Raw genomic sequence first — 72,089 nt, 5'->3', positions numbered from 1 at the left:
CCTGAGCCCATGTGGTGATATCCTTTACACACTGATGTCGCTTTTTGATGCAGTACCGCCTGAGGGATGGAAGATCCGTAATATCATCACTTACGTGCAGTGATTTCTCCAGATTCTCTGAACCTTTTGATGATATTACGGACAGTAGATGGTGAAATCCATAAATTCCTTGCAATAGCTCGTTGAGAAATGTTGTTCTTAAACTGTTGGACAATTTGCTCATGCATTTGTTGACAAAGTGGTGACCCTCGCCCCATCCTTGTTTGTGAATGACTGAGCATTTCATGGAAGATGCTTGTATACCCAATCATGGCACCCACCTGTTCCCAATTAGCCTGTTCACCTGTGGGATGTTCCAAATAAGTGTTTGATGAGCATTCTTCAACTTTCTCAGTCTTTTTTGCCACTTGTGCCAGTTTTTTTAAACATGTTGCAGGCATCAAATTCCAAATGAGCTAATATTTGCAAAAATTAACACCGTTTTCCAGTTCGAACGTTAAGTATCTTGTCTTTGCAGTCTATTCAATTGAATATAGGTTGAAAAGGATTTGCAAATCATTGTATTTTGTTTTTATTTATGACTTACACAACGTGCCAACTTCACTGGTTTTGGGGTTTGTATATTTTGATACAGTTTTCAGCTCTAACCTTATATTTGCTGTACATAAAGTAAACTGATGTGTTGACAATATTTCCACTCTGTGCATTATCAGGTGTGAGCACTGACAGGAAAAGGGGACCAGTCCCCCGCCGGGACACATGTACAGGTGCTGTTTGGACATTGGGAGAGGATCAATTAAAAAAAAGCAAGAAAGACATCATCATGACACGCTGTGGCAGATGTTGAATCGAGCATCTTTAAAGGATGAAACCATGGCAACACATCTTTTGTCCGGGCAGCCAAGGATGAAAGCGAGACAGAGAATGAGAGCGAGCGGATCACGGAAAAAACAGACCAGCTGAAAATGAATTTGCACTAAAGACACTAAAGACTGTGTGGAGGTTCAAAAGACACACTTCCGCAAGCAAAGTGCGCGTCAAGACTGAGCCGAGTGAAACCTGGACGCTTATGAAGCGATACCTAGGTCAGAAAGGAAACTTCCAAAGTCACATTGCACCTTGAGGAAGGGGAAGAAGCTCTTCTATTTACTCTACCAGACAGCGAACACAACGCGGGGGTGTTGGCGTCGCTGCAAAATAATTTTAAGAAAGATAATATTTTTGTTGTGCCGTCTTCTAAAGAACTCAATGAACACGAGGAATGTTGAACTATTTTCAGTATTGCTTCCTGAGGGTGAAACGTGTCTTTATTTCCATCAGATTGCCTTTGAGAATGTTTTATTGACAATCAGAATGTCCCAGGGCAGTGAGAAATGACAGGATGCGGTTCTAAGCACGGTGGTACCTCGGTTTTCATTAATAACCCGTCCCGAAAGGTCCGCCGAAACCCGAACCGTACAACAACTAACGCAATTATTTCCCTAGGAAATAATATAAGTCCACCCAATAATGTGAAGACAAAACACATTTTATCTAAAATAATTATAGATTTACATGCAGAAAACAATGTGAAACACATACACTATATTGCCAAAAGTATTTGGCCACCTGCCTTGACTCACATATGAACTTGAAGTGCCATCCCATTCCTAACCCATAGGGTGCAATATGATGTGGGTCCACCTTTTGCAGCTATTACAGCTTCAACTCTTCTGGGAAGGCTGTCCACAAGGTTGCGGAGTGTGTTTATAGGAATTTTGGACCACTCTTCCAAAAGTGCATTGGTGAGGTCACACACTGATGTTGGTGGAGAAGGCCTGGCTCTCAGTCTCCGTTCTAATTCATCCCAAAGGTGTTCTATCAGGTTCTGGTCAGGACTCTGTGCAGGCCAGTCAAGTTCAACCACACCAGACTCTGTCATCCACGTCTTTATGGACCTTTCTTTGTGCACTGGTGCACAGTCATGTTGGAAGAGGGAGGAGCCCGCTCCAAACTGTTCCCACAAGGTTGGGAGCATGGAATTGTCCAAAATGTTTTGGTATCCTGGAGCATTCAAAGTTCATTTTACTGGAACTAAGGGGCCAAGCCCAACTCCTGAAAAACAACCCCACAGCATAATTCCTCCTCCACCAAATTTCATACTCGGCACAATGCAGTCCGAAATGTACCGTTCTCCTGGCAACCTCCAAACCCAGACTCGTCCATCATTTTACCAGATGTAAAAGCGTGATTCATCACTCCAGAGAACACGTCTACACTGCTCTAGAGTCCAGTGGCGACGTGCTTTACACCACTGCATCCCACGCTTTGCATTGGACTTGGTGATGTATGGCTTAGATGCAGCTGCTCGGCCATGGAAACCCATTCCATGAAGCTCTCTGAGTACTGTACGTGGGCTAATTGGAAGGTCACATGAAGTTTGGAGTTCTGTAGCAACTGACTGTGCAGAAAGTCCGCTGACCTCTCTCTGTCAGTTTACCACTTGGTGGCTGAGTTGCTGTTGTTCCCAAACTCTTCCATTTTCTTATAATAAATCCGACAGTTGACTTTGGAATATTTAGGTGCTAGGAAATTTCACGACTGGATTTGTCGCACAGGTGGCATCCTATGACAGTTCCACGCTGGAAATCAGAGCTCCTGAGAGCGGCCCATTCTTTCACAAATGTTTGTAGAAACAGTCTCCATGCCTAAGTGCTTGATTTTATACACATGTGGCCGGGCCAAGTGATTAGGACACCTGATTCTGATCATTTGGATGGGTGGCCAAATACTTTTGGCAATATAGTGTATATATATGATCAAACATTGGGAATACCTGGGACCTTTGTGGGTCTTTTTATTGCCTTCAAAGATAACATCATGCAACAGAATGTTCATTTTAAAAAGTGGTAAAAAATGGTCACAGAAGTTGTAAAGGAATTGATCTCAAAATTTGCGTTATCCAGTAGAGGTGGGAATCTTTGTGCACCTCACGATTTGATTAAAAATCGATTATTGATGCATCTTTTTAGTTTATGTATATTGATGAAGATTTACATTTCTTTTCGTTTCACTAAATAAGCGTTTATCACTTGCAACATTAAAAAAAAAAATCAATGGGAGTAAAAAAACAGTTAAATTAATTCCCACATTTAATAAATTAATGAAAATGTGTGCAAAACTGGACCATAAGTGCCAGATAGTAAAGGAGTTGGTGGGATCACTGCAGTCAGACACATTTTAGAACTGTCTGCATCACTTTATTTACAATAAATAAATCGATTATCAATCATTGACGTTTACTAATCGATTCGATAATCTTCCATGTCCGAATTGCAATGCATCTAAAATCGATTATTTCCCACACCTCTATTATCCAGTAAGTTATTTTTAGCACAAGCTCCCCGGGACCCTTTTGTCTCCCATTGACTCCCTTTTATAGCAGCCATTTTTCGATATACTGTAAACTTGTTATTTTGTAACGCTTTTTCCACGAACACCAAATGAATCCAAGCATTTCCTTTTGAAATACGTATAAATCCTATCAGAGGTGTAATTTGACCTCTTAACCGGAGATACTGCCAGAGTACCATAGAGTACCATAAATTCATATTAGACGCATAGTTGCTTTAATTTGCCAACAACTTTGATGTCATAAAAAAGATGTTGGTGAGTTGGTAGTGACATGTAATGTGCATCTAATTTAGTGTGTAACTTTGCTGCCTCTTGGCCAGGACTCCCTTGAAAAATATTTTTTTTAATCTCAATGGGATTTTTTTCCTGGTTAAATAAGGATTAAAAAAAATGACAGTTGTATTAATGTGGCTACAAAAATATTGTGCCTGCACGATTATTGCATACTTTGTTTTTGCCATAACAAAATTGGGATTTCTTTGACAAAAAGGGCTTAAAACATAGACATGGTCTGAAATATATCGAGCAATTTAAGAGTAATATTGACTTATTTTTAAAACTTTTATGGCTGAAATCCGTTCAGGTCCCCGGGACCTTTAACATTCACCATATTTGGGGGCTCCCCAAGGGTTAATTGGATAAACAAACATTTCATTTAACATCAAGTTTATGGGAGACTCTTATCAGAGAGAGACGGGACCTCACTTTCGGATTTTGCTACGAGTTCTCATAGTGTTTCTCACCTTCTTCATTCGAGTGTTGGCACTTGCAACTTTTTTTGGCCCTACGGTTGCTTATTTTTTTGCTTGGTTGTACAATACCCGAGATGTTACGCGAACATATTAATCGTCAAAAAGCGGGGCGTACGAAAACAGAGGTACCACCGTAGAAATGCCATGCTGTCGAGTATCGATCAAAGCAATATCTCCTGTGATAAGGACTATTATTATCATTACATAGTACATACATACAGTACAGTATATCTTTGTCATGTTTTATTAAGTCGCCTTGGTGTTTATTTTAGTGTACAGATGCTTAGATAGGTCTTACTTTATAAGGGCATTTAATATCTAGTTTCATGTGAATGTACATAAAACATAAACTACTACAGTATATACATAAGATATAATCATTATGCTTTGGTTTTTTACCGCTGACCAATACATTAGCTTTCATTAGACTGTGATTGTATACCTTTTGTTTTGTTTTTTTAGACACGCATGTTTTTTGTTGGTCAAACAATCAGTGCTTATCATTTCTAAGTAGCGTGGCTTTTTTTTTAATTTTACGAATAACAAGCCAAGAAAGTGCAATTTATTTTCACTGTTTACATATCCTGCATATATTTTTCCTTCCCTTTCCTGATTTTTATAGCAAAAAGGTACAACAATAACAACAAAAAGAGTTATTTATCTAGTTTGCATGACATGTATTACCTTTGCCTGCTGCCTCTCAATGCATCTGGAAAAAAAACACAATTACCATAGAAAGTCAGCTTTTTTTCTTTTTTTTTTTGCTTCTCTATCCAGTAATTATAATAAAAACATTTTATGTCTAAGAACTAAACCACGCTTGGCCAAGCAGTGCTGTGGAGTGTGTTGTCCTCCATAATGACCCACAATAGAGGACGTGTAATCATAGCTACAATGTGGGGGTGGGGGCTGAGGATGACTCGGGGGAATTATTCTCCTTTGGTTGCCTTCAAAAACAACCATGGCAGCTATTAATGGCGCTTCTAGAACAAGGGTCAGCAACCTTTACTGTCAAGAGACATTTTCCTCGCTCTTCCACTATAAGAAAAACAGTCGGAAGTAGTGTTGTCCTGATACCAATATTTTGGTACCGGTACCAAAATGTATTTCAAAATAAAAATAAAAAAATGCCATTATTGGCTTTATTCTAACAGAAAATCTTATGATACATTAAACCAGGGGTGTCCAAAATGCAGCCTGTACTAATTTTGCACGTACAAACTGCATCAAATATTTTGTTACTTGACAAATGACACAAACGTTAGTATTCAAGCTTTTTGTTGCTATTTTTGTAGGTATACACTTTAGTCTTAGTTTGGTACTTGATGGATGCTAATGTTGGGTCCAGAGTCGGGACCTGCGCTGCTGACCCCTCTCCGCTGGAGATGGTCTCCTGCTGGCCCCACTATGGACTGGACTCTCACTATTATGTTAGATCCACTATGGACTGGACTTTCACAATATTATGTCAGACCCACTCGACGTCCATTGCATCCGGTCTCCCCTAGAGGGGGGGAGGGGGGTCACCCACATATGCGGTCCTCTCCAAGGTTTCTCATAGTCATTCACATCGACGTCCCATTGGGGTTGTGAGTTTTTCCTTGCCCTTATGTGGGCTCTGTACCGCAGATGTCGTTGTGGCTTGTGCAGCCCTTTGAGACACTTGTGATTTAGGGCTGTATAAATAAACATTGATTGATTGATTGATTGAATGTTAGCATGCCAGCATTTTAAACAATTTTTTCCAGTAATATATTTTGGTACTTGATGCATGTTCATACTTGCCAACCTTGAGACCTCCAATATCGGGAGGTGGGGGGTAGGGGGTGGGGGGCTTGGTCGGGGGTGTGGGGGGTGGTTGGGGGCGTGGGGCGTGGTTGGGGGCGTGGTTATTTACAGCTAGAATTCACCAACTCGAGTATTTCATATATATATATATATATATATATATATATATATATATATATATATATATATATATATATATATATATATATATATATATATATATATATATATATATATATATATATATATATACATATTTTATTTACATAGAAAAAAATAAAAAATACTTGAATTTCAGTGTTCCGGTGGCTATCAATTAGATGGCAGTATTGTCCTGTTTAACTTCTCCGTTCATGATGAGTATATCATTTCGGCCGCCGTGTTCAATGGAGAAGTCTGACAAAAAATGTTTGTGGGAAAGCGGACGTGAGAACAGGCTGTCCCCACTCAGTCTCAGGTCCGCATTGAGCTGGAGGGGGCGTGGCCTCCAGCTCCGGCTGAATACCGGGAGTTTGTCGGGAGAAAATCTCTGCCGGGAGGTTGTCGGGAGAGGCGCTGAATACCGGGATTCTCCCGCTAAAAACGGGAGGGTTGGCAAGTATGCGCATGTTACAGTTAGCATTTTACCAGGCTAACATTAGCGTGTTAGCTTTTTGAGCTAACTTAGAAGGTATACACCAGGGGTGTCAAACGTACGGGTTTTATACGGCCCGCGGGATGAGTTTGCTAAGTATAAAAATGAGCCGAAATTTTTGAATGAAAGAAAAATGTGTCCACTAGATGTCGCTATAGCAATTATTTGTATCTTTGTAGATGATGCTACACATGTAAAAAAAAAAACACATAGTTAGTGCACCAGTCGAGGAAAATGAGCAAACTACATACCGTATTTTTCGGACTATAAGTCGCAGCTTTTTTCATAGTTTGGCCGGGGGTGCGACTTATACTCAGGAGCGACTTATGTGTGAAATTATTAACACATTACCGTAAAATACCAAATAATATTATTTAGCTCATTCACGTAAGAGACTAGACGTATAAGATTTCATGGGATTTAGCGATTAGGAGTGACAGATTGTTTGGTAAACGTATAGCATGTTCTATATGTTATAGTTATTTGAATGACTCTTACCATAATATGTTACGTTAACATACCAGTCACGTTCTCAGTTGGTTATTTATGCCTCATATAACATACACTTATTCAGCCTGTTGTTCACTATTCTTTATTTATTTTAAATTGCCTTTCAAATGTCTATTCTTGGTGTTGGCTTTTATCAAATAAATTTCCCCCAAAAATGCGACTTATACTCCAGTGCGACTTATATGTGTTTTTTTCCTTCTTTATTATGCATTTTCGGCCGATGCGACTTATACTCCGGAGCGACTTATAGTCCGAAAAATACGGTAAATAACATCCTGTAATTTGACTTTGATATAATCTTTTTTATCCTGATAGATTGAAAATTAAAACCATTGACTTTTATTTTGTCGATTATCACACACAACAGGAAGTCGCACAAGTGATAAGCATGACAGCTTGACAGCATGCTAGGATATAAATGTCAGACACAGACGATAGTTTAAAAGTCCAAAACGCAACAATCAGTAAAATAATGACATTAAAATTATGTGCTGGGTAAACAGCACTATTTCTCAGTTGGTGCAAGGACACGTGTGTGACTGTAACAGGAACAACTGTTTGCTTTGAATATTTTTGAATAATAATTGCAAATATACAGACAGTTTTTAGTTGGTTTAAAATTGTACTTAAATTACATGATGTAGTATGTATAACCTTTGAATTAGGAGTATTGAAAGTTGTCTGTCTATCTGTGTTGGCCCTGTATATATATATATATACATATATATATATATATATATACATATATATATACATATATATATATATATATATATATATATATATATATATATATATATATATATATATATATATACATATATACATATATATATATATATACATATATATATATATATATATATATATATACATATATATACATATATATACATATATATATATACATATATATACATATATATATATACATATCTATATATACATATATATACATATATATATATATATACATATATATATATATACATACATACTGTGTATATATATATACATACATACTGTGTATATATATACATACATACTGTGTATACATACATACTGTGTGTGTATATATATATATATATATATATATATATGTATATATATATATATATATATATATATATATGTATGTATATATGTATATATATACATATACATATATATATATACATATATATATATATACATATATACATACATATATATATATATATATATATATATATATATATATATACATATATACATATATACATATATATATATATATATATATATATATATATATATATATATATATATATATATATATATATATATATATACTGTGTATATATATGTATATATATACATATATATACATATATATACATATATATATATACATATATATACATATATATATATATATACATATATATATATATATATACATATATATATATATATATATATATACATATATATATATACACACATACATACATACTGTGTATATATACATACATACTGTGTATATATATATACATACATACTGTGTATATATATACATACATACTGTGTATACATACATACTGTGTGTATATATATATATATATATATATATATATATATATATATATATATATATATATATATATATGTATATATATATATATATATATATATATATATATATATATATATATATATGTATGTATATATGTATATATATACATATACATATATATATATACATATATATATATATACATATATACATACATATATATATATATATATATATATATATATATATATATATATATATATACATATATACATATATATATATATATATATATATATATATATATATATATATATATATATATATATATATATATATATATATATATATATATACTGTGTATATATATGTGGTGAGGTGGCGACTTGTCCAGGGTTTACCCCGCCTTCCGCCTGAATGCAGCTGAGATAGGCTCCAGCGCCCCCGAAAGGGACAAGCGGTAGAAAATGGATGGATGGATGGAGTTGACTGATGAACGTTATCACATAATTTATTCAGAAAGTAAAAATAACGACAAAAAAAGATAGAATACTATTAACCGCAACATGTAAGTGTAAAAAAAAAAAAAAGAACATTATGATTTGCACATTTTTCAGAATTTGCTTGTTCTATTTTTAAACAGAGAAAACAATCTAAAGTTGTCTTTATTTTTAAGTTATCCTGCTGTGATTTTTTGAGTAGATTTTTCTCCATGTGGCCCCCGATCGTAAATTAATTTGACACCCCTGATATACACTGTCATGATCTGTCATGTCTGATTCTGAATTTGTGTTTTTTTCCCATGTTTAACGCTCTCATTTTGTACTTTTCACTTCCTGCTTTCTTGTCTCCTGCAGCACCTTGACGGTTCCGTGTTTATAATCAAGACTATTTCAGTTCTGCTGGCTGAAGTTGGGTCAATGCCATTTCTTCACGCACCTTCCTCTCGAACTTTTGGTTGGGACATTCTGTCAAGCTCGGGTCGCATGTTGACGATTGTCAGTCGGGATTTTCAGGACGCAGGAGAAGATAGGCGATAGTTTGCAGGTATAAAGAGATTTATTCAGAGACAAAACAAACAAACAAAAGACGAATGCTGCAGGGACGAGCACCGAAGTGAAGGGATGCTGGACAACACCAAAATAAACACAATGCTGGATGACAGCAAAGACTAACGAGTGACAAACTCAATATCAGCCATGACACTCAGTGTCATATATTTTGGTATTTCACTCACGCTAAATGTAAGCATGTTATTGCTAGCATAATACCTTTGGCATGCTATCTTTTTTTTTCCAGCACATATTTTTTGTTACTTGACGCTAACTGGCCACCGTGCTAACTGCTAGCACTTCAGTTCTGCTTTGGCTCCTCACCATTCACACGGAATTTCTATCGAAATTGTATTTTCTCATTCTTTGAAAAGATTATAAATATATCACACTGGTTTTGAAAATAATTACCAAAATGGCCCCTGCATCCTTTGATTTGTCAGTCTGTGGCCCTCACGGGAAAAAGTTTGGACACCCCTGCAATAAACACACATTTCTTACTGCAAACACAGAACACTTTTGACATTAAATAAAATAGTGAACATACTAGACAACTTCTCCTTCAGTAGTAAATAAGTAAACAAAGATTTCGAAAATGGATGGATTATTAATCTATTTTTTTCATTTACTGTCAATAGCTACTTCCTTTCTGTTTTAACATGTTCTATCTACACTTCTGCAACCATCACTTATTCTTCTGTTGTTGCATACATTTTTGGTAATACTACGAATGTGGCTGTGGATCTAATACCAAGTAGTTACAGGGTCATAATTACAGTTCTCCTGTATCCAGGGACGTATGTCATGAGTTTATAAAGAATAAAAAAATGACAAACTATTTTGTGATGATAAAAACTATTGATGTGATCATGTGGTACCGACTATATACGGCTGTAGTACTTGGTATCATTACAGTCGATATTTGTGTAGATCCACCCATTTGTTTATGTTCAGGAGCGCTAGCTTGCTGTTAGCGGTTAGCTATTGAATCCTCCTACGGTGTGTAGTGAAGCATGTTTAGCTATTCCTAGTCCTAAAACACAGTTTTATTTGTCGCCGTGGAGGCGAGGATTAGTGATTTAGAAGTACAGTCATGGTCAAAGGTTTACATACACTTGTAAAGAACATAATGTTGTGGCTGTCTTGAGTTTCCAATAATTTGGCAGAAAAACAGGCCGAGAGCATAATACTACCACCACCATGCTTGACGGTAGGCCTGGTGTTCCTGGAATTAAAGGCCTGACCTTTTCTCCTTCAAACATATTGCTGGGTATTGTGGCCAAACAGCTCAATTTTTGTTTCATCTGACCACAGAACTTTCCTCCAGAAGGTCTTATCTTTGTCCATGTGATGTCAGAAGAAACAAACTTTTGACCACGACTGTAACTAAAACACTGTGGGCGATCGTTAGTCGCGAGCTAGCTATGTTTTAAAGCACAGCTTGCAGAACAGCCCGAAAAGTGTTTAAAGCTTTACCTTTTTTTAAAAACACGATACGTCCATTCCCCCTCTTCGGCCTCCACACTGTTTCTGCTTGTAAGTCCTCTGTGCGTGTGTTGACTCGCATGCGCATTGCCTCATTACCAGCAATGTCACTACGGCGTGCCATCATGGCAATGAAAAAAAAGTACAGGTATTTATTAAGGGCAGTATTGTACTTTTTTAAAATAATTAGTACCGCGGTACTTTATAAATAAATAAATAAATGGGTTATACTTGTATAGCGCTTTTCTACCTTCAAGGTACTCAAAGCGCGTTGACATTTTATTAGTACCACTAAACTGTACTGTGCCCTATTCTGAGACCACAAAACAACACCGCTTACAAACTTTTTAACATTTTTTTTATTTTTTACAGGCAAAATAATCTCTCTGTACAGAATTAAACTATTTTTTTTCGGATTTATTTATTTTTTGAGTATGTAATGAAGGTTAGCGTCCTCCGGGGGTTGTACACTCAAGATGTCCACGTCCTCCTTTTACTTGCCTTTCTCGCACTCATCCACTGGCCAGTCAGGACACATTCCTGGCCTCACAGACAATCATAACAAATAAAAACGATTTTCAAAACTGCTGACTTTGCTTTACAACCCCTGGTAAAAATATTGAAATCAGCAGACTTGGAGGATGTTCACTCAGTTTGATTTTGTAAAAAAAAACAAAAAAAAAGCAGATACAGAGATGACACAGATCTATATTTATTTCAAATGGCAGCTTAAACACTAAAATAAACCAAGAAAATGGACTGTGGTAGTCAGTAAGTTTCATTTTTAGATCAAGCAGTAAAAAAAATATGGAATCACTCTATTCTGAGGTAATTCTGGAATCAAGACAAAGAAACACGGCACTACACCACTAGTACTTTGTTGCACCACCTCTGGCTTTTATAACATCTTGCAGTCTGTGAGGCATGGACCTAACAAGTGACAAACAGTACTTTTCATCAATCTTGCTCCAACTTTCTCTGATTGATGTCACAAGATCATCTTTGCAGGTCGGAGTCTTGTCATCCACCATTTTCTTCAAGTTCCACCAAACATTGGATTGAGATACGCACTATTTGATGGACCTTATGTATCTTTTTTCAAGGAAAGATTTTACAGTTTTTGCTCTACGGCAAGATGAATTACCATCTTTTAAAAAAAGATGTCATCATCCCCAAACATCCTTTCCATTGTGGAATAAGAGACACAATGTAAACTTGTGTATTTATAGAAGATGTAATGACAGCCATTTTCTTCAGGCAGTTGTCTTCAAAAATCTCATTGGAACGCCACTAAACTTAAGTTCACGATTTATTACCGAATAAGACTTTCATCCAGTCATCCATAGACCACCATTGCTTTTCCTTCGTCCATTGGAACCTTGTGTTTTATGTTTAATTATGTTTAACTGTTAATGACGGCTTTCAGTCAGCTTTTTTGTATTTAAATTTTATATTACCTCGATCCACTCGACGTCCATTGCACCGGTCGCCCGAGGGGTCCCCACATCTGCGGTCTACTCCAAGGTTTCTCATTGTAGCCCATTGGGTTGAGTTTTTCCTTGCCCTGATGTGGGATCCGAGCCGAGGATGTCATTGTGGCTTGTGCAGCCCTTTGAGACACTCGTAATTTAGGGCTATATAAATAAACTTTGACTTTGACTTCCTTTAGGCGTTTTCCTACAGTTTGCTCACAGACGGTGACTCCAGTTTTCGTCCATTTCTTCTCCATTTGTTTTGCTTTGCATTTTCTGTTTTCAAGACATATTGCTTGACATTTTCTGATGTTTCCTTGGTCTACCAGTCTGCTTGTCTTGTACAACCTCCCCATGTTGTTTGCACTTGGTCCAGATGTTAGACACAGCTGACTGTAAACAATCAACATCTTTTGAGATGTACACTACCGTTTAAAAGTTTGGGGTCACATTGAAATGTCCTTATTTTTGAAGGAAAAGCACTGTACTTTTCAATGAAGATAACTTTAAGCTAGTCTTAACTTTAAAGAAATACACTCTATACATTGCTAATGTGGTAAATGACTATTCTAGCTGCAAATGTCTGGTTTTTGGTGCAATATCTACATAGGTGTATAGAGGCCCATTTCCAGCAACTATCACTCCAGTGTTCTAATGGTACAATGTGTTTGCTCATTGGCTCAGAAGGCTAATTGATGATTAGAAAACCCTTGTGCAATCATGTTCACACATCTGAAAACAGTTTAGCTTGTTACAGAAGCTACAAAACTGACCTTCCTTTGATTGATTCATGTCAATCCACCAGGTGCAACAGCTCTCCAAGGTGTGAACCAATGAACCTATTTAATCTGATGCAGGTGTTAGCTTTGGAAATTAACATTAACAGGGTAAAACAAATCAATTGTTTTACTCAGAATTGAGTGATTCCACAATTTTCACTCTGCTTGATCCAAAAAATTTAATTGTTACAGACTACCACACTTTGTATTCTTGATTTATTTTAGTGTTTCTTAAAGCCACAAAGTTTTCATTTGAAATTATTTTTTCTACATAATTAACAATTGATTGAACATCCTACAAGTCTGATGTTTCCATCATTTTTGACAATCTATTCATACATAGCATGTGTTTTACTTACACTACCGTTCAAAAGTTTGGGGTCACCCAAACAATTTTGTGGAATAGCCTTCATTTCTAAGAACAAGAATAGACTGTCGAGTTTCAGATGAAAGTTCTCTTTTTCTGGCCATTTTGAGCGTTTAATTGACCCCACAAATGTGATGCTCCAGAAACTCAATCTGCTCAAAGGAAGGTCAGTTTTGTAGCTTCTGTAACGAGCTAAACTGTTTTCAGATGTGTGAACATGATTGCACAAGGGTTTTCTAATCATCAATTAGCCTTCTGAGCCAATGAGCAAACACATTGTACCATTAGAACACTGGAGTGATAGTTGCTGGAAATGGGCCTCTATACACTTATGTAGATATTGCACTAAAAACCAGACATTTGCAGCTAGAATAGTCATTTACCACATTAGCAATGCATAGAGTGTATTTCTTTAAAGTTAAGACTAGTTTAAAGTTATCTTCATTGAAAAGTACAGTGCTTTTCCTTAAAAAATAAGGACATTTCAATGTGACCCCAAACTTTTGAACGGTAGTGTATGTTAGAAGCCATACCGGGCAACATTTGCATTCCAATTTTCCAGAAAAGATGGGATAAGAAGATTGATTCTGGTCTTTCCACCAGCAACAAATCGCCCTAATGCCACAATTTTTGGTTATTTTGTAAAACATTTGTTTATTAATTGTGTAAGTATATATATATTTTTTTTACAGATCTGTTGTGTAGGACTAGATGTTACAATCCCCTAATGCATACTTGAGACACCTATGCGACTTTGTGGGATGGTCAAGTGAGTGAAGGCATCCTCTGGGTTATCAAGTGGGCGCCCCCCTTCCTCAGTGTTTCGCTGATAGGCCCACGACACCTCCAGAGGGTTCAGCAGTGAGTCCCAGCGTCCCAGGATCACTCCCTAGATGGCATCACTCACTTGAAAGCCCAGGTGGAGTCCCTTCGCTTGACCCACAGCCACTGACTCCCCTTTTCAGCGGCTTTTGAGAGGTCTTTCACTGCCTGCCGGTGGGCCTTCCCTCGCACTCCCATTTCCCTGAGGAGCCTGGATGTTGAGGTGGCCACGAATCCTCTGCAGCCTACTTCCACTGGGCGTACCCTCGCTTTCCAGCCTTGTTGTTGCGCATCGGCTGCAAGCTCAGTGTACCTCAACTTCTTGCGCTCGTAGGCCTCCTCCATTGCACTCTCCCAGGGCACCGTGAGCTCTATGATGTACACGAGCCTGAGCGAAGCTGACCACAGAACAAGATCTGGCCGCAGGTTGGTGGACGCAATCTCAACTGGGAAGCAGAGTCTCTGGCCCAGGTCTGCCAGCAGTTTCAAGTCCCGTGCCCCGCCTAGCTGTCCAGTGTCTGGTCTTGTGGGGGTGAGGTTGGCTTGACCCTCGCCCTCCCGGACAAATGTTGTTGCTTGCCAACGGGATGACGAAGGAGGAAGGGCATTGACACTTGTCCGTCGACTTTCCAACACTGCTGCAAGACACTTTAGCACCTGGTTGTGCCGCCAGGTGTAACGGCCTTGGGTGAGGCTGGTCTTGCAGCCCACCAGGATGTGCTTCAGTGTTGCTGGACTCGGACACAGAGGGCATGTGGGGTCTTCACCATACCACTGGCTGAGGTTTTTTGGAGAAGGCAGGACATCGTAGGCAGCCCTGATGGTAAAGCTCGCCCTGAATGCCTCCATCTCCCACAGCTCTTTCCAGGAGATCTTCCTCTTCTCTACTCCTTCCCATGTCATCCACTGCCCTTGTTTTGCCTGCGCCACAGCTTGTGCGCACCTTCTTGCTTCCTTTTCCCGACGTATCTCCTGGACCACCAGCTTGCGTCTCTGAGATGGAGTGGCTTTGCTCCAGGCTGGTGTACTGGCCCCAAGGCCAAGACCACTCCTCCCCTGCTGTACTCGGCCCACAATGTCTCTGTGCCTGAGTGCTGCTTTAGCCTGCTCAGTTGCAGCCAGTGGGGTCCACTTCCTCCCAGTAGCCAGGATGGGGGAAGCTTGGGCTACAAATAGATCACTCGAATCCAGTAGCATCATTTCCAATCTGACTTTGGCGCACTTGAACTCCTCTGAGAGACTGGAAATGGGCAGTTTTAACATTCCTTTGCCGTAGAGTCCAATACTGCTGAGGCACCTGGGAAGGCCAAGCCACTTCCTTGCATATGAGCTAACCAGTCTCTCCAGCTTTTCCACCTTAGAGAGCGGGACTTCATAGAGGGTTAGTGGCCACAATAGGCGTGGAAGTAGTCCACACTGCATGCACCAGAGCTTCAGCTTGCCAGGAAGCAGGGTTCTGTCGATGTTCTCCAGGCCACTGGCTACCTCCTTCCTGAGCTGATCTACCTGCTCTTTGTCTTTGAGGGAGGCATCATACCAACGACCTAGGGACTTCACAGGCTTCTCGGAGACTGTTGGAATAGGTTCCTCACCAATGTGAAAGCGGTGGTGTGACAGTTTCCCCTTGTCAATAGAGATGATTCTGGACTTGCTTGGCTTGATCTTCATGCGAGCCAGCTCAATGTTTTCTTGGAGCTTTCTCAGAAGCCGTATAGTGCAAGCCTTGGTTGTGATGAGTGTTGTGAGGTCATCCATGTAGGCTCTGACAGGCGGCAGCCTCAGGCCAGGTCTTATTAGCTGTCCCCCAACCACCCACCGCGATGCCCGGATGATCACCTCCATGGCCATGGTGAAGGCCAGCGGGGAGATGGTGCAGCCGGCCATGATTCCCACCTCCAGGTGTTGCCATGCTGTGGTGTACTCGGCAGTTGTCACACATAGCTGGACGTCCTGGAAGTAGGCCTTGACAAGGGTTGTGAGAGCTGCTGGGACCCTGAAGTAGTCGAAAGCTGTCCACAGGAGGTTGTGAGGGACTGAGCCAAAGGCATTGGCGAGATCCAGGAAAACCACATAAAGGTCTGTTCTCTCCTTCCTGGCAACCTGGATCTGATGCCAGATGACACTAGTATGTTCCATGCAACCGGGGAAGCCTGAGATGCCTGCTTTCTGGATTGATGTGTCAATCAGGTTGTTTCTTTGCAGGTATCCTGCCAGCCTATGAGCAACCACGCTGAAGAATATTTTTCCCTCGACATTTAGAAGGCTGATCTGGCGGAATTGGACGATTTCTGATGAGTCCTTTTCCTTGGGGGATAAGGATTCCACCGGCTCTTCGCCAGGAAGTTGGTATCTCCTTCTTTTGCCACACGACTCTCATCAGCTTCCAGAGGAAGCGCAGGACATCTGGTGCGTTTTTGTAGAGCCTGTATGGAACTCCGTTGGGACCTGGAGCTGATGCGGCCCTTGCTCTACGCACGGTTTTGTCTACTTCACTCCATCTGGGTAGGCTGATGTCTAGATCGTGCTCTGGTGGATTGACTTGTGGCATGTCAGGTGGGAGTGTAACCTCTTCATGGTGTCGGTCGTCTGTGCTGGATTTTTGCAGATGTTCTTCCAGGTTGGCCTTTGACACTGAGAGACTTCCAGACTTCTCCTTTGTGAACAGACTCTTCACAAATTTGAAGGGGTCTTTGTAGAAGCATGTTCTTGTTTGCTCCTTCCTTCTGCGCTTCCTCAGAAGGTTTTCCGCTCTCCTCAGTGTTGCAAGTCTACTCTGGATGTCTCCCTGCAGCAGGTTTATGCCCTCCTTCCCCTCCTCTGTGGCCTTCCTCCATAGCTTCTTCAGCTGTCTCCTCTCCTTGACTAGGCGGTCTATTTCTGTCTGTCTTCTGGACTTAGTGGGGATTGATGGAGCAGTTTGTTTTCCTTCGACCACTCCAAACCGTTCCACTCCATAGGCATAGATTAGATCCCCCATTCTCTCCAACTTCTTCATGGCGGTGCCTCTGATCCCTTCTATGATGTTGCAGAGATCAGTGTTGACCTCCTTCCACAGTGTCCCGTCGCAGGATTTTGGCCACTTGACAAATGGCCTTCGCCCCCGGATCTTCTTTTCCGTTGCAGGTCGTAGTGCGTTGGGTTCAGGTTGTTCTCCCGTGCCTAGTTCTGCCTCCTCAGGGACAGGGGTGTTGATGTCCTGCAGACTGTGGGGTTTGTCCTGCTGCTGAACTTCAGTCGACTGACTCGACCTGCTTCTCAGAAAGTAGCTGTTGATGCGAGTTCCCTGTTGACCCTTCTTTAGGCACCCTTTCTTGCCTTGGTGTATTTTCAGGCCTTGGGTGGAAGTAACCTTTGTCCAACCACATACGCAGCTCTGAAGCTTGTGTCCTGCTGTGGCTGTTGGAGCCTCAGGTATGCTGATCATCAAACTCGTAGTCTGTTCCGTTCCTGTGTTCGTTACCGGGTGTTCTGCCGATGAGCCATCTTCCGCCCCCGCTCTCGCTGACTCAGGGGGTATTTTCTTCTTAGAACTTTCCGTAGCCATGTTTGGGTGGAACCCATACACCGTTTGTGCTGGATCCTGCCACCACGGGTAGCTAGCCCATGGCAGCCCCGTTGGGGTCTATTCCCTCCTGCCAGCTGTCTTTCCATGCCGTCGCAAGGTCTTTCCCTTGTTGTCAGCTGCCCTTTCACAGCAGTCACTGGTTCACCAGATGATCAGATCTGTTGTGTAGGACTAGATGTTACAATCCCCTAATGCAGGAGTCACCAACGCGGCGCCCGCGGGCGACAGGTCGCCCGCAAGGACCAGATGAGTCGCCCGCCGGCCGGTTCTAAAGATAGCTCAAATAGCAGCACTTACCAGTGAGCTGCCTCTATTTTTTAAATTTTATTTATTTACTAGTGTGACAGTCCTAACTGTCGCGCGGGTTCTCAGGACGATCCAGGGAAGACATTGTCAGATGGTTTAGACTTCTTAATTATTTCAATCACAGAGTCTTTTGCTGCTTTACAGCAGCTGCCTTTTTTCTCACGTGAGCACATGAATGGTTTCCTCCCGTCCGCCGTCTGCTTTTCAGCAGCACGTCGCCGTCGTTTGCGTGGCAGCAGAGGATGGTTTCCTCCCGTCCGCCGTCTTTCTCCGTCTCCTCCCTTGATGTTCACGTCTCTCGCCCTTTTATACGGTCCGAGAGGGCGATTGCACTGTCCACAGCTGCGCGCTCCACGCACCTTATGCTGATTGCGGTGTCGTTCCCATTTATTTTTTTACTTTGCTTCTTATAACTGTCAGAAAGACAATTTTAGAGAAAAAAATACAACCTTAAAAATGATTTTAGGATTTTTAAACTCATATACATTTACCTTTTAAATTCCTTCCTCTTCTTTCCTGACAATTTAAATCAATGTTCAAGTAAATTATTTTTTTTATTGTTAAGAATAATTAATAAATTGTAATTCTTACTTTAATTCTTATTATTCTAACAAAGTGCAGATTGGATTTTAACCAATTCAAAACATGTCATCAAAATTCTAAAATTAATCTTAATCAGGAAAAATTACTAATGATGTTCCATAAATTCTTTTTTGAATTTTTTCAAAAAGATTCGAATTAGCTAGTTTTTCTCTTCTTTTTTTCGGTTGAATTTTGAATTTTAAAGAGTCGAAATTGAAGATAAACTATGTTTCAAAATTTAATTTTCATTTTTTTCGTGTTTTCTCCTCTTTTAAACCGTTCAATTAAGTGTTTTTTCATCATTTATTCTCTACAAAAAACCTTCCGTAAAAGGAAAAAAAATGTACGACGGAATGACAGACAGAAATACCCATTTTTTATATATATATATAGATTTATTTATTTAGCTATTATTGTTTAAATCACACTTACATGTAACTTACAAATGACAATATATATATATATATATATATATATATATATATATATATATATATATATATATATATATGGACGGCGTGGCGAAGTTGGTAGAGTGGCTGTGCCAGCAATCGGAGTGTTGCTGGTTACTGGGGTTCAATTCGCACCTTCTACCTTCCTAGTCACGTCCGTTGTGTCCTTGGGCAAGACACTTCACCCTTTGCCTCTGATGGCTGCTGGTTAGCGCCTTGCATGGCAGCTCCCGCCATCAGTGTGTGAATGTGTGTGTGAATGGGTGAATGTGGAAATAGTGTCAAAGCGCTTTGAGTACCTTGAAGGTAGAAAAGCGCTATACAAGTATAACCCATTTATCATTTATATATATATATATATATAAACAAACAAACACTTAAAATGTAAAGTGTTTTGTGTTTAATATAAATGAACTCTGACCTAGTATAGTTCAAAGGTCAGTATTGTGCGCATGACCAAAACGTAGCGTTTGTTGCGCTCTTACAAACAAGCTAACGCAGCGAATATGAGAAGAGTTACCCCAAAAAATGTCAGAAAAAAGAAAGAAAACATATATTTTTCACGACGAATGGGAGGTAGAGTTTTTTTACCATTGTGAAAGGATCCTTCGTGTGTTTAATTTGCGGGGCAACTGTGGCAATAGCAAAGCGGCACAATGTGGAGAGACATTTCACTACGTGTCACACAAGCTACCATGCTAACTACCCACCGGGCAGTGCACTGCGCGCAGAAAAAGCCCGCGAGTTAAAGGCAGCTTTGTGCAAACAGCAGTCTTTTTTCACTAGACCGGTTAAAAACTCCCACAAAGCAACCGAAGCCTCGTTTAGAGCTGCGCAATTCTTGATGAAGAAAAAGAAGGCATTCACAGACGGGGAGGTTGTCAAAGAAGCAATGATGATAATTGCTAAAACTGTGCTTGAAGACGAGAAATATGGAACCGATGTACTCTCCAGTCTCTCCGATGTCCAACTCGGGGCAACTACAATGGTAAGAAGAGTGTCGGCGATGTCTGGGAACTTGACCGATCAGCTGGACCGTGATCTGGCGATGTGCCGGTGGTTCAGCATCCAGTGTGACGAGTCGGTGGACCGCAGCAGTACGGCGCAGCTGATGGTCTTTATCCGGATGGTGTTTGATGATTTCTCCACCAAAGAAGAACTTCTGACACTACTGCCACTGAAGACAACTACGAGGGGAGTTGACATTTATAACGCAGTGAAGGAGTTTTTGGTGGAAAAAAAGGTGCCGCTAGAAAAGCTGGTATCAGTGACTACGGATGGGACTCCTGCTATGATCGGCCGACACACAAGATTCGTTGCTCACTGTAAAGCTGACCCAGAGTTCCCAAACTTTCTGCAGTACCACTGCATCATACACCAGCAGGCCTTATGTGCAAAAGTGATCTGCTTTGAGCACGTAATGACTCCCGTCGTAAAGATCATAAACAGGATCCGCTCCAGAGCTAAACAGCACAGAACATTCAAGGTACCTTTGGAGGAGCTGTCAGCTGAATATGGTGACCTGCTACTACACACAGAAATCTGATGGCTCAGCAGGGGACGAATTTTGCAACGTTTTTTGTCACTTTTGGGTGAAATCAAAGAGTTCATGCAGTCCAGAGGTGAGGACACCGTGCTGCTGGAGGACACTGGCAAGGCAAAGGTAAAACTGTTGCCGATATGATAAGTGCTTTAAATGCATTTAAAGCTAAGATGAACCTGTTCTCTGTACATTTACAGAGAAAAAAAGTGCTGCACTTTCCCGCTGTGCAGATGGTGCTGAAAGACAATGCTTCTGCATCTGAGGCTTTTGACAAAGTTGCAGAAAAGTACTCTCAGGTCATAAAGAGAGTTGGGCAAGAGTTTGAGAACAGGTTTTGTGACCTGGATCAGCTTGAGCCATGTGTGTCGTTCATTTGTAATCCTTTCATGAACGTGGACATATCATGCATTGCTGAGCAGTTAAGTGCAACATTCAGCCTGGATGCTGAACAGGTGGAGATGGAAATTGTAACACTGCAAAATGACCTCCACCTCAAAGCCCACCAGGCTGCACCAAACTTTTGGTGCCTTGTTGACACAGAAAAGTACAGTGGTGTATGCGCAGCAGCTATGAAGGTTGCAAGCCTGTTTGGTTCAACTTATCTTTGTGAGTCAGCCTTTTCTGACATGAACTTTATCAAGAACAAACACAGAACATGCCTCACTGATGCACATCTGCAAGACTCACTCAGAGTTGCAGTGTCAAGTTACACACCAGAGTACAACACACTAGTTAACAGCATGCAATGCCAGGCTTCCCACTAACTGACAAAGAAACAGATAACAGATTTGGTATCCAGTTCAAAGTGTGACATGATTTATTTAAAAATTGGAGAGTTGACCTTTGTATTTTACATGAGTTATTATTTGTACAAACATGGTGCAAAGTAATTCATGATTTGTTAAAAAATTTCAGTGGCTAGCTAGTTAAAATGGGATATTGTGATTTCACAAGACTGTTTAAGAAGTGATCATTTGAAAATGTTCAATTTGAAAAATGTGCACTTAGAGAAAATATAAAAATAAAGTGTTGCATATTGATATTTATCTGTTTCTATATATATTTATTGTGAGAAATCATTAAGATGATCAGTGTTTCCACAAAGATAAATATCATTAATTATTAATAATAACATAGAGTTAAAGGTAAATTGAGCAAAATGGCTATTTCTGGCAATTTATTTAAGTGTGTATCAAACTGGTAGCCCTTCGCATTAACCAGTACCCAAGAAGTAGCCCTTGGGTTCAAAAAGGTTGGTGACCCCTGCCCTAATGCATACTTGACACACCTATGCGACTTTGTGGGATGGTCAAGTGAGTGAAGGCATCCTCTGGGTTATCAAGTGGGCGTATACAATCCAAAAATACACTTAAACACATGGCAAATATTATTTTTTTATACCCCAAACAAGTAACCCACAGAATTGTTTTTTATATATACACATTAGTTGTTTTTTTTTAAATTATATATATATATATATATATATATATATATATATATATATATATATATATATATATATATATATATATATATATATATATATATATATAATAGACCAGAAAAAAATACAGAAATCTATTTACTGATCTTTTTATATTAACATTTTCAAGATCCTTGAATAATGTTGTGATTTCTGATTTGTCCATTTGGCAACCAAATAACTAAACTAAAAGACAACAATTCATAAATATAAGAATATTAACCGTGTAACAATATGAAGCACACAATAAAATATTTGCAAAAAAAAAAAAAATAGACGAGAACTGAAAAATATCGATACCATCATGCCAGTATCGAGCCAAATCTGATACTGCACTGTCCTTGGCATCCAAACTTGGATCGACTTGCCGTCTGTCCCAGTGTCGGAGAACGACACTGAAGCAGCGTTTGAGCTTTACAATGCTTCTCCAGCAAAGTGTCATTTTTATACCACCAATGTATCAAAACGTGGACTCATAACACTGACCAGAGTCTTCATTCAAGGACGAAAATAGTTCAAAATGTTTCTTACCGCCACCGGAAGTGCGCTGAGAGATTTAGTGCGCATGCGCGGCTATAGTAGTTTCTTCCAAAGTAGCAAACATCGCCAACTAGTGGCCTGGAAGGCGTTTTTTAATTTGTCGTACAGTAAAATATGGTAAAATTCACTTACACTTATGGAAACCCGTTTATGCCACGAAACAATTACTCAAATGTTAAGTCATAATTATGAGATAGAAAGTTATCATTAGAGATGAATCGATATTTTCAGATAGTTAAAATTATGAGCTAAGACAATTATCAGACAAGAAATCGAAATTACGAGATAAATCGGAAATCCTATTTATCGGATTAATTATGGGATATGAAAAGTCATAACTATGAGATAAAATATCAATATTATGAGATTCAAATTTTAAATTATGAGATATAAAGTCATAGTCATGAGGTGAAAAGTCGAAATTATAAGATAAAATGTCATAGTTACGAGATAAAAAGTTAGAATTATAAAATAAGAGAATCGAAACTGAGATAAAAAGTCATGGCAGAAAGTCGAAATTTTGAGGTAGTTAAAATTGTGATAAAAATTACAACATTTCAGATAAAAAGTCGAAATTATGAGAAAATAAAGTTAAAGCTATGAGATAAAAAAGTCATAATTACGGGAGAAAGTCAAAATTATGAGAAACAAACTCGCATTTTTTTCCCAGTGTTTATTTTTCATCTCCTAATTATGACTTTTTATTTCATAATTGTGACTTTTTATCTCATAATTGTGACTTTTTATCTCTTACTTTCTACGCTGTATCTCATAATTATGACTTCCTCGTCTCATAAATTGACTTTTCATCTAATTATGATTTTTAATCTCACAAATTAAAATGTTCAATCCCATAAATATGAATTTTTATTTCATAATTTTGAATTGTAATCTTATAATCATGACAGTAAAAAATAAAAGTAAAATACAGTAATATATCTTTAATATTCATATATTTTTTTTACATTAAAATGCACCAATCTCGCTTACAAACTATACTTGGGCCTGAAATAGCAATAACAAAAGTTTATTTATTTATTTTTATAAACAATCTAAAGGCCAGCATGTTCACAACCACGCCACAGTTTTTTTTTCTCATTAAAAATATTTACATATAAAAGTAAAATACATTTTGCCAAGTATTAGATAGGTCACTGATTGGCATCAACATTGATTTTCATGTATTGCTATTTTTAATTGTACCTAAATGCAAGTTTGACATAGCTTCACTGTTGTTTTATCGTAAAAAACAAAAACTAAGTAAAGCCTACACAAACTTAAACATTTTTCACACATACACCAGGGGTGTCCAAACTTTTTCCACTGAGGATGCACAAATAAAAGAATGCAGGGGCCATTATGGTAGTTTCACCTTCAAAACCAGTATATTATATACATTTTTTTCAAACTAAAAAAAGGAATTTTGGTAGAAATTTTGTGTGAATGCCGAAGAGCCAAAGCTGAACTGAAATCCAGACAGTTAGCACGGTGGCCCGATAACGTCAAGTTACAAAAACTATGAGCTATAAAAGCTAGCACGTTAACAGTACTATGCTAACAATAGCCTACTTACAGTTAGCATTAGCAAAACACCTGAATATATGTCACAGAGGTGCAAACCTGCTAAATTAGCTAAAAAAACAAATCTAGCATGCTAACATGCTAAAATGCTAACTGTCTGTAACATGTGTCAAGTAAATAAATAAATGATAAATGGGTTATACTTGTATAGCGCTTTTCTACCTTCAAGGTACTCAAAGCGCTTTGACACTATTTCCACATTCACCCATTCACACACTGATGGCGGGAGCTGCCATGCAAGGCGCTAACCAGCAGCCATCAGGAGCAAGGGTGAAGTGTCTTGCCCAAGGACACAAGTATCAGAATCAGAATCAGAATAGTTTTATTGCCATTGTTTGAGAACGGGTTCACAAACTAGGAATTTTTCTTGGTGCAAACGTGCGACATAAAACACATATAACACATAGTACCAAAATATATTACCTGAAAATGTGTTTAATTTAGACTTAGACTTAGACAAACTGTATTGATCCACAAGGGAAATTGTTCCACCAAGCAGCTCAGTTACAAAGGATGGAAAGGGTAAGGATGGAAAGGATAATGCAGGTATAAAGTAGACTAAAAATGTACCATAGTAACAATATAAAATATAACATATATGTAATATTTACATATTATATGAACAGTATATAATATATACTGATATATTATATTTTTATATAATATATAAAATATATAACAAATCCCAATTACCATGTATGATGTTACAGTATATGTAACAGAGAGAGTAGATCCAGCAGAAAATATACATTATAAACAAAGAGAGGTACCTAACATAGAAGTGGTCAGGTAATAGATAGATATCATCTATTGCTGCATGGCGAGTGATTATACAGCTGGATGGAGTGCGGAATGAAGGAGTTCTTGAATGGAACACTGTGAGAACGAAGCTGAAGGAGCCTGTTGGAGTATGAGCTCCGCTGTCCCTCAATAGTCTGGTGGAGTTGGTGGGCAGGATTGTCCATGATGGCGAGCAGTTTGTCCAGTGTCCTCCTATCCCTCACTGACACAAACGCCTTCAACTGCGTGCCAATAGTTTGGCCGGCTTTCCGGATCAGTTTGTCAATCCGGTTTAAGTCCCTTTTGCTGGTGCTGCTCCCCCAACAAAACACTGCAAAAGTACAGGGCACTGGCCACAACAGACTGATAAAAGATCTCCAACAGCTTGCTGCACACATTAAAGGACCTAAGATTTCGCCGGAAAACTAGTCTGCTCATGCCCTTCTTGTATACAGCTTTGCTGTTGTCCTTCCAGTCCAGTCTGCTGTTCAAGTGGACTCCCAGGTACTTGTACTGCCCTGGACGCTAGGATGCATCAAGCACCAAAATATGACTGATGCGTAAAATAAATGATCAGAATCAGAATCAGAAATACTTTAATAATCCCAGAAGGGAAATTAAGATTTTCAGCAAAATCCCATTCAAGATCAGACAAACATTACAGGGAGACAGAACAGGATCGCTGACGGGTCTGCCAACTTCCAGCGCCCCTTACAAAAAAGGTGAGAAACAGGTCAACGCTGGGGAGAAGAAAAAAAAATTCTGTCTAAGCCTGGGCCCCTGGAGAGTGGGTCCAGACTGAGGCCAAGGGGGAAAAAAACCTCATAGCCATAGCACACATAAACATGTGTGTAAGAGGGAAACATCAAAGAACACAAAATACATTAAAGACGTTAAAAGAGCAGAGCTGATGCAACCAGCCACTTCTACACTCAGCCACAAAAGTAAAACAACAACAAATAAAAAATAAATACATATACACTGTGGTGGCCTCTGCGGTGTTCCACGCCACCGTCTGCTGGGGGTGGGGGGGAGCATGGCCAGAGACAGGAGCAGACCCAACAAAGCAACCAAGAGAGCCGCCTCCACCCTCAGCCGCATGGATGAGCGAGGATGCGTCCAAGGAGGCCGAGGTGTCCGATACCTGCTCATTCAGCCAAGACACTGTAAAACTCGTTCGTCCCGGTGCTCAGCGCCAGCTCCGCAGCCCTGCCTCTTCATCCGCAGCCCTGCCTCTTCATCCGCATCTCCTCCAGTCTCTCCAAACGGACTCTGGTGTGGAGAAGACCCAGCAGCTGGTCTCCTAATATTAGAATACTAAGGCAGTGTTTTTAAACCACTGTGAGATACAGTCTGGTGTGCCGTGGGAGATTATGTGGGTTAAAAATATTTTTTGCAAACCAGTAATTGAATGACAGAATGCTGGACGACAGCAAAGACTTACAGCGTATGGAGCACATGACATGACAATCAACAATGTCCCCACAAAGAAGGATAAAAACAACTGAAATATTCCTGATTGCTAAAACAAAGTAGATGCGGGTAATATCGCTCAAAGGAAGACATGAAAATACCAACAAAACAGGAAAAAGCCACCAAAATAGGAGCGCAAGACAAGAACTAAAACACTACACACATGAAAACAGCAAAAAACTCCAAATAAGTCAATGCGTGATGTGACAGGTGGTGACAGTACACCTACTTTGAGACAAGAGCTATAGTGATGCATGCTTGGTTATGGTTTAAAGTCATATCCAACAATTGCGAGAACTTTTTATTTATCTTTTATTAAATCAACATAAAAAACACAAGATACACTTACAATTAGTGCACCAACCCAAAAAAACCTCCCTCCCCCATTTACACTCATTCACACAAAAGGGTTGTTTCTTTCTGTTATTAATATTCTGGTTCCTACATTATATATCAATATATATCAATACAGTCTGCAAGGTATACAGTCCGTAAGCACACATGATTGTGTGTGCTGCTGGTCCACTAATAGTACTAACCTTTAACAGTTCATTTTACTCATTTTCATTAATTACTAGTGTCTATGTAACTGTTTTTATATTGTTTTACTTTCTTTGTTATTCAAGAAAATGTTTTTAATTTATTTATCTTATTTTATTTGATTAATTTGCTGCAGGAAAATACCAACAAAACAGGAAAAAAAAACACCAAAATAGGAGCGCAAGACAAGAACTAAAACACTACACACAGGAAAACAGCAACAAACTCCAAATAAGGCATGGTGTGATGTGACAGGTGGTGACAGTACACCTACTTTGAGACAAGAGCTATAGTGATGCATGCTTGGTTATGCTTTAAAGTCATATCCAACAATTGCGACAACGCCTTTTTACTGTCAGCTTGAGTTTTGTTTTTTTAACGATTTCTGCTGGTGGTGTGCCTCCGCATTTTTTCAATAAAAAAAAATGGTGCTTTGGCTCAAAAAAGGTTGAAAAACACTGTGCTAAGGATTGTGCCGAGGGGCCGCGTTACAGTTTTTCCATGATTGTTGCCATTTAATACAAAAAACCCCAGGACAAACAGGTTCGGTTCATACTGAGGGTTTTATTGTGTGTATTTACAAACAAGCACATGCAGGAAGTGGACAGTGACTGGACACTATTGCGCAATCATCGTAACAGGACACGGGGGCATGTCTACGGGCTACATGACACCAGAGAGAGAGGGGGGGCCAGGGAGGAAGCTATAATGACTACTTTCCATTGTCACGCTCCCACTTCCACACCGGTGAAAGTCCGGAAGATTCCATCCACTCCGAAAAAAATAAATTGTACATCCAATAAATTAAAACGTGCAAACAAGCACGCGTCGCTTGAGAAAAAAATGAAACACACCCGAGATTGTTTTCCTCGAAGGCGACAACACGCGCGTCATCAGTTGGGAGCACCGGTCTAACATAATGCTACTGTTGCCGTAGTGACAGTAATGCTACACGGCTGTTGATAACATCCCTGATAGCTGATTGGATCAGTAAAAGAAAGGAACAAAAAAACCAACCCTCTACTGTACTGTACAGTATGTCGCACACGTGCAATGCTGGCCGATACGGAGTCTGCAGACAGCTGGGAGATGACACAAAGCAATAAAGTACTGCGTGTGAACATATCACTGCCACCCACCACACAATCGTTAATAATAGCCATCATCATGACAGGCTCAAGGGGTCAAAGGTTGATGCAAAAGGGACCAGGACATTACCAGCCATTATTTATTTATTTTTTTTCTATCGTTATTAGCACATACATTGCTGCATTCAGGTCAGACAGTGTTGACTGTGTCTCAGTTGGCCCACTTCCTTACTTAGCTCCTACTTACTCCTTTTCAGGGATTTTATATATTTTAAAGACAAAACTTTGTGTGGGTTTTGTATTATAGGTCATTGTTTCTGAACCGTAGGTCGAGGGCCACACAAAAAAATATCTGTCTCAGCTGTGGGCCGTAAACTGTAGTACACTTTTCCGCCACTTGTGGCAGTAATGACAATATCAAACAAACAGAAGACGCCTGGAGTTTCTTAAGCGCACAAATTATGACTAAAGTGGGGAAGTTGTGTTTGCATTTGCGCTTGAATTTTATGGACAGTTTATTTAAGAAACTTATATAATATTATTTATTATTAATTTAGTTAAAATGTATCAATTTTAGCACTGTGCAATTTAATGTAAATGTATTTTTCCTTTTGGATCCCCAATAATTTTAGTGGGATTTTTATTTTAAATTTATAATAATAATCCTGGATTAGATTTTATATCGCGCTTTTCTATTATTAGATACTCAAAGCGCTCACAGAGCAACTTTCATTGCTCATAAAATAATAATGCATTAAAATCCACGGTGTTGTGAATTATTGACCTATTTAAGGTTCCAAACATTTCACATCAAATATTACACTTTGACATAACTTTTGAAGGAAAATTATGATTTTTTTTTTTTTTACTTTACATCGACAGATAAATAGACCCGAAGTGATCTAGATATGTATTGTAAGCATTGAATACAAAAAATACAATAAAACATATGCGTATAAATATGTGTGTGTATATATATATATATATATATATATATATATATATATACATATACATATGTGTGTATACTGTATATATATATATATATATATATATATATATATATATATATATATATATATATATATATATATATATATATATATATATATATATATATATATATATATATATATATACATATGTGTGTATACTGTATATATATATATATATATACACACATATTTATACGCATTTGTTTTATTGTATTTTTTTATTCAATACATCTCTAGATCAACTTCGGGTCTATTTATCTGTCGATATAAAGTAAAAAAAAAAATAATTCATAATTTTCCTTCAAAAGTTATTTCAAAGTGTAATATTTGATGTGAAATGTTTGGAACCTTAGGTCAATAATTCACAACACCGTTGATTTTAATGCATTATTATTTTATGAGCAATGAAAGTTTAAAATAAAAATCCCACTAAAGTTATTGAGGATATATATATATATATATATATATATATATATATATATATATATATATATATATATATATATATATATATATATATATATATATATATATAGCTAGAATTCACTGAAAGTCAAGTATTTATATATATATATATATATATATATGAAATACTTGAGTTGGTGAATTCTAGCTGTAAATATACTGTCCTCTTAACCACGCCCCCACCGCCGACCAAGGCCCCCCCCCCCCCCATCTCCCGATATTGGAGGTCTCAAGGTTGGCAAGTATGGCTTTGTATATATATTATATACACTACCGTTCAAAAGTTTGGGGTCATCCAAACAATTTTGTGAATTAGCCTTCATTTCTAAGAACAAGAATAGACTGTCGAGTTTCAGATGAAAGTTCTCTTTTTCTGGCCATTTTGAGCGTTTAATTGACCCCACAAATGTGATGCTCCAGAAACTCAATCTGCTCAAAGGAAGGTCAGTTTTGTAGCTTCTGTAACGAGCTAAACTGTTTTCAGATGTGTGAACATGATTGCAAAAGGGTTTTCTAATCATCAATTAGCCTTCTGAGCCAATGAGCAAACACATTGTACCATTAGAACACTGGAGTGATAGTTGCTGGAAATGGGCCTCTATACACCTATGTAGATATTGCACCAAAAACCAGACATTTGCAGCTAGAATAGTCATTTACCACATTAGCAATGTATAGAGTGTATTTCTTTAAAATTAAGACTAGTTTAAAGTTATCTTCATTGAAAAGTACAGTGCTTTTCCTTCAAAAACAAGGACATTTCAATGTGACCCCAAACTTTTGAACGGTAATATATATATATATATAGATATATATATATATATATATATATATATATATATATATATATATATATATATATATATATACACTCGTTCCCTAATTAGTACCAGTTTGCTGGACCACTGTCAGAAAGCCCCGGGTTTTTGCATGTTTATGTCATTTAATTCATATTTTTTTAATCAAGTGTTAAGATTTCCCACTTTGACTGTCCTTTAACACACTTTTATGTGCTCTGAGGCAAAGTCAAACTGATGCCTAACTTTCTCAGACTTATATTTGACATTTTCCTCCTCTTCATCTTGCCTTTCCAAATGCTGATGCTGTGTGTGCACACATAAAGACCACATCTTCATCCACCCTGCACTCACGTCCTAACTTCCTTGTTTACATTGACAGAGGTGTCGACTTGTTTGGTTTCATCAACTTGTGAGCACCAAACAAATACGGCCCAGAAACCTTTGCAGAGGATTGATGGAAGTGTTCCATTTGAGACACAGCCAATGTTTTGTTTTGTTTTTACCAGTAGGAAGATTAAGTTAAACATAGCCAGTAGGGATGCAACCCTATTTCCTCAAATAGTGGCCCTGGCCAGCCAGATTTACTTAACTGCAGAGAGTACTGCAGTATGTATTTGCCAGAAGGCCTTTGTTTCTTTGTGTGATGAAACTTGTTTGCTGATTAGTTGTAACGAGCATTACGATGGGAATTTGAATGTGTAACTAAGTAATTAGTCCTGTGACTAGTACCAGGGCTGGGCGATAAAATGATATCAGTATATATCGCGATAGACACAATCGATATCAATAAAAAAATGTGTTAATTTTGTTTTCTTCTTCGTCTGAAATAAACAAAGGCACTCGCTCTCTGGTAACCGAGCAAGGCAGGAAGTGATCACTGATCAGTGGGAGTGACACGCTAACAGCCAATCAGGTAAGTGGTTAGAGTGTATGCCCTGAGATCGGTAGGTCGTGAGTTCAAACCCCGGCCGAGTCATACCAAAGACTATAAAAATGTGACCCATTACCTCCTGTCATGATCCGTGGCCCGGATCATGTTTTCATTATATTCTATTAGTTTTGGACTCCCTTAGTTCCTGTTTTGTGCACCCTTGAGATTGTTTTAGTTACCCATCCATCCATTTTCTACCGCTTGTCCCTTTTGGGGTCGCGGGGTGTTGTTTTAGTTACCATGGTTGCTTATTATATGCGTTTTATGTTGCACGATTGCACCAAGAAAAATTCCTAGTTTGTGAACCCGTTCTCAAACAATTGCAATAAAACTATTCTGATTCTGATTATTATTTTCACCTGCCTCTGATTGGTGTTCGGGACGCTCACCTGTTCCCCGAGCACTAATCAGAGGCATTATATAAGCCTGCCTTTGCCGGTCAGTCGGCCTGGCTTCATTGTTTGCTTCTTGCCACAGTTGCGTGAGTATTCCTTATCTCTAGTCTATGCCAAGTATTAGCGTTAGCGTCCAGTGCGTTTTTCTTCTGACTTGTTTTCAGTTTTTTGTACTTGTTGGATTTCGACAATAAACCATGTTCCTACCTGCACGTCCTGTCCGGAGTGTTCCGTTGTCAGTAAGCTGCGACCACCCACACGTGACAGAATGAAGCCAGCCCGACTGACCGGCAAAGGCAGGCTTAAATAATGCCTCTGATTAGTGCTCGGGGAACAGGTGAGCGTCCCGAACACCAATCAGAGACAGGTGAAAATAATAAGCAACCATGGTAGCTAAAACAAACTCGAGGGTGCACAAAACAGGAACTAAGGGAGTCCAAAACTAACAGAATATAACAAAAACATGATCCGGGCCTCGGATCATGACACCTCCCTGCTTGGCACTAAGCATCAATGGTTGGAATTGGGGGTAAAATCACCAAAATGATTCCAGTGCGCGGCCACCGCTGCTGCTCACTGCTCCCCTCACCTCCCAGGGGGTGAAACAAGGGGATGGGTCAAATGCAGAGAGTAATTTCACTACACCTGGTGTGTGTGTGACTATCAGTGGTACTTTAACTTTTTAACAGTATCAATTATCAAGTTCAGCGGCGCCATCTTGTTTGATTTTTTTTTCGTGGAGTGAGAAGAGAAAGTAAAAATGAAGAAATTGTGGATAAAACAGGAAAAGTCACCTCGACGGTATGGCGGTTTTTTGGGAGTTTTTCCAACGGACCGTAGTCAGACCAATGTGGTCTGTAAATGATGCAAGGCGCTCGTCCCCACCAAGACCGGTAAAGACCACACCATCTTAGCCGTGCTCACCCTTTAGAGCACAGCTGTAACTTCCTGCCACTAAACCTGCAGAAAATAGTTCTTCTCAGGTTTCTCTATGATTAAATTTTCACACTATTTTGTTACACTTTATTAAGCATTTCTTACATATTCCTTTATTTTTGCACCTTAATTTTAAGACGTTATTGTTAGGTGTTTAATGTGATTTTACAATTTTGTTTATAATGTTTGAGTGTTTTCCATGCTTGTGTTGACATTTCCTTTCCTTTTTTCCTCGTTTGCTGAGGAGGTTATAATCAGAAATAAAATGTTTACTTTTTTTTTTTTTTCTTCCTGGTCCTTATTTTCAATAGGTCATATAAAATATCAATAATTATCGATACAGACCGACACAAAGCACTTGTATTGTTACGGCTACTCTTGTGTTAAAAAAAAGTTCGAAAAAATAAAAATAAAGATAGCAGAGTAGTCTTCTGAGGAGGAGGTCTATGACTCACTAAATACCTTACTTAAGCACTAGTGGAGATATTTCTAGATTCAAAATGATCATAATTCATTTTATTTTATAATTGACAGACAAAAGGAGCACCCAGCCGTCCTCTTCCTATAATTAAGGAGAGAGGACAGCTGGGTGCTCCTTTTGTCTGTCTTTCATGTTGAAGGAGTGAGGAGTGAGACAGTTTATCTAAGGCTAAATAAGTCTTCTTTTGATTATTTTGAAGTCAACCACGGAGAATATTTCTGTTTGAGAAAATAAATTATGATCATTTGGAATGTAGAAATATCTCCGCGAGTGCTTTTTAAGGTATTTAGTGAGTCATAGACCTCCTCCTCAGAGGACTACTCTGCTATCTTTTAGGGCTGCAACTAACGATTCATTTGATAATCGATTAATCTGTCGATTATTACTTCGATTAATCAATTAATAATCGGATACAAGAGACAAACTACATTTCTATCCTTTCCAGTATTTTATTGGGGAAAAAAACAGCATACTGGCACCATATGTGATTATTGTTTATCAGCTGTTTGTACATGTTGCAGTTTATAAATAAAGGTTTATTTAAAAAAAATTTAAAAATACAAAATTGCCTCTGCGCATGCGCATAGCATAGATCCAACGAATCGATGACTAAATTAATCGGCAACTATTCTTATAATCGATTAGTTGTTGCAGCCCTACTATCTTTATTTTTTAAAAACTTTTTTGAACGTAAGAGTAGCCGTAACATGTATCCTGATACAGTTTTTAGCCATATCGCCCAGCCCTATAAAGTAGTAATCAAGAGTTTTGCCGCCACAAATAGATTTAGTGCTACGTTATCACCCTTACTCACATTATACCGCACCTGGTCCCCCAGAGCATAAAAAGACGAAGCAGTTGGAATCGTTAGTGTTGCCAAATGAGTTTTTCATTGCGTTTTACTTTTGTAATGGCGCCACTTTTATGTCCCTCCTCTTGTTTTCATGTGTTCTTTTACCTTTTGGTTTAAAACCCCTTTGGGAGTTTTTAAATCTGCCCTGCAGCCACATCATTTTGTGGGATGAATAAAAGTCTAGTGCTATACATATTTGTTTTGCTTTTACATGTTTTCGACAAGTGCGCCATGGACAATTACACAAAATCAACGATAACATCAAAACAACAACAACAACAAAAAAAACTCATCATTTCCTGGTTTACATTCACTGGTTAATCACCGACCTGCTATCACGATCTTATGATCTACATAGTGCAAACATTCACCAAACTGAGCATGTGCGAACCGGACTGAAAGGTACCCGGTTGTCGCATTAAAAATAACTACTATTTTTGATACAAAGTGGCGATTCATTGAGGCGGAGGCCACTATTTGAGGATATACTCCGATGGATTTGAATGCTATTTCAAGACAATGGCGATACATGAAGCACACGGGAAGGAAGATATTGGATATTCAAACACATACACATTTATTTGTATGACGACCACCGAAATGTGAAGAGAATGGATCCCGTCCGTATCGTCGCTGTGGCATTCCACGACCAGCTCGCTCTTATGACTTTTAAAGTAATATTAATCTCACTTTAAATATGTATATATTTATATATGTGTGTCTATGTATATATGTATGTATATTATTTATACAGTCAAATACAGCAGTAAAATGTCAAATAGCGGCGGAGAAGAATGAGAGGTCAATATCGCACGGATGTACACACAGCTACAGTTCACTATATGATCACGTATGCACGAGGAAGTTATGGGACAATACTCTCAAAGTGCGCCCTGCTTTGGAACCATGACGACGAGGGGTGGGCAGACCCGTATTAACATCGATAGTATCGATATCAAGGGACGTATTAGTACCGGATCAATACTTTGATACTGATGACTCAATATTTTGATAATTATCAGGTTTTTTTGTTCATTTAGTTACATTGTTGATATTTATGAATTGTTTATAAAGTCAGGGAATAAGTTCCTAGATACAAGAGGGCTTTGGGTGACTAAAAAATATGAATTTGAATGAGAACCAAAAAGGGGTGTGAATCTTTGAGCACCTAATGATTCGATCTGATTTTGATTCCTGGGGTGACTATTCGATTCAGAATTGATTCTTAATTCAACGCGATTCCTGATTCAAACAGACTGTCACAATTTATCATTTGGTATAATAAGTATGATGCATTTTTTTCTAAACATGTAACAGGTTAAAAAAGCTCATTTTAAAAATGTATTTGTATTTGTAAAAAAAAAATCTTTTTTTTTTTTTTTTAAATTGATTTTGGAAAATTATTAATTGAATTAGAATCCGGCTAAATAAGAATCGCGATTCCGATGTGAATTGATTTTTTTGTGCACCCCTAAAAGCCAATATATTTAAAAATATGCACTAGTGCTGTCCCGATACCAATATTATTTCGATACTTTTCTAAATAAAGGGCACTACAAAAAATTGCATTATTGGCTTTATTTTAAGAAAAAATCTTACAGTACATAAAACATATGTTTCTTATTGCAAGTTTGTCCTTAAATAAAATAGTGAACATACTAGACAACTTGTCTTTTATTAGTAAGTAAGCAAACTAAGGCTCCTAATTTAGCTGCTGACATATGCAGTAACATATTGTGTCATTTTCCATTCTATTATTTTGTCAACATTAAAAAGGACAAGTGGCAGAAAATGAATTATTAACCCACTTGTTCATTTACTGTTAATATCTGCTTACTTTCTCTTTTAACATGTTCTATCTACACTTCTGTTAAAATGTAATAATCCCTTATTCTTCTGTTGTTTGATACTTTACATTAGTTTTGGATGATCCCACAAATTTGGGTATCAATCCGATACTAAGTCGTTGCAGGATCATACATTGGTCTTGTTCAAAGTCCTCATGTGTCCAGGGACATATTTCCTGAGTTTACAAACATAAAATACATTTTTAAAAAGCGAAAGAAGATGTTGTGATGCCTAAAAATATCGACGAGATACGCTACTGTACTTGGTATCATTACAGTGGATGTTAGGTGTAGATCCACCAATGGGGGTGGCGGACCAGTACTTTTCAGAGGCGGTATAGTACCGAATATGATTCATTAGTATCGCGGTACTTTACTAATACTGGTATACCGTACAATACTAGTATGCACTAAAACAAAATATTTTTACTATTTAGTTGATTTTACTACATCGGTCATTTGTTTGCATTGAATATTTGTCCGATTATAATTATGAACAAACAAATTAATTAATACAAATCATAAAATGATTCAATTTCAAGTAAAAAGTGGCACTATGGACATTAGTATTTACTTGATGATGTATTGTAGTGCCAACCCCTACAGTCGCTGATCTGCAAGCAAAACATTGCAGGAAGTGCACTTAAAAGAGATATTTCACGGCAAGGTGGAGTTATTAGTTATTTGATGCCGAGTGAAATATTCCTTTTAGAGTACTGTAACCTCATCACAACCTCTCAGTATTTACCCAGGAATATTTCTTCCTCTTATGTACTTCTCTTGTTGTCGTTGTCATCTTTAATTCATGGCGTCCAGCAGTTGTGGTGTCACATGATGAGCGAAGTGTAGCCAATAGGTACCAGGCCCTCTCTGTCTCCCTGACGACAGCGAATCCAGTCTTGGTCGACGCCCCCCAGGACCAGCAGCTCCTCCCCCTTGCAGAAGCTGAGCTCCGAGGCCTTTCCGGCGTAGTCGCACAGCGTTCGCACCGACCTGGAGGGAGACAGCGCGGGGGAAGAGGCGTGAAGCGCGAGCCAAACAAAAGCGGGCGATGACATCCTTCCGCATAACTGCCACGGGCGCTCTTTTTATAACAGGACAAAAAAATAAATGAATAAAACATGAGGTTGGGGGAGGAAGGCATCCAATTTGTGGTGACTCAGCCTAAAATGTATGTGCTAAATAAATGATACTCTTAGTGATTAACACATGCTTTCATTTTATTTGAGAAGGTTTATCCTGTTAAAGGCCTACTGAAATTAAATGTTTTTATTTAAACGGGGATAGCAGATCCATTCTATGTGTCATACTTCATCATTTCGCGATATTGCCATATTTTTGCTGAAAGGATTTAGTAGAGAACATTGACGATAAAGTTCGCAACTTTTGGTCGCTGATAAAAAAAGCCTTGCCTGTACCGGAAGTAGCGTGACGTCGCAGGTTGAAAGGCTCCTCACATTTCCCCATTGTTTACACTAGCAGCGAGAGCGATTCGGACCGAGAAAGCGACGATTACCCCATTAATTTGAGCGAGGATGAAAGATTCGTGGATGAGGAATGTGAGAGTGAAGGACTAGAGTGCAGTGCAGGACGCATCTTTTTTCGCTCTGACCGTAACTTAGGTACAAGCTGGCTCATTGGATTCCACACTCTCTCCTTTTTCTATTGTGGATCACAGATTTGTATTTCAAACCACCTCGGATACTATATCCTCTTGAAAATGAGAGTCGAGAATGCGAAATGGACATTCACGGTGACTTTTATCTCCACGACAATACATCGGCGAAGCACTTTAGCATACTTGCCAACCTTGAGACCTCCGATACCGGGAGGTGGGGGGGTGCGTGGGGCGGGGGCATGGTTAATAGGGGAGTATATTTACAGCTAGAATTCACCAACTCAGGTATTTCATATATATATATATATATATATATATATATATATATATATATATATATATATATATATATATATATATATATATATATATATATGTATGTATGAAATACTTGACTTTCAGTGAATTCTAGCTATATATATATATTTATTTTATCATACATATAAATAAAATAAATACTTGAATTTCAGTGTTCCGGGGGCTATCCAGTAGATGGCAGTATTGTCCTGTTTAACTTCTCCTCCGTTCATGACTCGGCCACCGTGTTCAATGGAGAAGTCTGTTCTACAAAATGTACAGGCAACATACATACCCCTTCCCCTTCGAACTGTCCTGGATGAACTGAAATTATTGTTTCCATTCGTTTTGGAACTTGCAAGCATATTTCTTCATCTTGCTCGTCGACGGCGTCGCCATGTCTGTAACTTCCTCGTTCTTCTGCTTCGTCTCCTTGTTGTGTGCGCAGTTGTGCACTCTACTCTCTAAAAGCCGTAGATGTTATAACGTCATTGGGCAGGCAAGCTGTTTATATTGTGGGAAAGCGGACGTGAGAACAGGCTGTCCCCACTCAGGTCCGCATTGAGCTGGAGGAGGCGTGGCCTCCAGCTCCGGCTGAATACCGGGAGTTTGTCGGGAGAAAGTTTCTGCCGGGAGGTTATCGGGAGAGGCGCTGAATACCGGGAGTCTCCCGGTAAAAATGGGAGGGTTGGGACGTATGCACTTTAGCTACGGAGCTAACGTGATAGCATCGGGCTTAACTGCAGATAGAAACAAAAGAAATAAACCACTGACTGGAAGGATAGACAGAAGATCAACAATACTATTAAACCATGGACCTGTAACTACACGGTTAATGCTTTCCAGCCTGGCGAAGCTTAACAATGCTGTTGCTAACGACGCCATTGAAGCTAATTTAGCAACGGGACCTCACAGAGCTATGCTAAAAACATTAGCTATCCACCTACGCCAGCCAGCCCTCATTTGCTCATCAACACCCGTGCTCACCTGCCTTCCTGCGATCGACACAGCGACGAAGGACTTCACCCGATCATCAATGCGGTCGGCGGCTAGCGTCGGACAGCGCGTCTGCTATCCAAGTCAAAGTCCTCCTGGTTGTGTTGCTGCAGCCAGCCGCTAATACACCGATCCCACCTAAAGCTTTCTTCTTTGCAGTCTTCATTGTTCATTAAACAAATTGCAAAAGATTCACCAACACAGATGTCCAGAATACTGTGGAATTTTGCGATGAAAACAGAGCTTTTTGTATTGGATACAATATGTCCGAATACTTCCGTTTCAACGATTGATGTCACACGCATACGTCATCATACATAGACGTTTTCAACCGGAAGTTTAGCAGGAAATTTAAAATTGCACTTTATAAGTTAACCCGGCTGTATTGGCATGTGTTGCAATGTTAAGATTTCATCATTGATATATAAACTATCATACTGCGTGGTCGGTAGTAGTGGGTTTCAGTAGGCTTTTAAACTGTAAGAATGTTAGATATAATTACTAAATACGATTAAAATCTAAAGTAAGATCACTAATTTAGTGTTTATTAGAGATGTCCAATAATATCGAACTGCCGATATTATCGGCCGATAAATGCTTTAAAATGTAATATCGGAAATTATCGGTATCTGTTTCAAAAAGTACAATTTATGACTTTTTAAAACGCCTCTGTGTACACGGACGTAGGGAGAAGTACAGAGAGCCAATTAACCTTAAAGGCACTGCCTTGCGTGCCGGCCCAGTCACATATCATCTACGGCTTTTCACACACACAAGTTAATGGAAGGCATACTTGGTCAACAGCCATACAGGTCACACCGAGGGTGACCGTATAAACAACTTTAACACTGTTACAAATATGCGCCACACTGTGAACCCACACCAAACAAGAATGACAAACACATTTCGGGAGAACATCCGCACCGTAACACAACATAAACACAACAGAACAAATACCCAGAACCCCTTGCAGCACTAACTCTTCCGGGACGCTACAATATACACCCCCCGCTACCCCCTACACCCCACCCACCTCAACCTCCTCATGCTCTCTCAGGGAGAGCATGTCCCAAATTCCAAGCTGCTGTTTTGAGGCATGTTAAAAAAAATAATGCTCTTTGTGACTTCAATAATAAATATGGCAGTGCCATGTTGGCATTTTTTTTCCATAACTTGAGTTGATTTATTTTGGAAAACCTTGTTACATTGTTTAATGCATCCAGCGGGGCATCACAACAAAATTAGGCATAATAATGTGTTAATTCCACGACTGTATATATCGGTATCGGTTGATAGAGACCGGTAATTAAGAGTTGGACAATATCGGAATATCAGATATCGTCAAAAAAGCCATTATCGGACATCTCTAGTGTTAATATTTGAGTGGGCCCCGGGACCCTCTGCCGTGGAAAAGTCGGGCCTCGAGGTCAAAAAGGTTAAGAAGCCCTGTATTTGATTTGATTTGATATAGTTTTATTTCAAATATGCAAAAAAAACAAGAGCAAGCCTGATCCATAGCCTTAACAGCCATTTAAACAAAATTAAAACGATGGTGAATAAATGTTTTTAATGGTTTTTTTTTACATATTTGAAAAGGAGTGAGAAGAAGTTTACACTTATTTAATCCCACCCATTTTCTTTAAATCGTAAATTACTCAAAGCTAGAACTACTTGTTCACTCTATGTACAAACTTAATGAACTTGTATATACCTAAATTATAAATATATACATACATATGCACACTACACACATACGTAGCCACACCATTACCACTAGTGATCATGGAAATGGCATCATGCCACAGCACATCACGCCTCAATGGGCAGCCCCACACTCTTCTGTAACACAAACAACCCAATATCAAAGCCCTTCTTCATCCCTGTACCTCTGGAGCACCATGTGCCTATACTTCTTTTTAAACTGCTTTATGTTTGGACATTGCTTTAACTCCACATTCAAACCATTCCATAGTTTCACTCCACAAATTGAAATACAAAAACTTTTAATGGTATTAAAGTACGTCCACATCGCAGACATGCTACCTCCGCTCCAGACAATCTTGCGCGCATCGCTTACGTCGTCACAACATCCGCTTTCAGCAGTGCTGTTTCTCTGATCAAAGTCATTTTACGGCGGCCAAATTTTCAGAGCATCACTCGTCAATACTACGCAAATAATAGGCTGTCCACAGGGTGTCCCAAAATAATTGACATTTTGCAGGCCAATAACTTTTGGCAATTCTTGTTGAAATAACCTCAAAGTTTCACAGGATGTATTGAAACTAGAGATGTCCGATGATGGCTTTTTTTGCCGATACCCAATATTGTCCAACTCTTAATTACCGATTCCGATATATACAGTCGTGGAATTAACACATTATTATGCCTAATTTTGTTGTGATGCCCCGCTGGATGCATTCAACAATGTAACAAGGTTTTCCAAAATAAATCAACTCAAGTTATGGAAAAAAATGCCAACATGGCACTGCCATATTTATTATTGAAGTCACAAAGTGCATTATTTTTTTAACATGCCTCAAAACAGCAGCTTGGAATTTGGGACATGCTCTCCCTGAGAGAGCATGAGGAGGTTGAGGTGGGTGGGGTTGGGGGTTGGGGGGGTGTTGTTCGGTATATTGTAGCGTCCCGGAAGAGTTAGTGCTGCAAGGGTTTATGGGTATTTGTTCTGTTGTGTTTATGTTGTGTTACGGTGCGGATGTTCTCCCGAAATGTGTTTGTCATTCTTGTTTGATGTGGGTTCACAGTGCGGCGCATATTTGTAACAGTGTTAAAGTTCTTTATACGGTCACCCTCAGTGTGACCTGTATGGCTGTTGACCAAGTATGCTTTGCATTCACTTGTGTGTGTGAAAAGCTGTAGATATTATGTGATTGGGCCGGCACGCAAAGGCAGTGCCTTTAAGGTTTATTGGCGCTCTGTACTTCTCCCTACGTCCGTGTACACAGCGGTGTTTTAAAAAGTCATACATTTGACTTTTTGATACAGATACCGATAATTTCCGGTATTACATTTTAAAGCATTTATCGGCCGATAATATCGGCAGTCCGATATTATCGGACATCCCTAATTGAAACAGATCAAGATTCGGCCTATGTCCCGCCTCTTCCTGCTGGCATCGACAAACTGAAGTAGAGAATTACTTCCTCACTGAATAATGTTGCCAGGAGACATGCTAGGGCGTGTTTGGCAAGAGCTTAACTACCGACTTGACGTGTGCCGTGTCACCGGCAATGCACATATTGAACACCACTGAAACCGTTCAATTTCATTAAGCTAGATTTGGTTGTTTTCAAAGAATTGCTCTTAAAATTATGTCAACATTTTTAGGACACTATGTATGTTCATTCATACTGCAACGTCCTGCTGGTGTTATTGTTATGTTTGGATGTTATTGATGTTCATTGTTCTTATGATCATGAACACACCGTGCTGGATAGGTGGTTGGTGGAGAATGAGGAAGTGTTGTTGTGTATCTAAGAATGAAGCAAAGAGACAGACTTGTGAAAACGGGAGGGAATACGTGTTGGAATTGGGCCTGTTAGCATAAGATTGGCAATAAAAGTTAAAAAGAGCGTGGGACTTCGTGGGACTTCTTCTGGACGCTACAATGCATTATATTACAACTAGGGCTGCGAATCTTTGGGTGTCCCACGATTCGATTCAATATCGATTCTTGGGGTCACGATTCGATTATAAATCAATTTTTTCGATTCAACACGATTCTCGATTCAAAAACGATTCTCTATTCATTCAATACATAGGATTTCAGCAGGATCTACCCCAGTCTGCTGACATGCAAGCAGAGTAGTACATTTTTGTAAAAAGCTTTTATAATTGTAAAGGACAATGTTTTATCAACTGATTGCAATAATGTAAATTTGTTTTAACTATTAAATGAACCAAAAATATGACTTATTTTATCTTTGTGAAAATATTGGACACAGTGTGTTGTCAAGCTTATGAGATGCGAAGCAAGTGTAAGCCACTGTGACACTATTCTTTTTTTATTTTTTATTTTTATAAATGTCTAATGATAATGTCAATGAGGGATTTTTAATCATTGCTATGTTGAAATTGTTACTAATATTGATACTGTTGTTGATAATATTCATTTTTGTTTCACTACTTTTGGATTGTTCTGTGTCATGTTTGTGTCTCCTCTCAATTGCTCTGTTTATTGCTGTTCTGAGTGTTGTTGGGTCGGGTTTGGTTTTGGAATTGGATTGCATTGTTTTGGTATTGCTGTGTATTGTTTTGTTGGATTGATTAATAAAAAAAAAAAAAAAAAAATATTTTTTTAAATAAATAAAAAATAAAATCGATTTTTGAAAAATGAGAATCGATACTGAATCGTACAACGTGAGAATGGCGATTTGAATTCGAATCGATTTTTTCCCACACCCCTAATTACAACCCACATTTTTAATGCGTGGCGGCTTTTATTTTGCTGTGGCGGGCCGCCACGATCAGTTCCATGTAGGGGAAACCGTGTAATGAGTCTATTTTTGGGATGTTGTTTGGTAATGTATAGATTTTGTAAAAGTACCTTAGTGACTTGGGTCTATCCATCATCTCCAGTGTGTCCGGGGCGCTCTCCGACTTGGCCTCAGTCTCCCACTGCGGTTCCGGCGTTTTCCGTAATACCGGAGCCGAAATGCTGCTCACCATTCGGGTCAACGCTGTGACACTGGGAGCCAACCACTGAGAGGGCCGCCTGGATGGGCGCAGGGGCATGAAGGTTGTTGTCTCAGCTGACCGTCCCTGAAACCGAGTAAGTGCTGTGGAACTCACCTGGTTGGTGGTGCATGCCCGACTGGACTGTTGGGACTTTTGGGGGTAGAGCCAAAGAGGCGACTTAGACCCCAGGGCACCTGAGCGACAGAGCTGACCACGGCAAAGTTGCTAGCCGGCTCGGCTTGGTGATCCGGCGGACTCGTCCTTCCTGCCGCCAGGTTCTGACTCAGTCTGCCTCCCCAGCGCATCACAGCGCCCCAGCCCTGTTGGATCACCTGGAATTGAATTGACAGTTCCACATGTGTCAGCGCGTGTGTACAACAACCTAAAACAACAACAGGAAGTGGGGTACCTGTCCAGCCTGTTGAGCAAGGCCCTCCTCGTCAAGATTTGGAGGTGGCAGTTCACCGATCCTTTTCTCCTGGACCCACATCAGCTGAGGACTGGTGTGGCTCAGAGTAGGTGCAGTATTGCTATCACTAGACCCCCCTAACCCTCCATTGTTTGGAGTAGCCGCCGAGGCTACCTGATGCTCTGGACTCGCAAAGTCTATTTCAGAGAGGCTCTCCATGTACCTGCCGCCTCTCAACTGAGAGTGCGGCGCCTTTTGTCCCGCATCCTGAACGGGTGGGCTGCACACCTTTGAAACAGGGCTGTGGGGCTCTAAGTGGTGGTGCTGGAAGAGCAAGTCCAGGTTAAAGGTCAGCAGGCTGAGAGGCTGCAGGACGACGAGCAGCTCGTCGAACAGGGGCTGGCAGGCAGTCAGCGACAGACGCATGAAGGAGGTCGGACGGTAGTATGTGTCCAATACATCTGTACATAAACAGGTGGTGTTACTATTGTGTGTGCTCAAAACACCCGGCATTGTGCAAAATGATTACACTTAATATTTTGGCAACACATTGGAACCAGCCTAAGTTGGTCACGCTTATTTTGACAACCCGTCTATTTCGACTAGGGATGTAACTACTGCATTTTTCGGAGTATAAGTCGCACCTGCTGAAAATGCATAATAAAGAAGGAAAAAAACATATATAAGTCGCACTGAAGTATAAGTCACATTTTTGGGGGAAATTTATTTGATAAAAGCCAACACCAAGAATAGACATTTGAAAGGCAATTTAAAATAAATAAAGAATAGTAAACAACAGGCTGAATAAGTGTACGTTATATGAGGCATAAATAACCAACTGAGAACGTGCCTGGTATGTTAACGTAACATATTATGGTAAGAGTCATTCAAATAACTATAACATATAGAACATGCTATACGTTTACCAAACAATCTGTCACTCCTAATCGCTAAATCCCATGAAATCTTATACGTCTAGTCTCTTACGTGAATGAGCTAAATAATATTATTTGATATTTTACGGTAATGTGTTCATAATTTCACACATAAGTCGCTCCTGAGTATAAGTCGCACCCCCGGCCAAACTATGAAAAAAACTGCGACTTATAGTCAGAAAAATACGGTATATGAAAATTTCATATCACGGTTACCGTGATCCAAATTGTCAGGGTTATTATTATCACGGTACTGTGGAATGCGCTTACTTACACAATGAAATCTTTTGACCAGGTTATTTTATTCTAATAACTAAAATAAATGTACACGCTGTTAGGAAGCTATCGCTGATAGGGTTTTAGTTTGAGTCGGGGATCAGCAACCCGCGACTCTCGAGCCGCATGCGGCTCTTTAGTGCCGCCCTCGTGGCTCCCTGGAGCATTTAAAAAAAAGGATTGATAATGGAAAAAGATGGGGGAAAATAAATGTTTTGTTTTAGTATGTTTTTTGTTTGAGGACAAACATGACACAAACCTTCCCAATTGTTAGAAAGCCCACTGTTTAAAGGCCTACTGAAACCCACTACTACCTACCACGCAGTCTGATAGTTTATATATCAATGATGAAATCTTAACATTGCAACACATGCCAATACGGCCGGGTTAACTTATAAAGTGCAATTTTAAATTTCCCGCTAAACTTCCGGTTAAAACGCCTTTGGATGATGACGTATGTGCGTGACGTAGCCAGTGAAACAGAAGTATCGGTACCCCATTGAAGCCAATACAAAATAGCCCTGTTTTCTTCTCATAATTCCCCAGTATTCTGGACATCTGTGTTGGTGAATCTGTTGCAATTTGTTCATTGCATTATGGAGAAAGAAGCTGAGCAAGCAAAGAAGAAAGTTGTCGGTGCAAAGCGGAGTATTTTGCGAGGGAAGTCAGCAACACAACACAGCCTGTGTTTCATTGTTTACATTCCCGAAAGATGCAGTCAAGATCGAAGAACTCGGACAACAGAGACTCTTACCAGGAGGATTTTGACTTCGATACACAGACGCCTGTAGAGAACTGGGACAACACAGACTCTTACCAGGATTACTTTGATTTGGATACACAGACGCAGACACGGTACCGTGAGTACGCAGCTGCTCTTCCAAACATTTGATCGCTTGCCCGTACGTGCGTGTCACGTACGTAACTTTGGGTAAATATATAAGCTTTATGAACCTTGGGTTAGGTGAACGGTCCTTTGGGCTGAGTGATTGTGTGTGTTGTGCAGGTGTTTGAATTGTATTGGCGGGTTATATGGACGGGAGCTAGGAGCTAGGAGCTAGCATAAAAAACACCTAGGTGTTTTCATGCGGGATTAATTTGTGGCATATTAAATATAAGCCTGGTTGTGTTGTGGCTAATAGAGTATATATATGTCTTGTGTTTATTTACTGTTGTAGTCATTCCCAGCTGAATATCAGGTCCCACCCGCCTCTCACAGCATCTTCCCTATCTGAATCGCTTCCACTCCCCACTAGTCATTCACTTGCACTTTCCTCATCCACAAATCTTTCATCCTCGCTCAAATTAATGGGGAAATTGTCGCTTTCTCGGTCCGAATCGCTCTCACTTCTGGCCGCCATCACCGTAAACAATAGGGAACTTTGCGGAAATGTTCAACTGACTACGTCACGCTACTTCCGGTAGGGGCAAGGCTTTTTTTTGTCAGATACCAAAAGTTGCGATCTTTATCGTCGTTGTTCTCTACTAAATCCTTTCAGCAAAAATATGGCAATATCACGAAATGATCAAGTATGACACATAGAATGGATCTGCTATTCCCGTTTAAATAAAAACAATTCATTTCAGTAGGCCTTTAATGTGTTTGTGAGTATGTTTCACTGATGAGAGTATTTGGTGAATATCGTTTTGTCCTACTAATTTTGGAGGTTCTTTAACTCACCATAGTGTGGACTGTTTGTTTACATGTAAAATCTTCCATTCCTTCTTTGTCTCATTTTGTCCACCAAAAGTTTCATGCTGTGCGTGAATGCACAAAGGTGCGCTTTGTTGATGTTATTGACTTGTTGGAGTGCTAATCAGGCATATTTGGTCAGTGTCTGACTGCAAGCTAATCAATGCTATCATGCTATTTAGGCTAGCTGTATGTACATATTGTATCATCATGCCTCATTTGTAGGTATATTTGAGCTCATTTAATTTCCTTCACTTTTATCCTATTTGTATATAATTTATATTTGCATGTCTCATGACACATTATCTGTATGTAATATTGGCTGCATTTCAGATAGTTGTTTGTGTGCCATGTTGTTCCAGACCACAGCAAACGTTACCTAGCTTGCCATAGATTGTAATAAATATATTAGAAGAAGACAGCCTGCCGTTTCCTTTAACTCGGACACACACATCTATACCTTTGGCCATTAAAAGCCAGTAATTTCCAGGAGTTATCTCACTTTCTGAGTAGCCTTTGATTTACTAATGCTTTCTAATGTTGTAAAAACGTGTAGAATAAATATTAAATTTCAACGTTTCTGTCAACGAAGATTTGCTTCAACCTGCGACACATAGTCATTTTGATAGTAGGCAATTATAGCTAATATAGACACTTACGTCATATGTTGCCTTCATTATAACACTTATACAAGGCTTTTCATTTTTTGAGGCTCCAGACATATTTGTTTTTTGTATTTTTAGTCCAAGATGGCTCTTTCAACGTTGTGGGTTGCCGACCCCTGCTCTAAGTATTTAATCTGTTTTAATGTCTAAGCTTTTATTGTTTAAGATATTGGTTTGTACTGTAGCACTTTAAGAGTTATTTAAATGAAAAGTGCGCAACTAATGAAATCTATTATTATTATTTATTATTTCTGGCGGGCGTTGTGGCGTCCTACTCTGTTCAGCGGTATTTAAACGCACCTTCAAAACACTTCTGTCTCATATTCCTCTAAATATAGATCGATCACTCTTAGAGAGCACAGCTTGTAAGGTCAATGTCCATAGTTAGTTCTTCAATACATCTTCTGATGCACCTGAACACATCATCAGTGACGTTCCTGGGGTCATAAGGTGTTTCGAGTCTTTCAAACATCATACATCCTCTCCCAGGTGACCCAATCGCAAAAAAGAAATGCGGCTTGTGTTCATGTGGAACTTGCTTGTCCTCACCATGGTTCTCCTCTCTGGATCCGGAGCCATCTCAAGGCTTTCTCAGCTGCTTTGGTGATGTTCTTGATGGCTGTGCTCCTTGCTGTTCCTGTAATGTCCAGGACACTTGGGGCTTTGTGGAGTGAGTGCCCCAAAAATCCTCTGCTGCCAACCTTGATGGGCGTACATCTTGCCTTCTAGCCCTGTTCACGACAGTTGATGACCTGGGCCTCCCCCAAGCGGTCCTCCCATAGCACTGTCAGCTCCATTATTATGATGTTGTTGGTGCTTTCTGAGACCAGTAGGATGTCTGGCATCAGGGTGGTGCTGACAATTTTCTCAGGGAAGCACAGCTGCTTCTCCAGGTCTACGGAGAGCAGTTGCCAGGATCCCTGTTGGGGCTTTCTTGCAAACTACCCTCGGCTGGTCTCTTGTTTTGACCTAAGGCAGGTCCCCTGTTTTGACCAAAGCGATTGCGCAGGTAGCGTTGTGCACTCGGCTGCAGCTGTTGATACCTTTGCTGATGGCTTCTGCAAACGGTTTAGGCGCCTTGTTTTGGCACCAGGTGCAATGGCCCTGGCCGAGCGCTTTTGGGCAGGAGCTCAGAACGTGTTCCAAAGTTCCTCTTCCTAAAAAAAGTTAGCAGTTCGGGGTCTCCGCTTTCCCCCAGGTGAAGAGGTTCGCTGGGCTAGGCAGGACGTCATAGACTGCCCGGATCAGGAAGCTGATACAGTGTGGTTCAGTCTGCCACAGCTCCGTCCAGGTGACTTAAAGGTCCACGGCGTGCTTCGATCTGGTCCAGGCCCCCTGCTGCTCCGGCCCAGCCGCTCTGCTAATCCTTCCTTCTTCCACTGCTGTCCTGACCTCTGTATTTGCATTTGCTTATTCTTACCCTTGCTCTACTTGTGTCGAAGTGGTGTTGGGAACATCCAGGCCTTCTATGCCATGGGTCACTACACCAACCAGATCTCTGTGGCGCAGTCGTGCTTCCACATCCAGCACAGCAGTCTGGAAACTCCACTTCCTTCCGGTCTTCACCACAACTCCTGCCAGGGGCCAACTTTGGATGCCTCGAGTCACTGTACAGCAGCACCTCTCTGGCCCGAGTTACCCTTAACTCCTCTTCCAGCGACTTCATAGGCAACTGGAGCTTTGTGGTGTTACCATAGAGGGCAATGTAACTGAACTGAGGCTTCTGGGTAACCCCAACCTTCTCTTGAGACCGGTGCTGACCTTCTCTCCAGGGTCTTCACAGTGGAGATGGGGACCTCGTAGACAAGAAGCGGCCATAGTTTCCCTGGTAATATACCACGCTTGTATATCCACGCTTTGAACTTGCCTGGGAGGCCATATCGGTCCACTGATCTCAGCCAGCTGTCCAGTTACTGACAGGTTGACTGGACAGATGAAGAGTCTTTAATGCTGCTTTCAAAGACCTTGCCTAAACTTTTCACAAGTTTCTCTGACACTGACGGTATTATTGACCCTTCGATGTTGAACTGGTACCTGTTCGTGACCTTGCCCTTCTTCAACACTAGCAATCTAGACTTTGCTGGTTTGAATCCCATCCGGATGAGTCTTTCCAGCCCTTGGAGGATCCACCGGCCTCCTCGCACGGAATCTGTGGTGACTGTCAGGTCATCAATAAAAACCTTGATGCCTGATTGGGTCCGGGGGCCTCCGCAGATTTCACAATTATGTTCATTGCCAGGGTGAACAAGGTTACAGAGGTGGTACAGTCTGTGTATATCCTCACCTCCAACTTATGCCACTCTGATGTTGCTTCCCCTGCTGTGACTCTCATCCTGAGCTGGTGGTATTAATCCAGGATCAGATCTGCTACATGGTATGGCTCATGATGTTTGGTCATGGTGGTCTGAACCAGCTTGTGTGGGATGAATATCTTAGTTGCTCAGACAGGAATGTGTTTAAATAACTTTAGATTGAGGTATGAGGTTTCTTAATGGGGAAAGACGTTAATGTCTTGTTTTCAGGTTAGCATTTAAGCTAGCGAGTCAGTACGTGAGTTTATCAAAGTGAAGTTATCAATCATGGTTTTTCGATCATTTTAATTTAAAACAGTAATACTAACCATTGTGAGTTTTACCATTTATCGTTACATCCCTAATGTCATGACTCATCAAGTCCTGGTCCCGCGTGTTCTTATTCTCGCTAAAAAGTGCCTGCTTAAAGAGGTCATATTATGATTTATTTTCTAAATTTAAAACACTTGCTTGTGATCTACATAAAATGTAATGGTGGTTCTTTGGTCAAAATGTTGCATAGATTATGTTTTACAAACTGTTTTTAAGATGCTTTCTGACTGTCTCCTCAGGATGTGCCATTTTGTGGGTGGTCTTATTTACGTGGCTCCATTTCGGCAGCACCTTCTCCCCGCCATTGTTGTTGTACTTTTTAGCGCTTCCAAAGAGGGCCTACTCACAGATTATGCTTGAACTATACTCTACTTTGTACTAGAAATGGCAAAAGCGAAAGATGCTTGTGCATGTACGAGCCAGTCGGCCCCACAACAAGAGGATAGAGAAAAAGAAGGAACTTATTGGCTACAGCGTCGGACTTCAATGGCAGACTTGCGCAAGACAGTTTGGGTAAATCTCTACCATATAAGGAAATATCTGCTGACATCACACTTAAAAACGTAACAAAATGGGCAAATTCCAAACGCAGAAAGTATGAAGGAAGGCAAGATATTTTTTTTTAATCGCTCTGCATTACCTCCATGGTTTGATTTCACATTTGTGGGGCTTGTGCAGAACAACAGGAACCAATAGGTAGGAAACGTTTGTTTGGCATTAAAGTGCCCCTCTAAGATGACGCTGACACACATGGTTGACAGCTTTTTGCAGTTTATTTACTACTGCAGGAGAGTCTAAAAAAACAATAAATGTCATGGCGCACTAAGACTTTTTCATGGTAACTTACCACAGCAAGACTGAACGTGAGACACCCAGAAATCAAGTCGCTTTGAGCTGGAAACATAGAAAAGAAGAGGCTTTATAGACCAAAACAAATATGCAAACATGATTTATTTCTTTAATACTCACTTGAGTAATCCGAGGAGGAATGCATTGAAGCGATGTTTGTTCTGCTTAAGCTGAGGCAGCTCTCCAACTCTAGCTTGAAGGTTGAACAGGGCTTGTGTTTTAGGTCCTGAATGAGAAAAATAGAATTAAATGAAGGAGACATATGCGAGAAAAATTCTAACTGATTAATATATAGTCAATTCTATTAATAGTATCCTAATTCTACATTACCCTACCTGGTCGGGTTGAAGCCTGGACCAGGCTCCAGGCGGAAGTTGGCCTTCTGCCTGCAATTAGGTCACTCTGGTGGGGCTTGAGGCCGTCCGTCAGCAAGCTGTGCAGGGCGGGGCAGAGGGACTGCAGTACCAGACGACCCAGCGATGGATTTACGGTGCTGTCTCCTGATAAGGCCTGGAAGACAGATGGACGGGGGAGTATGATACACAGTGGACGTCGATGGCCCTCAAACTGGTTAACTAATAGAGCTGCTGCGTTTATTTTGTTGTACGTTTTGACTAAAAAAATAACAATAATGGATTAGATTTAATTAGCGCTTTTTAAGCACTTTACATTGAGAATTGAGAACCTATTATTCAGTCACTTCATATCTGGTGGTAGGCTACATCTGTAGACAGAGATATAGTCGTAGTTAAAGGTTTACATACACTTGTAAAGAACATAATGTCATGGCTGTCTTGAGTTTCCAATAATTTCTGCAACACTTGTTTTTTTGTGATAGAGTGATTAGAGCACATACTTGTTGGTCACAAAAAACATTCATGAAGTTTGGTTCTTTTATAAATTTATTATGGGTCTACTGAAAATGTGAGCAAATCTGCTGGGTCAAAAGTATACATACAGCAATGTTAATATTTGGTTACATGTCCCTTGGCAAGTTTCACTGCAATAAGGCGCTTTTGGTAGCCATCCACAAGCTTCTGGCAAGTTTCTGGTTGAGTTTTTGACCACTCCTCTTGACAAAATTGGTGCAGTTCAGCTAAATTTGTTGTTTTTTTTCCTGACATGGACTTGTTTCTTCAGCATTGTCCACACATTTAAGTCAGGACTTTGGGAAGGCCATTCTAAAACCTTAATTCTAGCCTGATTTAGCCATTCCTTTACCACTTTTGACATGTGTTTGGGGTCATTGTCCTGTTGGAACACCCAACTGCGCCCAAGACCCAACTTCTGGACTGATGGAGAATTTGGAGGTAATCCTCCTTTTTCATTGTCCCATTTACTCTCTGTAAAGCACCAGTTCCATTGGCAGCAAAACCGGCCCAGACCATAATACTACCACCACCATGCTTCACAGTAGGAATGGTGTCCTGGGATTAAAGGACTCACCTTTTCTCCTCCAAACATATTGCTGGGTAATGTGGTCGAATAGCTCTATTTTTGTTTCATCTGACCACAGAACTTTCCTCCAGAAGGTCTTATCTTTGTCCATGTGGTAAGCAGCAAACTTTAGACGAGCCTTAAGGTGTCGCTTCTGGAGCAAGGGCTTCCTTCTTGCAAGGTAGCCTCTCAGTCCATGGCGATGCAAAACACGCTTGACTGTGGACACTGACACCTGTGTTCCAGCAGCTTCCAATTCATTGCAGACCTGCTTTTTGGTGGTTCTCGGTTGACTCTTGATCATCCTGACCAATTTTCTCTCAGCAGCAGGGGATAGTTTAAGTTTTCTTCCTGATTGTGGCAGTGACAAAACTGTACTTTATACTTACGAATAACTGTCTGCACAGTTGCTCTTGGGACCTAAAGCAGCTTTGAAATGGCTCCAAGTGACTTACCTGACTCGTTCAAGTCAATGATTCGTTTTTTCAGATCTGGGCTGGGTTCCTTTGACTTTCCCATTATCGGGTTAGTAACCGAGTCTAATGACTGCATCACATGAGCCCTATTTAAATGGGCTCAGAGAAGTCAACAGGTGTCGTCAATCATAATCACTCACATGAAGTTAAGAGGCCATGCCATGAAGCTAATTTAATTTGATTGTACATTTTCTTCATCACCAAAATTGATCATGTATGTTGCTGTATGTATACTTTTGACCCAGCAGATTTGCTCACATTTTCAGTCGACCCATAATAGATTCATAAAAGAACCAAACTTCATGAATGTTTTTTGTGACCAACAAGTATGTGCTCCAATCACTCTATCACAAAAAAATAAGAGTTGTAGAAAAAATTTGGAAACTCAAGACAGCCATGACAAGTGTATGTAAACGTTTGACCACGACTGTACATTGCGATATAGATTTTAGGCTATATCGCCCATCACTGGTCCGCAGTATCGGAGAGAGAGAAGACATGCAAAATACAGCAAAACCAAAGCTGGCACTGACCTTCTGAACCGCCGTCCGAGAAGAACTAAACTGAGCTAAGACGGCCTCCACTGCCACACTGACGGCGCCGACAAGAGCTGGAGGAGGACGACAGTGTGCGGTTACTAAACAGCGGGACACGGCAACACGAAACAGTGCGCCCGTACCTCTCTTTTCCAGGAGGTGCAGAGAGGACAGACGCAGGCCTCTCATTGGTTGCGGCGCATCTTCACCCATCCAGGACGTCTCACCTCGTTGCGCAGCTCCGCTGAACGACACACTGCGGACGGCTGGAGGTTGGCAGCCGTGAAAAAAAAAAAAAAAAAAAAATCAAAAAGAGGAATGACTTAGAGGAATAAAAAACAGAAATTAAACAAGCGCAAAAGAAACCATGAGGGAGAGAAATATTCTAACTAAAAATGTTAGTATTGGAGAGCCATAAGCGATGACGTGGAGAAGAAGGCAGAAAGAAGCAGATGGTACTACTGATCTAAGAGGGACCAAGCCTATCATGTGATTATCAGCATATCATGCAGTAGGTTTGGATTCGTTTTTGCCCCATCCCTCGTTTAAAGAAAGGCCTTTCCTCAATGTGAAGACCTGATACGTCCGAAAGAGATGATACAGAATTATCTGCCCTGGTGGTTGTTTGAGCACACTGCAGCTAGCCCTGGACACATTAACCAACATCCACTCATTAATAACACGCAGGATTCTCACAGGAATGAAGCCAAAATGCATCCTGTGAAGTGAAGTGAATTATATTTACACAGCGCTTTTCTTTAGTGACTCAAAGCGCTTTTACATAGTGAAACCCAATATCTAAGTACCAGTGTGGGTGGCACTGGGGGCAGGTGGGTTAAGTGTCTTGCCCAAGGACACAACGGCAGTGACTAGGATGGCGGAAGCGAGGATCGAACCTGGAACCCTCAAGTTGCTGGCACGGCCACTCTACCAACCGAGCGAGACGGTTTCTGTCAGAATAATTGTGTCTAAGTTATCACAAAACGGCGAGAGGACAAAAGCGGTCTTTGATCCTACCAAGCAAAAGGCTTGTAAAACTCCACTGTGTAGGATGGGAAGCGACATGAAGGTGTCGGTTTCTTTGATGTATTGTAATCCATAGGAAGATTTTGTCTGGGACGGTATAGCTCGGTTGGTGGAGTGGCCGTGCCAGCAACTTGAGGGTTCCTGGTTCGATCCCCGCTTCCACCATCCTAGTCACTGCCGTTGTGTCGTTGGGCAAGGCACTTTACCCACTTGCTCCCAGTGCCACCCACACTGGTTTACATGTAACTTAGACATTGGGTTTCACTATGTAAAGCGCTTTGAGTCACTAGAGAAAAGCGCTATATAAATATAATTCCCTTCCCCCTCTTGACCCGAGATCTACAAAGTGGAGAGGAAGCAGGACCTGACCCCCCTCCAGGCACTTTTTCTTTTAACTGTATTGTGACCAAAGGCAGCGGCTGTTTACGACCCCCTTCCTTTAGAAACAGCTGTTGCCATGTAATCAGGGAAAGTCCAAATAAAAGAGGAGGCGTACAATCTTTCGTTAGAGCGCGGTGGGAGACTGTACAAGAGTACAGCCCAGACGTTTCTCCTCAATTGAGCTAAATTGAATTTTGTCTCTGTTTAATTCCTTGCTTCTTTGTCTGTTTGATAGATGTCATCAGTGTTTGAACCTGACAGGTTCCTATACCAAATTGTATGGAAATACTGTGGAAGCTAAAAGTCAAAAACAAAAGTTGGACAAAAACGTCGGGTGAGCTGCTGATGTTGTTATTGATGTATGCGCAAAGCCACAATAGAAGGACACGCAGGGGGAAAGTTTGACGAAAAAAAACTGAACACGCAGCTCTGAAGTGAAGAAAATTATATTTATGTAGCGCTCTTCCTCTCGAGACTCAAAGCGCTTTACACGGTGAAACTCATTATGTTCCAGCCAGCAAGGTAAGATGGAATCAAACCTGGAACTCTCGAGCTCTACCATCTGAGCCACACTGTCCTGGCTGCTCATTACAACATGGCCAAAACAGAGGCAATGAGTTGAATCCACATTAGAGACTAACGGTAGCTCAGCTGCTTGTGAAAAGACACACCTCCCAGGGACACAGTAAGAGTCCCTTTTTTACGCTTGGGACGATGATAATTTACAAGTTTTATTATATAGCGCTTCTTTTTGCGCTTTAACCATAGAATTCTGTATCAATTTCCATGAAAACCCATCATAAAAGGATGGGGTAAAATTTATTACAGTTGCATTATGTATAGCTTTAGCGTTTCTTATCAAGCGGCGCCTCGGTTTTCGTCGAACCACGTTTTTCTTAAAAATGTTTTATTGGAAACTCAAAAAGACAGCCATGACATTATGTTCTTTACAAGTGTATGTAAACTTTTGACCACGGCTGTATGTGCCAGATGAAATACATTAATATTCTTTCTCACAGAATGTAAGAAATCAAGACAAAGCAATAAAAGAGAAAGCCAGACAAAGTGAAGAAGAAGAGAAATGGAGATCTTACTGGCCAGGCGAGGCTGCCGTGAAGCCTGGTAGAGTTTTGGGGGACGCGGGGGCGCACAGGGGGGCACAGGGGGGTAAAGGTGAGGGTAGTAAAGGGGAGCGACAAGGGCGGGGAGTGTGTGCGAGCGGGGGAAAAGTGGCGAGCTGAGGTCGGAGCCTGCCCCCGAGCGCTGGGGAGGGGAGAGGGCTCCTACGGGGGAGAGTCGGGGAGGGGAGCCCCCATGCAGTGGGCAGTTCTTGGAGCGGTGCAGGTAGTAGGTGGGCAGAGGGGGAAGCTCTTTGGAGGCCCTGATCTTGTTAGTGCTATGGTCTGTTTGCTTCTTTGGGTTGCATGAATAAGTCATCATGACATCTACGTTCCTATATGGCGTGGTGCAGCCCGGTGCGGCATTCGGGACTGCAAAGCCCGCCTTGTCACTGCAGTACAGGGAGTCCGAATTAGTCGGAGAATCCCAACTGTCATGGATTCTGTAGTCATTCAAATAGAATGCTGCTGCGTTTTGCTTAAGATCACGGTATTGAGCGTCAAAACCGGCCCTTGGGTCATTGCTGAACACAGAATCTAAGTCAAAGTCAGCTCGGGCCCACCGCGAGTCTAAAGACTCTCTGCCCGCATGAGCGTTTGGTCGGGCATTGATATGGAAGCGACCTGGGTGACCGTTAGAAGGAGCAGTGTGCAGGAAGTAGGGCTGGGGGGGCTGGGTGAGGGACAGCGGGGGGGAGGAAACTGATTATTGGAAAGGTGCAGGCGACGGGGGTGGTCAAACGATGGAATGGGATTGGATAGAAGACACGTCGAAAATGTGGCAAATAAATGGGAAGGAGAGAGAAATGCAGAGAATGTTAGTGTCTGTTGAGAGAAAACAATTACATTCTTCAGCATATAAACACACAACACTGAAGCAATACATCATATAAACAGTTACAACACATTCATTGTTGTATGGAGGTAAATGATTAATTAAAAACATTTAATTTTGAGTAGGTATGAGTGTATTCGCCTTTCGCTGGATCTCCGCGGTGGTCTCAGAGCGTTTCACGTTCGATCGTGCCATCATGAGTAGCGTTCGCGTTGTTTTCATCACCACTATACTATATATATATTTGTATATTTTGAGAAAACTAGGATACGTACCCTAGTTTTCTCAAAATATAAAAATTTTCCGATTGGACAAACTATTCACGCCCAAGCTCTATGGCAGACCTGGGCAAATTAAGGCCCGGGGGCCACATGCGGCCCGTTAAGCTTTTCAGTCTGGCCCGCCAGACATTCCCAAATAATTTTTTTAGATCTTTAAGATGGAAACTGTAGCTGCCATTATGATGTGCGGTGATGTTTTCTAATGACCATAAGTCTTCAACTATACAATATATTTCAATGGTTGGAATCTGCGCTTTTGCATGATATTTTAGTGACTAGTGTTGTCCCGATGCCAATATTATTTCGATACTTTTCGGGACTTTTCTAAATAAACGGTACCGGAAAAAATTGCATTATTGGCTTTATTTTAACAAAAAATCTTAGGGTGTGGCGGACCGGTACTTTTCAGAGGCGGTATGGTACCGAATATGATTCATTAGTATCGCGGTACTATACTAATACCCATATACCGTACAACCCTACTAGTGACTATGGTAATCTGCGTCACAGCAGGTCAGACGAGGCACCAAGCAGTGTGGGTGGGGAGCGTTTCCACAGAGTGTTTCCAGAGCGGCCAGCCTGAAATGTGGGTGCCAGGGACAGACGCAGAAGGAGATTTTAACAAGAAAGTTCTAAAGCTTAGTGATATATCTCATATATCAGATTGTAGATGTTTTTTGTTTTTTTACCCTCCGCGTTCATATTTCGCTGTGTTTGTTGCATTTGGCTTGATTGTAAAATATGTCGATTGAGAGGGGGTGTGACGTTCATATATTCTCAATATTCAGGGTTTTATATTTCATAGAAAAATTTAAAATTCCGTTTTTAATGCAGTCTGTCATAACATTTTTAGCATTCAATCAGACTTTATTGTGAGGTTTTGTATTAGTTTTCCTAAAAATAGATCTACCGGCCCCCAGACACATTTTTGTCTCTAAATTTGGCCCCCGAGTCAAAATAATTGCCCAGACCTGCTCTAAGGTCATGTCCACACAAACACGAACCTAATAAACGCATACTTACCTCTGTTTGTCAACACGCAAACGCATACTTTTGTCCTTAAAAACGCACACTTTCGCAAACGCTGGCCAGGGTGAAGAGTTCCAAAACTCTCAGTTCAGCGTAAGCTTGTACTAGTGTTGTCCCGATACCAATATTTTGGTACCAGTACCGGTACCAAAATGTATTTCGATACTTTGCGATACTTTTCTAAATAAAGGGTACCACAAAAAATTGCATTATTGGCTTTATTTTAACAAAAAATCTTACGGTCCATTAAACATATGTTTCCTATTGCAAGTTTGTCCTTAAATAAAATAGTAATCATACAAGACAACTTCTCTTTTAGTAGTAAGTAAACAAACAAAGGCTCCTAATTTAGTCTGCTGACACATGCAGTAAAATATTGTGTCATTGTGCCTTGTTAGTGTGTACTGATGTTAAAAACAATGTACACTTCATCGCACGTGTAATAATATATCCCTATATTGATGATTAAATGCATTATTATTCAGGAGTTTTGCAGCGGCACATGCACTAGGCACTTAAACATTCAGTTAAAAAGTTAAAGTACCAATGATTGTCACACACACTAGGTGTGGTGAAATTTGTCCCCCGCATTTGACCCATCCCCTTGTTCACCCCCTGGGAGGTGAGGGGAGCAGTGAGCAGCAGCGGTGGCCGTGCCCGGGAATCATTTTTGGTGATTTAACCCCCAATTCCAACCCTTGATGCTGAGTGCCAAGCAGGGAGGTAATGGGTCCCATTTTTATAGTCTTTGGTATGACTCGGCCCGGGTTTGAACTCACGACCTACCGATCTCAGGGCGGACATTCTAACCACTAGGCCACTGAGTAGGATTTAGGAGGTTTCTTTGGCTACTTGTTAATGTGCGCTGATTTTAGTAATAATCTTCACAAGTTAAACATGTTATAATTCCGCAAGTATTGGGTTTCAGCGTATGCGCGCTTTAGGCCCTTAAAAAAGATTCATAATATTCCCGGGCTCTGTGTAAGTGTGGGCTGGCACTAAAGATAATGCACACGTCTAGTGTATCAAAATTAACATAATAACAGAGGTGTAATGCCACCAAGTAAACTTGTGTTGCTTTTCCAGGCTTTTGATTGGACAAAACGTGCATGACAGCAGGTGTATGCGTTTTCTGTGGAGACAGAGACGGTTTTGAAACCACACTTGCGTGCGGATATGCGTTTTTTAAACTATCCCTGTCCGTGTGGACATGGCCTGGCAAAAGTTGGCGAGTTTACACTCAACAAAAATTCCCTGCAGAAAATTGACGGTGAGTAAAATGTTCATTGGAATCCCTATTATAATATAAGTTGTACATTTATCTGTGAGTCTGGCAAATATATTTTAAATTGATCGATTCGGACACAGATTTTTTTTGGAAACCGACGCGCCTGTTTGTTTTGTGCATCCTAAATCAAAATTTTCTGTCGCTTCCAACGATAATTTTGTGAATTTGATTTAAAAAAACATGCAACTGTAAAACCAATTTTTTCTGTGTATTTGTTTAGCAAGGTTTCCAATGATACTGACATTCTTAAAATGGGGTAAATATAAAGGGAAAAGCGGTAGAAAATGGATGGATGGATTAAGATAGTAATGACATTTTTAACAAAAAGGTCACACCTAAAATCCTGAGCCTATTAACCTATTTTATATCCAAATTTCTTTAAAATAGCCACCCGTTCCTCTGATTACTGCTTTGCACACTCTTGGCATTCTCTCGACGAGCTTTAAGAGGTAGAGGTAGGTACATTTATCTGTGAGTCTGCCAAATATATTTTAAATTGATCGATTCGGACACAGATTTTTTTTGGAAACCGCCGAGTACACGCCCGTTTGTTTTGTGAATCCCACGTCGAAATTTTCTGTCACTTCCAACGATAATTTTGTGAATTTGATTAAAAAAACATGTAACTGTTTATTTGTTTAGCAAGCTTTCCAATGATACTGGCATTCTTAAAATGGGGTAAATATTAATATAGTAATTACATTTTTAACAAAAAGGTCACACCTAGGAATGCTGAGCCTATTGACTTTGCATTGAAGAAATTAGTGCATTTTCACCGGTTTTAAAAATCCGTAACTTTCTTATTATTTATCACAAAATATACTTACATCACTAAAACCGTTTTTACAAGACATGTCTATATGGAAATATTTTTTATTTTAATTTAAATGTTTATCATACTGTACCATTTTTATTGGCGCGACCGGAAATGACGTAATCCACTTGTCATTTAACAGTGACTCGACAACTTCCGGTTACACTTTCCAAGACTATAATTGGCGAATGAACGTCAACAAACACCAGAACGAACCTACTTTGTTCATTTACACAATTTAATGACATGTAATGATTTATATCATTACCTCCCCGTCCTCTTTAATTTGTTTGCATTTATTTCGTCATTTTACTCGTTTTTGACACGCCGAGTCAGTCGTTACTCGGATAGTAAAGTTTTTAACTTAATTGCGTAAAATATAATTACCAGTCACTGCAGAACCTGGGTGAAGAGCGCCACAATTTCTACACAGTTACTTGTGGTATTAAGAGAAAAGAGAAAGAAAAGAGGCTGAAAGTACCTCGTTTGGACTCCGGTTTAGGGTTACAATGGACAACACTTCCTGTTTTTTTTACACTTCTTGCTTGTGATTGGACGTTATAAGCCCCGCCCCTACCACTCTTAAAGATGTACACACACCGTAAATGCTTTACTTGGGGTTTTGGATGTTGGGACTTCTTTTTAAAAGCTACGGTATTTATTGGCATAATAGCTCAAATAGTTAAGAATATTGTGTTTAGTATGGTAAAAAGAAATAAAAATAAGCTAGAAGTTCAATAATACCTCCTTTTCAACCGTTATCTTGAGGACAACAATACTAAAACAGTTTACAAATGTAGACATAGGGACAATAAGGACAAGATATATTACCTAAAGTTAAATAAATATGATTTAATATTTTCAATGAAAGACAAAGGTATAGAAATGTCCCCATTTAATAGAGAATAGATTAAATTTGGTATATTTATGAAAGATCGCAACCTAGAAATTATTATCAATATTATTATGTTGCAAGCTAAACTCTTCATACATAAAAGTCGATTACGGACAGTGAAACCCAAATTCTCCCATTGGATTAATGATTTCAATTTATTAATAAAATATTGGAATATGGTTAAAAATAGAAAAGCCCTTAAACTATTGTCTTTATTGCAGGATAATTTTTTTTGTATTTGTATCTGTATTTTTTAATTTGTTTCATATTTTTGTATTGTCTCTTACTCTTTTTAACAGTATTTGTTTGCATAAAGATGTTGCTCGCTCAACCCTGGGAATGTCTGTAATGTTGAAGTGTTTTGGAAGTTTTTTGATTTGTTTTGTATCTCGTCAATATAAGTTGTGTGTGTGTTCAGTTGTCCGATTAAAAAAACCAAAAAAAACAACAACATTAAGACAGACAACACTTCCTGTTTTTCGGACAGTCGTGGTCAAAAGTTTACATACACTTGTAAAGAACATAATGTCATGGCTGTCTTGAGTTTCCAATAATTTCTACAACTCTTATTTTTTTGTGATAGAGTGATTGGAGCACATACTTGTTGGTCACAATAAAACATTCATGAAGTTTGGTTCTTTTATGAATTTATTATGGGTCTACTGAAAATGTGAGCAAATCTGCTGGGTCAAAAGTATACATACAGCAATGTTAATATTTGCTTACATGTCCCTTGGCAAGTTTCACTGCAATAAGGCGCTTTTGGTAGCCATTCACAAGCTTCTGGTTGAAATTTTGACCACTCCTCTAGACAGAATTGGTGCAGTTCAGCTAAATGCGTTGGTTTTCTGACATGGATTTGTTTCTTCAGCATTGTCCACACTTTTAAGTCAGGACTTTGGGAAAGTCATTCAAAAACCTTAATTCTAGCCTGATTTAGCCATTCCTTTACCACTTTTGACGTGTGTTTGGGGTCATCGTCCCGTTGAAACACCCAACTGCGCCTAAGACCCAACCTCCGGGCTGATGATTTTAGGTTGTCTTGAAGAATTTGGAGGTAATCCTCATTTTTCATTGTCCCATTTACTTTCTGTATAGCACCAGTTCCATTGGCAGCAAAACAAGCCCAGAGCATAATACTACCACCACCATTAAAAGGCCTCACATTTTCTCCTCCAAACATATTGCTGGGTATTGTGGCCAAACAGCTCAATTTTTGTTTCATCTGACATCACATGGACAAAAATAAGACCTTCTGGAGGAAAGTTCTGTGTTCATATTTTAGAATGGCCTTCCCAAAGTCCTGACTTAAACGTGTGGTGAATGCTGAAGAAACAAGTCCATGTCAGAAAACCAACAAATTTAGCTGAACAGCACCAATTTTGTCAAGAGGAGTGGTCAAAAATTCAACCAGAAGCTTGTGGATGGCTACCAAAAGCGTCTTATTGCAGTGAAACTTGCCAAGGAACATGTAAGCAAATATTAACATTGCTGTATGTATACTTTTGACCCAGCAGATTTGCTCACATTTTCAGTAGACCCATAATAAATTCATAAAAGAACCAATTTTGTTTTTTGTGACAAACAAGTATGTTTTCCTATCACTGTATCACAAAAAATAAGAGTTGTAGAAATTATTGGAAACTCAAGACAGCCATGACATTATGCTCTTTACAAGTGTATGTAAACTTTTGACCACGACTGTGCATAATACTCTTACGGTGTAAACACACCTAAAAAACTTTAGATTGGCGCCTGTTTGATAAATGCCAATGTAATATATATATAAGGGATATTAAGGTTGTAATTGTGAATAGCTCATTGTTTATTGTGGTCAAAAGACACGTAGTTTGAAATAAACAAATATTTATTTTGGTCAGCTTTTGTTTGTCTTCAGTTCCAACAGCAGCACATGAGTTATGAAACCTGATCGGAGCTATTTGTGAGCCACTCTTGGGAAAGGGGAGGCAGGGTAGACAGAACGAGGAAAAACACCGTTTAGACCTCCCAAAGGTGACGGGCTTTAAAATCACTAAGAGCAATTTAGATGTGCCAGGATATATATTGCGATGGGGAAAAAGAGGTAAGTGAGTTGGGCGAAAGAGAAAAGAAGCTCAGAGGACTTTGGAATGAATAATTAAGCACGGCAGCGATGACATCACACTTTAATAACCAGAGACTTGGAAAACTGTCTGGAACGTGTCCAATATTCTCCTCATAATGACTTTTATCCCTTCATATCTCACACGGTTACCTCTTACATTGTGGAGTCACCAATCGTTAAACTATCATTTTTTTCTGACTCCTGCTCATCTTCCATCTTGCTCGCTCTGCTGCATGCTGTCCATTAAAAATAATCTACACTTTCATCTGCTTTGGTTTTTTTCTATTTGAAATCGGAACTGTACCACATTGTGGTATAAATAATAAATAGAGAAACCCCTACTAAGTAAGTTTATAGACTCTCAAAAATGGATTATCGCAATGCTGACTTAGCATCATTAGCATTTTATCAGTGGAAAAAAATAGTATAACTATTCCTTTATAATATTTTTAATACAGTTAAATCCACTTAAATTGTTCCCCAGTTGTGTTGACAACCTGTCTACGTTGACAACTTATCAATTCCCGGTCACCATGTTCTTCTTATTACTAAAAAGTGGCTGCTTGATAGTTTGGTTATTCCCAACCAAACTATTGGGTTGAATTATTTAACCCAAAAATTGAGTTATGCTAACTCAATGTTGGGTGATTGTAAATAATGTTAATGAGATTAATCCACAATAAAATTCCCTTCAAGAAAAAAGTAACTTTTTAATTAAAAAAAAAACATATCACCCAAAATTTGTTACTTGTTGAAAAACAACCCAAAAATGGTTAATCATTTAGAAAACCCAGAAATTGAGTTAAAATAATAACCTTATAACCCAAAAAATGGATTGCTATTCATAAAAATAACTCCAAAATCGAACCCAACACTAGCAACTCATTAATTGGATAATAAAAATAACCCAGTATTTTTTTGTGTGTATAATAGTACCGAATTCGGTAAGCAGTGCTGTCCCAGTGCACAGTAAGTCTCAAAATAAAAGATGGCAGTATTAGCCAAGATATTACCAATAATTTTTTTTAGTTGATTGTTAGCTGCCGATAGTTAAAAACTTTATTTTGATGAAAACGTTCAGGAAATGTCACACGTCGGATAAGTAACAAGTAATTAGTTTTTTCTGGGGGGCCGGATCACCGCCTGAATTCAGGATTTTTTAAAAGGATTCTGTACTTTTGGAAGATAGGGTTTTTTAGATGTCATTGTAGTCAAGACATACAACAAATTTAGAGCAGATGCTCCTTTAGCTAAAAGTATACATATCCAAATGAAGAATCCGAATGAAAAAAGGCACAAATGGCAGATAACCATGTCAACAAATTGCCTTAAGTAAAAAAAAAAAAAAATACAAAACAATAACACTTTAACCTATTCGTCTTATGTCTCCAAAGTCCCAAGTAAATATGCAAGCAATGTCTAGTTTTGGTTTGTACAACCTCCAATCTGAGGAGCATCTACACTGTACTTGTAATTAGGGATGTCTGATAATGGCTTTTCTGCCGATATCCGATATTCCGATATTGTCCAACTCTTAATTACCGATACCGATATCAACCGATACCGATATATACAGTCGTGGAATTAACACATTATTATGCCTAATTTGGACAACCAGGTTTGGTGAAGATAAGGTCCTTTTTAAAAACATTAATAAAATCAAATTAGATAAATAAATTAAAATCATTTTCTTGAATAAAAAATAAAGTAAAGAAATATAAAAACAGTTACATAGAAACTAGTAATTAATGAAAATGAGTAAAATTAACTGTTAAAGGTTAGTACTATTAGTGGACCAGCAGCACGCACAATCATGTGTGCTTACGGACTGTATTCCTTGCAGACTGCATTGTTATATATTGATATATAATGTAGGAACCAGAATATTATTAACAGAAAGAAACAACCCTTTTGTGTGAATGAGTGTAAATGGGGGCGGGGGGAGGGAGGTATTTTGGGTTGGTGCACTATCTGTAAGTGTATCTTGTGTTTTTTATGTTGATTTAATAAAAAAAGAAACAACAAAAAAAAAACAACCTGATACCGATAATAAAAAAAACGATACCGATAATTTCCGATATTACATTTTAAAACATTTATCGGCCGATAATATTGGTAGGCCGATATTATCGGACATCTCTACTTGTAATTGTTTAGCATGATCAATTAGAGTGTTTTGTTAGTAGCACAATTTGTAGACAACCTTGTCATGAGAATTTATTTTGGGTATAAGTAAATGATTTAGGTCTGTTATCGCAATTTAAGTTCATTACAATTTCCTCTTTGGCTTAGTAACATTAGACAAAAACCATTGAGCATATTTGTCTTAGAATTTTAGGACGAAAACCTCCGAGGTAAGCCTAGTGTTGTATATCTGGAGCGTTTGAGTGTTAACCAAGTGTTGCCAAGCGGACCGAAAGCTGAGCTTCTCCGGCTGTATACCCGTAGAGTTATCAAAGTTAAAATATGAGAAATGTACGAGAACAGGAGGAAAAGCCAAATACGTGAGTTTCCCAGAAAAATCGAGAAGGTTGACGGGTATGGTGTAGGTGGTCCACATATCAGATCATCATAGCCCTACCTTGTCCCCCACCGTTGTTAACACATACTTGAAAATAGCATCATCATAAAATGGCTTCTCACCAGTGGTTCTTGATTCAAGAGTCCTCCCTCCGTCGGCTTGTCCTCGAACATCTGCCTCGTCTTCTTCCCGCCGTTCTTTCTCCTCCCTCTTCATATCTTCCCGCTCCCACTCCCTGCTCATCGTCCACAGGCTGCTGTCGCTGACCGAACCGCCAGTTTTGTCGCTTCTTTTCCCGCTCTCCTGGTCGGCCCTCTGGAGCATTTCCTTCAGCGCCGCCATGGAGGTGAGGGCCGGAGGTGGCTGCATGAGCAGGGCCTGAGCCTGCGAGGTGTACTCCCACTGACTGCCCCCGCTGCCCTCCTTCTCCCGCCTCCACTTCAGGTTGTACAGTATGTCGGGGTCAGGGGTGATGACCGTGGGGTCGGGGTCCGGCTCCATGATAACCCTAGTTGCAGGGGCGGCGCTCTTGTTGCGGTAGCGCAGCTCTTTGAAGCTAGTGACCTTTGGTGCTGTGGGGCTCTTTTTTGCCGTCTCTACCTGAGGTTTTTTTATTTCGGGGGGCTGTGGCGGGGCGGCTGCATCGGGGGTGAATGCTATGAGCCAATCAAAGCGCTCAGGCTGTGCAGAGTTAGCCTGGAGAGTGCTGGCTTTGAGGGATGGCACACTTGGGGGTACTGGGGGCAGTGGGCGAGGTGGAGGAGGAGGGGCAGGTGAAGTGAGTCCCTTGGCTGCATTTTGACCAGACTCAAAGTTATTAGCTTTAGTTTCTTGCATATTACTGAAGATGGTGCTGTAGTAAGTGTCTGATGTCAGAATACTGTTATTCTTCCTTCTTCGTGCCATGCCAGAGAATGAGGTGGTTCTCTGGGCTTCCATCTTTACTTCCTCTGGAAAAACTGACTCTTGAGTCCTCGCCAGTTTGCTTTTGCTGCTCCATCCATCTTTGCCGTATTCTTCTCTTAGCCTGAACTCAACTGGCTCTCCGCAGACCTCTTCCTCTAATGACCCAACGCAGTCGCCGAGCTCCGGGCTCAGTTTGAGGAGTTCGGCCTGGGTCAACCCTGCAAGCATCAGGAGCTTTCGGATCTCCACATCCAGAGCATGGAAGGAAGGTGGAGGAGGCAGGGCAGGTGGAGGTACACTTAGAGGAGGCAGAGAGGAGGAGATAATGGGCGGAGGAGGCAAAGGAGGGGGGCGGGTAGTAGGAGGCGGTAAGGACAGGGGGGTCTTTTCTTGTTCGGCTTGAAGGGCAGCAAGGCGCTGCGCCTCCTTCCTAGCGAGATGTCGCCTTCGGGGTGGGGGAATGGGAGGAGTCGGGGTGGGTACTGACGGGGAGGAAGCGGTGTAAAGAGTAAGGTAAGGGACTGGTTTAGAGAGAGGGAGGGGAGGGATGGACGGTGGCGACAAAGGCAAGGATTTCTCGCAACGAAAGGTGGTAAATGTGGGAGAGGAAGAGTTGGGGGAGAAGGTGGTCAAGGTAGGAGAGGTGGTAACGGCCATGGAGGTGGTCTCCCGGCTGATATTGATGTAGGTGTGGAGGTCGGAGTTGACACTGGCGTGACGTGCCGGAGGTTTCGGGGGTCGAGGTGGCGGCTCAGCAGGGGAAGGGCTGAGGGAGTCCGGAGCGAGAGGATCATCGCTGTCCGATGGAGCGGTAAGGTCAACCCCTGCATCAGAGAACTCCTGAGATTCTCCCATAAACCCTCCTCGGGTTTTATACAACTTCCAGCCGATGTCAATGTTGCCCATTTCATCCATCAAATCGGAGAGGTCCCGCTCTTCGAGATCTCCAAGATCCAATCCCTTCTCATGTAGTCTGGAGATGTAGGCCAGTTTGACCTCCCTGTTGACCTTCTCCAAGCGATCCAGGTGATCTAACCGATCCCGTAAGACATCCCAGTTCTGCTCACCCTCTAAATCCCAGCGAGCCACTTGGATCACCTGGCTGAAGCGTTCCATTTTCCCAAACTCTCCGACCGATTCTAGGAAGTCGAGCAAACCCAGCTTGGTGACTTCGGGATCGCCTTTAACTCCCAAGTAGTCTGGAGAAGGAGTGTCCAGGGCGGAGGGGTAGCCCTCATCTGGGGATGAAATGGGGGTGTGTGACGTAAAAGAGTAGGGGCCACGGCCAAGAGGTAAGGCGGGGAGTGACCGTGCGGGCGGATGACATTCAGGAGACAAGACCTTGACTGATTGGTTTTGGGGGGTGTATTGTTCTGCACAGTCAGACTCCAGATCGGAGCAGGAGCTAATAGAAGTAGAGGAGGACGAGGTAGAAGAGGAGAGCGAGAACTCCAAGAGAGATGGCGGGCAGTCACAGCATGAGGGCACCAGGGTATCATCGTCGTCGTCGTCGTCATCGCAATCACCGTCATCCTCGTCATCAATGTCAATGTCACCACTGCTGCTTTCATCGTCCTCTTCTTCTGATTTGACATCTTTCTTATCGTCCATGTCTGATTTATTTTCATCCACGGCGGCAGGCTGGGGAGCAGGCTCCAGTTTGGGGGCCTCCACCTGAGGGGGAAACTCCTTGGTCCCCGTCCTTTCTTGCCTCGAAGTTGCGACGGCCGGAGGCGGCGGAGGAAGCTGCAGTTGATGCCTGAGAGAAACGGTGTTGTTGTTGTTGTGGTTATGGTTGAACATGCTGTTGTTGTCCTGCGGCGAGCGCCCGTCGCAGCAGAGACATGGCAGGCTTGGCTCGTTGCAGTTGGGGTCGAGGGGGAGAACCGCGGGAGGTGGTGGAAGAGTTGGGGCGATCTTGCTTGCCACAGACGCACGGACGCTCTTGGGTTTGGGTTTAGCTGGTTTGGAGGTGGCAGCGCAAGCTTTTTGAGCTCCAAATCGGCTTTGGCTGATTGGTGCTCGAGGCTGCACCGCCGGCCTGGTTCTGGGGAGAGCGACGGGAGCTCTGGTCACCCGTCGAGGAGAGGGTGAAGAGATGGTATTCATGTTTTTATCCTCCTTTTGAACACCACGAGATCTTGGTGCAGCTAAAGTAGCGGTCCGCCTGCTGACATCAAAACGCCGTGGCTTGGCAGGCTGAGAGGAGCAACCGGAGGACTGCATTGTGGGAATGAGAGTTTTTTGAAACTATGAAAGTCTGATATTGGGTTGCTATAGAAACTGAGCTGAATGATGACGCAGTGTGATGATCACATCTTGGACTGAACGCCTAGAACCTGAAACAACAAAAGAGACACAACATTGATTATATACATAGATTCAATGTCATAAATACAGTTTTAGGACATTATCGCAATACATTGTGTACTTTTTTTTAAGTTAGTGTTTCATGGAAGGAAACATATAAAATGGACAAAATACCAAAATATAATTAAAACTTGATAGGCAGAATCAGTGTTTAATTTTTTTTTAAGTAGAACATTTTAATTTTTACAGCAGTTTTTGGGAAGCATAACCGGGACGAAAACCCCCCAAAAAACTACTCAGTAGTCGATGTGGCCGATACTACAAATTTAAGTATCGATTGATCCAATACTACATACAGAGCCAACTACATAACTCAGTGGTCCCCAAACTACGGCCCGTGGGCCGGATCCGGCCCGCCAGCATCCAAATTCATGCCCGCGGGAAGTCCCAAGTTAAAATATTTTAATTTTATTTTAGTATTACTATTTTAAAGATGTCCTTTCTAATCCATTTTCTACCCGCTTGTTACTCTCTTTGTCTCCTAGCAGCTCAGGCAAATCATATTGTTTAAAAATGCATTTTCCCATTGATAATGTGACATCATAGCGCTCGAATATGTATATATATATATATATATATATATATATATATATATATATATATATATATATATATATATATATATATATATATATATATTATATATATATATATATATATATTTCCCTGCTCTTCAGGGGATTTTATTATATATTTTATTATAAAATCCCCTGTTTCGCAGGTTTCCCTGCAAGGCCCTGCTCAGTGGCCTTGTGGTTGGAGTGTCCGCCCCGAGATCGGTAGGTCGTGAGTTCAAACCCCGGCCGAGTCACACCAAAGACTATAAAAATGGGACCCATTACCTCCCTGCTTGGCACTCAGCATCAAGGGTGGGAATTGGGGGTTAAATCACCAAAATGATTCCCGAGCGCGGCCACCGCTGCTGCTCACTGCTCCCCTCACCTCCCAGGGGGTGGTACAAGGGGATGGGTCAAATGCAGAGGGTAATTTCACCACACCTAGTGTGTGTGTGTGACTATCAGTGGTACTTTAACTGAACTTTAACTTGTAGTTTTCACTAACAAATTTGGAGGCGTTGAAATCGCCATGTAAAATCGCTAATGCTAGTTAATGCATGTCAATAGCAACGCTAATGCATATTAGCATCGAGCTCATACATTTTTGGAAAAGTGGAGCCTTACTTGACTCACGGAGCGAATATGCAGTATAACTGTACAACTCCTCTCTGGGGGGTGCTAGGATGACAGGGGATGCAAAACAATAACAGTGCGATACTTTTTCATAACATGGTCACTACTGCCTAGTTTCTCTTGTTATATTCTTAATTTACTGTTATATTTTTATTCTCATTGTTGCTTTTTATTTTTATTGTTATTGTAATATTTTTCTATTTTGTTTCCATTTATACCCTCATTATTTACTTTTTAAATTCGATCTCAATTCTGTACACTGCTGCTGGAATTGTAATTTTCCTGAGGGAACTCTCCTGAAGGAATCAATAAAGTACCATCTATCGATCTATCTATAAAATAAAAACGAGCTGTGAGCCGGAAATCACCCTTGGGCCGCAGTTTGGACACCCTTTAGTGTTGAAGTCCCTTTAAACAATTCCTATCAACGCAATGAATCGGCAATGTTGCTCATCGTCATCTGTTCCTCACTTTACAGCTGCCAGTCTGTGCATGCATCCCCCTCACCATGCTTCCGGCATGCTTTAAAAAAAAAAAAAAAAAAAAAGAATGTCTCTTTAAGGGAGAAGTGGAGCAGGAATAATCGGACAAGCGAGGCCGCATGACAAAACGCTATTGCTCATTCCTGCACTGTGCTTGCCCTTCACAGCACTAGAATATCAATCACCTTTTTCTTTGGCTTCCCCCCCCCCTTTTCTATGACTTTGATAACACAAGCAAGCTTTTTTGTGAATGATGTCATATATCTACAGTATTCAGCCTGCATGTATCGATCCTATGTGATGGAGACTGGGAGGGGATGGGAGGACGATGAGGATGAGGAAGGAGAGAAGGGGTACCATCCGCATCGCCCTGATAGGAAGGCCTGTCCGATTTTTGCCCGGCTATTATACTCGTAAATAACGTCAGCTCAAAGCACAATGGCTGTAAAATAAAAATAAAAAAAGGTGGCCATTTGAGGAAGTAGGCCAATTGGGATTGGCGCGAGACGGTGGATGGACACAAGCGACGAGCATCCGGGTATTTATATACCTACACAACGCATTTGAAAAAAAAACATGATAATAAAGTACCGGACTCACGTTTGTCGGTGCGGGAAGGAGCGCGCCATCTCGTCGTCCCCGAGTCCGCGTCACGGTGCCTCTCTCCCCGGACGTGAACACCGCCGTCACCAGCATCTCCCGAGCGCCTCCGAAGGAGAGCCGAGTTGTAACGAACCGGAAAAAAAAGAGAAAGAGGAGCAGGAGAGGCGGGGGGGGAGTCACGTGTCCGACGCTGCAAGGGGGCGCGGAGACGCAACGTCATCGCTGACGTCATCAACACATCTCATTCAAGTCGTACTTTTTTATTTTTTATTTAAAACGCTCCCAGATTACCGTAATGTACCGAATAGACGACCTTTTTTTTTGGAATTTTTTATTTCTATTTTTTAAACATAATCTATCTTTTTTTCTTCTCTTTTTTTCTCCCATATCACGTTTTCAAATCAGTTAAATCACTTACCGACACTCAAAGGGGGTACTTGAGATAAAAAAAAAAAAACAGAATACATATAAGTCAGAAAAGTACAAACTTTT

General features: G+C 40.3%; 2 protein-coding genes and 1 long non-coding RNA gene across 3 annotated transcripts in view; 1 reads left to right on the top strand and 2 right to left on the bottom strand.

Annotated features, from left to right (window-relative positions):
- LOC133636042 (histone-lysine N-methyltransferase ASH1L-like) overlaps positions 1-5,903 on the top strand; it is an 83,517-nt gene extending 77,614 nt beyond the window's left edge. The window contains exon 14 of the mRNA XM_062029645.1: positions 714-5,903. The gene's annotated coding sequence lies outside the window, so the exon portion shown is untranslated. The remainder of the gene's footprint in view (positions 1-713) is intronic.
- Positions 1-10,162, bottom strand: part of LOC133636044 (uncharacterized) — a 32,476-nt gene extending 22,314 nt beyond the window's left edge. Inside the window, exons 1-2 of the long non-coding RNA XR_009822168.1 lie at positions 10,096-10,162; positions 4,830-4,854 (exon numbers count right to left, since the gene is read on the bottom strand). This is a non-coding gene — a long non-coding RNA (uncharacterized LOC133636044). The remainder of the gene's footprint in view (positions 1-4,829; positions 4,855-10,095) is intronic.
- Positions 10,163-31,882: 21,720 nt separating this feature from the next.
- rusc1 (RUN and SH3 domain containing 1) lies at positions 31,883-71,695 on the bottom strand. The gene is made up of 11 exons (XM_062029644.1): positions 71,595-71,695; positions 66,169-69,291; positions 53,898-54,020; positions 53,752-53,828; positions 51,641-51,815; positions 51,426-51,531; positions 51,304-51,350; positions 44,264-44,724; positions 43,969-44,186; positions 43,724-43,891; positions 31,883-37,238 (listed from the first exon to the last, which is right to left on the bottom strand). Exons 2-11 carry the CDS (start codon positions 69,176-69,178, stop codon positions 37,073-37,075), a joined length of 4,551 nt encoding a protein of 1,516 aa, XP_061885628.1. The 5' UTR covers positions 69,179-69,291; positions 71,595-71,695; the 3' UTR covers positions 31,883-37,072.
- Between the last annotated feature and the right edge of the window lie 394 nt (positions 71,696-72,089).

This window comes from Entelurus aequoreus, linkage group LG20, assembly GCF_033978785.1.
Source record: "Entelurus aequoreus isolate RoL-2023_Sb linkage group LG20, RoL_Eaeq_v1.1, whole genome shotgun sequence".
Taxonomy (NCBI): domain Eukaryota; kingdom Metazoa; phylum Chordata; class Actinopteri; order Syngnathiformes; family Syngnathidae; genus Entelurus; species Entelurus aequoreus.
Note: the sequence above shows the minus strand (reverse complement) of the source record. Positions and strands in the feature narration are given on the sequence as shown.

Coding starts and splice junctions, on each gene's coding strand:
- rusc1 (XM_062029644.1), bottom strand. CDS start 69,178: ATGCAGTCCTCCGGTTGCTCCTCTCAGCCTGCCAAGCCACGGCGTTTT. Junction 54,021..66,168: donor TCTTGAATCAAGAACCACTG/GTGAGAAGCCAT, acceptor GCCAACCTCCAG/CCGTCCGCAGTGTGTCGTTC. Junction 51,532..51,640: donor CCAGGCTTCAACCCGACCAG/GTAGGGTAATGT, acceptor TTTCTCATTCAG/GACCTAAAACACAAGCCCTG.